This window comes from Zingiber officinale, chromosome 11A, assembly GCF_018446385.1.
Source record: "Zingiber officinale cultivar Zhangliang chromosome 11A, Zo_v1.1, whole genome shotgun sequence".
Classification (NCBI taxonomy): domain Eukaryota; kingdom Viridiplantae; phylum Streptophyta; class Magnoliopsida; order Zingiberales; family Zingiberaceae; genus Zingiber; species Zingiber officinale.
The window spans coordinates 37,616,800-37,688,888 of record NC_056006.1 but is presented as its reverse complement, the minus strand read 5'-3'; the positions used below and the strand labels follow the sequence as shown (position 1 = coordinate 37,688,888).

The window sequence follows — 72,089 nt, the reverse complement described above, 5'->3', positions numbered from 1 at the left end:
TTCTCTAGGGTTTCTCCTTTCTTGTCCATCGGAGACTTGAAACCTAATTGAACACAACTCCAATTTTCAAGGTTAGTCATAAGAAAATACCTCATTCTTACCTTCCAATACGCGAAGTTGCAGCACTCGTAGAATGGTGGAAACGTGATGTCTTCTCCGAGTCGATCCATTCTCTAGCTTGTGCTCCCCCGGGTGTTAATCCGACGAAGAGCAACCTGGCTCTGATACCACTTGTTAGGATCCTTCGTAAGGAGGCTAGAGAGGGGGGTGTGAATAGCCGACCCCAAATCGTCGTTTCTTTCTACAAAACGTGTTAGCGCAGCTGAAAATAAACACAGAAACGAAAGGGAAAGAAGACAAACCTCAAACAAACCGATGTAACGAGGTTTGGAGATAAACTCCTACTCCTCGACGTGTCCGTAAGGTGGACGAAGCCTATCAATCCGTCGGTGGATGAGTCCCCCGAGAACCAGCTAATAGATGCTCCTTGTGGGTGGAGAAACCTCGCCACAATACTTGTAACAACAAGAAAGGAGTACAAGGAAAGCAAGAAGCAAATACAAACAACAATATGAATGCAACACTCGCTTGCCTTCTCTGTCGACCGGAGGCGATGAAGCAGCAACTTCACAACCCAATCGCAGCAATGATCGACGACACGCGAAGCTTCATGAAGTATGAGCTCAACAAAGCTCGAGAAGGAGCCAGGAAGAACTTGCAATCACGGAAGAAGAAGAAGAAGAAGAAGGTGTAGAAGCTCTCGGCCTCCTTTTATACCTGCGGAGAAAGAAGCACGAAGAAATCTGGCCGTTGCAGCAGCTAGTGCCGATCGATGCGTGGACCGATCAGGAACTCTGATTGGTCCGGGACCGATCAGCTTTGTCTGATCGATCCCGACCGATCAGCTCCTCTTGCGCCTCGCTCCTGTTCGACTCCCGATCGGTCACTAGACCGATCGTTATCACACGATATGCTATCGATGTGTTCGATTGGTCACCGACCGATCGAATATTGATATCCGGATCGATCACCGGATCGATCCACTCATGGTTTTCGCCCAAACCAAGTCCAAACCAACATCCGGTTAATCTTGACCTGTTGGTACATTGCGCCTAGCATCCAGTCACTCCCTTGACCTGCTAGGACTCCCCGCTAAGTGTCAGGTCAATCCCTTTGACCCACTTAGACTTTTCTCTCCGTACCAAGTATCCGGTCAATCCTATGACCTACTTGGACTTCCCATCACCAGATGTCCGATCACCCTTGATCCATCTGGATTTTCCCTTGCCCGGCTTCACTCACCAGGACTTTCACCTAGATTCACTCACTAGGGTTTTCACCTGGCTTCACTCACCAGGATTTCCAATCTGCCTGGCTTCACTCACCAGGATTTCCCAACTGCCTAGTTTCACTCACCAGGACTTTTCCAACTGCCTGGCTTCACTCACCAGGACTTTCCCGTCTGCCTGGCTTCACTCACCAGGACTTCCCACATCCGGTCCAGAGAACGAGCTCCCGAGCCCTCTCTGACACAAGTCCGGAGAATGAGCTTCCGAGCCCTCTCCGACTTCCCATGTGCCAAGCTTCCATACTTGGACTTCTCCGTGCCAAGTCTCCATACTTGGACTTTTCCCGTGCCAAGCTCCCTGCTTGGACTTTTCCGAGTTAGGTCAACTCACCTTAGGTCAACCAGGTCAACCTTGACCGCGGGTTGTACCCACACTCTCCCAAACTTGTATCCTTGTCAAACATCAAGGTACAAACATTGTCAAACATAACTCGTCAAACATCAAAACACAACTCGAGTCAAGTCAACTCGAGTCTGGTCAACCAGGTCAACCTTGACCTAAGGTTGCACCAACATCTGGGACACGGCCACATCCTTCTTTTCGGCTTTCTTCACACTGTCGTGTCTGGGACACGACCTTCTGAGTTCTGTTCTCTGGATTTGGCACATGGTCGTGTTTGGTACACGGCCGGTGCAAGCTTTAGCTCTGATTTCTCCACACGACCGTGTCTGGACCACGGCCGAAGAACACTCCTTCTCTGGATTCTTTGCACGGTTGTGTCTGGGACACGGCCTTGCCCCCTTCCTTGTCGGGAGACTTTACACCACCGTGTCTGGTAGACACGGCCAGGTCATCTTCCTTCTCTGCATACTTTGCCTGGCCGTGTACAGCAGATGGCCATGCCCTATTTTATTCCATTTGATGATTCTTCTCCTTCCCTACTTCTCCAATACCTCCATGCCCATGAGGAAGTCATGGCCAGCTCATGGAAGTAGATTTTAACCTGAAAAAAAAACTAAAACATAGTGAAAACAAAATAAAGATGAAAATATAAAATACAACTAACTAAAAGAACCCTTGGGTTGCCTCCCAAGAAGCACTTGTTTAGGGTCTTTAGCTCGACCAATCCAACTTATTCTTCTCGTTTCCTTGCCCTTGGAGGGCAGACATATTTTTCATTTTTGTTGGGAGGTATCCTCCCAACATCCTCCACCAAATTATTCTTTTCATGAGGATGGAAATTCCATTCCTCAAGTTTGTAAATGCTTGCCCTACTACAAGCATTTAAAAGAGAAGAAACATGGTTAGAGATATTAGATAAATCATACTCCAACAGTTCCTTACCAATTACCAATGACAACTTATGATTTTTAACATCAATAATTGCTCCAGCTATAGCAAGGAATGGTCTTCCCAATATGATAGGAATTTTAGGGTCCTCTTCCATGTCCAACACAACAAAATCTGTGGGAATAATACTCCCACCAACTTCTACTGGCAAATCCTCAATAATACCCATAGGCTACCTACAGGAATGATCAGCAAGTTGTAGTGTCATAGTAGAAAGTTTAATATTTTTGAGACCTAACTTATTACAAATTGAATAGGGAATGAGGCAAACACTTGCCCCCAAATCACAAATAGCTTTTTCAATGAATTCTGTTACTATATTGCAAGGAATATAAAATCTCCCTAGATCCTTCAATTTCGGGGAAGTGTTCTTCACCAAAAGAGCGCTGCATTCCTCAGTTAGTGCAATGGTCTCTACATCTCCTCTCTTTCTTTTATTTGACATGATTTCCTTCAGGAATTTGGCAAACTTTGGCATTTGAAGAATAGCATCTATAAGAGGAACTTCAACCCATATCTCTTTAACCTTCTCCAAAAATTTGCCAAATTCTTCATCCTTTTTAAGCATATTGAGTCTCTGGGGAAAAGGGATAACTTTGCTCTGATGGTTCAGTGGAAGAGTCTCTTCAACCTCAATGGTATTCTCCTCATTATCAAAAATCTGACTAGGTGTAGGATGAGAGAACTCTTCTTCATTTTGCATCCCTTTTTGAGTAGTCACTTGGGGATTTCCCAAGGTCCGTCCGCTCCTAAGCTCAATTATGTTACAATGCTCCATAGGATTTACATCAGGTTTTCCAGGAAGTTGTCCTGGTGCTCTAGAAGATGAGGAAGCTAGCTGGGCAATTTGGCTATCCTGAATCTTTTGATGCTTTTCAGAACTATCCATTCTTTGAGTAAGCTTCAATAGATCCTACGTCATTTCATTTTGATTGGAGATAATTTCTTCAAGCATCTTTTCAATTTTGGATGTAGGAAAGCCTTGAAAAGATTGTTGCTGAAAATTTTGTTGCCCAGATTGAAAATTTGGTCTTGCACCCATAGATAGTCCTTGATCCTGATTATTTCTATAAGAGAAATTTGAATGATTTTTCCATCCAGGGTTGTAAGTATTTGAGTATGGGTTGTTCTACCTTTGATTGAAACCCATGATTGCATCAAATTGCTCCAATTGATTAATTTGTGCAGTGATAGCTCCCAATGGACATGAGTCATTTGAATGTTCTGAACTCCCACATACTTCACAAGATATAGCAATGGCATTTACCATATTTGAACTAGTCCCCATATTCTCAAAATTTTTTGTGAGAGCATCAAGTTTTGCAGCCAATAAAGTCACTGCATCAACATCAAACTTTCCTAATGCTTTTGTTATTGGGTTTATTGAAGGATGACCACCACTTCTTTCATTTGCCCATTGATGATGATTTTATGCTACATTTTCTATGATTTCCTCAATTTCATCCAAATTTTTATTCATGAGTGCCCCTCCAGCAGCTGAATCAAGGGACACTTTGGTATGATAATTAATACCATTATAGAAAGTATGAAACACTAACCATCTTTCCAAAACGAGGTGAGGGCAATGTCTGAGCATACTATTGTATCTATCCCAAGCTTCAAATAGAGATTCTGAGTCAGCTTGTTTGAAACTTGCAATCAAATTCCTCTTATGAGCAGTTTTACTTGGGGGATAGAATTTATCAAGGAATTGTTGCTCACATTGTTCCCAAGTGGTGATACTATTGGGAGCCAAAGAATTTAACCATTGTTTGGCCCTATCTCTCAAAGAAAACCCAAATAATAATAACCGCACTGCTTCTGAAGGAACACCATTCATTTTCATTGTCCCACATATTTCATAAAAGACCTCTAAGTGTTGATTAGGGTCTTCATGTGGTCCTCCACCAAATTGATTTTGCTGCACACTGGAACTAATTGTAGGTTTGATCTCAAAATTATTTGCCTCCACTGAGGGTCTTGAAATACTAGATCGAAAACTCCTAGCATAAGGTGCTGCATAATCCTTTAGTGGTCTATTAGCCATGTTCAAATGTTCTTGTTCTTCAATTTGTCTCTAGAGAATTCTTCTTCTATGAAATGTTCTATCAATTTCAGGGTCAAGAGGAAAAAATTCTCCTACACAGTTATATCTTCGCACACACAAGTACAAGATTTGCAATAGAAACTAAATCAAACAAAGAAATTAAAAATAGAGAAAGGTAAGATTGGAATGTTAGAAATCAAGAATGCAAAGTTAGAATTAGAATTAGAATTACAACAAAAAGAATTGTCAAGAATGTTATTCAAGAAAGGAAAAACTTATGAAAACAGAATTCTAACAATTAGTTATAACTATGCAAATCAAAAGAAAGAAAGAAAAGTTATGTTTAGTCTAACTCAATTTATAATCTCTAATGTTATAGCGCAGTCCCCGGCAATGGCGCCAAAAAAATTTTCGCTCTCCGCAAGTGTACGGAAATGTCGCAAGTAATATAAAAGATTATCGTATCTACAGGGACTGGAATAAGCACTCGAAATATCTCAAAGAGAATTAGCTAAACAACTAATCAATTGGTTTCAAATGCTAGGATGAAAAACAAATCTAAAATGAAAGATTAACAAACAAGAGTTTGGGGTTTGAGTTATGATAAAGGAAGGTTCTAGGAGTTTTGGTTTCTTTGTAAGATTTCTTGAATGTATATGGTTTTCCAATTCTTATTTCTCAATTGTCTAATATTTGTAGAAGGTTTCCGGTTCTCTCTTGCAATAGACTGAAACATGTACCTAAATGTGATCAATTAGATATGAACCTACGTTGTCCTTACACAGGATTGCACCTATTACCATGCTTCCCTCGGATACCAACATAGAAGTTCATAGCTTCTTAACCCATAAAGATACATGGATTGAATCATAAAATCTATCCTACCCTCTTGAATATTCTCATTTCCCTTTCAAGGTTATCCCTCAAACGTCCTAACACGGGCTTGCACCTGTCACGTGGATCCCTCAGAAAATCGAGTGAGAGTTAATCTCTACAAAGTCTATAAGATATCCAAACAATCAATCAAGAATGAGAATTAAGCCCTAATCACAATTAATAATTCAAGATCCAATCGATACAAACTAGGCAACATCATTGAAGCAAAGAAATGTCAAATCCACAAGAGTTTACATCAATTTATCTCACAAATACTCCCTCCATCCTAGAACACAAAGATCTATTACATAAAACGAAGAAAGAAAACTAAAGATAGGAAGATTACAAGCATTTCTTCAAACCCAATCCAAGAAGAGGAGAGAAAGAAAACTTATCTACAATATAGCTCCATCTTCGGATCCAATCCTCGCTCCCGGAGTCGAATTCGCCAAGATCTCCCTTTAGATCGCCCAAAAATACTCCCAAGAATGGGAGGAATCCACCAAATCTTGCTTTCTCCCAAAGGGGAGAAGATCCCCTTTCAAATCTTCAAAGAAGCTTTAAATAGAGGGGGGCTTTTGGGCGCCACAAGGCCCCGAGGCATGGCCGTGTGAGGTTCACACGGCCAGAGCGTTTCCCATCTCTGCCATCCATACACGGCCGTGTGGCGTACACGATCGTAGACAACTCCCATCAAGACCTCCAAGCACGGTCGTGTAGATCCACACGGCCTGGACTGTCCCGGCTTCTGGAAACCTGGCACGGCCGTGTGGTGCACACGGCCAGAACACTTTTAAGCGCTGGGAACCCTGCACGGCCGTGTGATTCACACGGCCAGGGCCTTCTTGGTCTCTGGAAACCTTACACGGCCATGTAGATCCACACGGCCATGTAAGGATTGAACTCTAATTTGCTTCAAAACTTGGCACGGCCAGGTGAGGTTCACACGGCCAGGCCAAGTTCCGTTGCTATTGCTGCCACACGGCCTCTGAACTCCACACGGCCAGAGCTCCCTACCAATGCAGGGTCGTGTCTGGTACACGGTCAGGTGCCTTCTCACTTGCTTTGCTCATAAGTTTTGTCCAAGAATGCAGAATCTTCACCAAATTCGATTCCTGTGTACAAAAAATACACAAAAAGTAGATCTCCGAACAAAAAGAGTAAATATGCTAAAGGAAAAGCTGGAAGTATAAAAATACATAGATCAAGCAAGCTCAAAGTATGTAAATGTGCGTCAAAACATGCATAAAAATATATAAAATCTACGCACATCAGTACAACAGTGTATTCTAACATTGATCTGCTGTCTGGATATCATCAGCTGAGAGTCAAAGAATCTGATATTCAGAAGACAGCTTTCCGTACCAAATACAGCCATTATGAATTTTTGGTAATGTCATTTGGGCTTACCAATGCTCCAGCGGTATTTATGGATTTGATGAACCACATCTTTCTGGAGTATTTAGATCAGTTCGTTGTCATTTTCATCGACGAGATTTTGATCTACTTGAGTTCCTAGGAGGAGCATGCACAGCATCTTTGCATAGTCTTGGAGACTCTTCGACGAAATCGTTTATATGCGAAGTTCAGCAAGTGTGCTTTCTGGCTATCCTCAGTCAATTTTCTGGGGCATGTGGTCTCTAACTGAGGTATTTCAGTAGACCCTCAGAAGATCGAGACTGTCACCAGCTAGGAGAAGTCGAAATCAGTTTAGGAGATCCATAGTTTTCTGGGATTGGCTGGATATTACAGACGATTCATCGAGGGTTTCTCGCGTATCGCTATGCCGCATACACACCTGACTAGGAAAGGCGTGAAGTTCACTTGGATAGGAAACTGTAAGTCGAGCTTTTAGGAGCTGAAGCGGAGATTAGTGTTGGCACCAGTTTTGGTTTTGTCCTCCGGAGAGGACGGATTCATGCTCTACACCGACGCATATCTTCAGGGTTTGGGTGTTGTTCTGATGCAGCACGGCAGAGTAGTCTCCTATGCTTCTCGTTAGTTGAAGGAGCATGAGAAGAACTACCCTGTACATGATCTGGAGCTAGCCGCCATCATCTTTGCTTTGAAGATTTAGCGGCATCACCTGTATGGTATTACCTTTGAGATTCTTACTGACCATAAGAGTCTCAAATATATGTTCACTCAGAAGGAACTCAATCTCCAACAGAGGAGATAGATGGAGTTTCTGAAGGATTACGATTGTACCATTAGCTACCACCCGGGGAGAGCTAATGTGGTTGTCGATGCACTCAGCAGGAAGTCCAGAGGGACTTTGGCTTGCCACTGAGCTTCAGTTACGGACTTGATTCAGGGTTTCTCTGAGTTAGGCCTTGAGAAGCAGGGACATATAGAGCAGGGTATTCTTGTTACCATGGCTGCTCAGTCATCGATCAGGACGAGGATCCGAGAGGCCCACGCCGGTGATCAGCATTTTCAGTTCATTGGCAGCCAGATAGCTTCCGGGCAGCAGACCGAGTTCACACGAGATGAGGAGGGTATTATATATTTCCGAGGCAAATTATGAGTACCTCAGTCTCACCTGGTCTTATAGGAGTTACTTCAGGAGGTTCATCGCTCTCAATTTACAATCCATCTAGGCGGGACCCACATGTATCGAGATTTGAGGTGTTCCTACTGGTGGAACGACATGAAAAAAGACATCACAGAATTCGTAGCTAGATGTCTTGTCTGTCAGCAGGTGAAGGCAAAGCACCAGAGACCTGCCGGATTATTACAGAGGATTCCGATTCCAGAGTGGAAATGGACACACATTACCATGGATTTTGTGGTGGGTTTGCCTAGGACACGACGAAGTCATGATGTGATTTGGGTAATCGTTGATCGATTAACCAAATCGGCGTACTTCTTAGTGATCCGAAAGACTGATTCCCTAGATCGATTGGCGGATCTGTATTATCGGAAGATCATCATATTACATAGTGTTCCTTTGAGTATTATTTCGAATAGAGATCCTCAGTTCACGTCCCGATTCTGGCAGAGTCTGCAGCAGGCCTTGGGCACTCAAATCCGTTTCAGTACAGATTTTCATCCGTAGACAGATGGACAGTTAGAGCAGACCATTCAGACTCTAGAGGACTTGCTGAGATGACCATTTGCCATTGGTAGAGTTCGCCTACAACAACAGCTTTCATTCGGCTATCCAGATGCACCGTTTGAAGAGTTGTATGGTAGGCCTTGTCGGGCACCCACCCACTGGGATGAAGTTGGAGAGGCCCAGCTGTTGGAACCTCATAGAGCTCAGCAGAAGGCAGAGTTGGTCCGTACTATCAGACGGAGGATGTCAGAGGCGCAGGACTGCCAGAAGAGTTATGCAGATCGGAGACGGAGACCCCTGGAGTTCTCTACTGGTGACCATGTTTTTCTATGAGTTTCACCCACGAAAGGGGTGAAGAGATTTGGCCTTAGAGGTAAGCTAGCTCCACGATACATTGGCCCTTTCCAGATCCTAGAGAGGATTGGAGCAGTAGCTTATCGCCTGGCGCTACCACCGGCTCTGGCAGGCATACACGACGTATTTCATGTATCTATGCTGAGGGGATACATAGCAGACCCATCTCATTTGTTGTCTGATATACCAATTTCCCTTCAACCTGACGCCAACTACGAGGAGGTTTCGATACAGATTCTAGACCAGAAGGAGCGTCAGTTGCGGAACAAGACTATCCAGCTAGTTAAAGTCGGATTGCAGCATCATTCAGACGAGGAGGCTACCTGGGAGCTCGAGGATACGATTCGAACTCAATACCCCCATCTTTTCACTTGAGATATGTGGATTAATTTATCGTTCAACATTTATACTCTTTATCTATTGTTAGTACTTGCTGATGGTAATGAAAATTTAGGGACCAAATTTTTATTAGTGGGGGAGAATGTAAAATACTGACAAAGGACGAATAACCATAAGGGAATTTTTCAAAATTTTTAGAAATTTTCTGAGAATTTTCGGAGACCGTATGATGTAGGTTACGGGGATAATTATGGGGCCACGGAAAAGCCTGTTTAGGCTATTCCATTTTAACGACGAAAAGTTTGATTTTTTATTTTTCTTTTCCTTTTTTCTTTTTCTTTTCCCCTCACCCGTCATCGTCCCGTGTCCTACTTCTCCCCCTGACTAAACTCCTCATCTCCCCTCTCCTTATTTCATCGATCCCTCTTCTCCTCTCCTCCTCATCGCCGACCTTCCCCTTCCTCTCCTCCCGATCCCCCTTCCGCTCCCTCTCCCCTCCAGCGATGCCAAACCACCACCGACCTTGCCGACGCCGCAAATTGGCACTAGTCAGCCATCAGTTACTTGAGCCCGTCGCCTGTGCCCTAGCCGCCGTCTGCCCCTCACAGCGATGACATCTCACCATTTCCCTTTCCTCTTCCTCGATCTCCACCAGATCTTGATTCCTTGTCTTCGTCAACATGGATCTGTCATCGATCCTTCTCCTTCTCTCGATTCCCTCCTTGCAGAGAAGTCGGACACCGTCCGTGATTTGGCAGTAGGAGAGTAACTAGCTTCACTTAGTTTACTCTTTCGGTTGTTCGTTTGCCCAAGATCCAAGACCTAGTGCAGGACATCACCTCCTATTCCGACATGAGGTTGCTGGTGCAGCTTCCAAGCATCTTTGATTCGACCAGCCCTAGGGATCAATTGGGAAGTAAAATTTTTTGTGTGAGATGTTGATTGATTAGTGTTTGGATTAATGCTCAGAGGGAATATGTTGATTATGTTATAGGATGTTTGATTTGGGAATTTGCAACTCCACCTTGCTCTGGCCATTGCTCTCGACAGAATGCACCTCCGGCTGTGAGCCAACAAAAGAGTTTTCAGATTGAGGTGAGTTTTATTCAGCTTTCGAGTTAGATCTGATTTATGTGGTAGATCATGTGTAGGCTTGATTTGAGGTTGTAATTAGTTGTGATGTGATTAGGGTTTTGCTCTAACTTAGTATTAGGGATTTTATTTAGCTATTCTTTTGGATTTAGCTAAATAAAATATATATATTGTTTGACGTAGGACTCTGATTCGAGATGGGTGTCTCGACTTTGGATTGCTTGGTGCTACCTTCTTTTTGAGGCGGGTACCTTGACCTATCTATTTTCATATGTCTTGTTGATATGTTTAGTAGATCTTAACAAGTAGTAATAATTATGTTTATATCTGCATCGACATGTCACTATTTGTTTCCGAGCATGTTTTGTTTGTTACTTGTTTAGCGTTCATGCCCTGTTTACTATTTATGTTATAGAGGTAGTGACATGTCATGCTATATGATATACCGGACTGGTTAGATATCATACCTGACCTGTGTATCTAGATCATATTATTTGATCCACGTATATGGTACATGTTTTTTTTATGGAGGTAGATAGGATAAGGATATTTCTATGCTTAGTGTCATGCACATCTCGCATGATTACATGTTGTGCAATAGTCAGCTCCATTATTGTTGAGCATATCGCCAGCTACATGGATCTGCACACACCACTACTCATGGATTAGTGGTATATCAGGTAGGGTGTATGGCAATTCTGCTCTGTTAGGCACCGCTGGTCTGGTGACACAGCGTGGTAGCCGGCAGACAGTTCTACTCTGTTAGGCTCTGTTGGTGTAGTGATGCAGCGTGGTAGCCGGTAGACGGGTTTTGCTCTGTTTGGCCCCGTTGGTCCGCTCATGGGTAGTGTGACGTAGCATGGTAGCCGGCAGGGATCCCTCCTCTAGACTAGCTCAAGGAGATGAGAGCATTGCGCTCCCCCACTTATGATTTGGGGTAGGAGGATAGGTGTACTCCGACAGTATCCCGTCCACTCGGTCACTCAGGAGCAGTGATGGCAGAGTGCATGGTTGTCACAACCCTACCCACTCGGTCTCACCATCGTGTGTGAGATGGCTGACTGGCGTCAGAGGTAACCAGGACATGTTATGGCATCATATGCATTATATGTGTTGGGTCTTTCAGGCCGCGAAAACCGCTTTTTCGTGTCGCGGAAACCTCAAAACCCCCGCCACCGGATCCGTGCGAATAATAAAATTTCGAAAAACTACGAGTACGAGTTTACTAACCTATAGATCTACACTAGAACTATATGTTAAAGAGTTTTACCCTCGTAGCGTGCCCTTCGCGAGTCCCGTTTGTCCAAGGAGATGCCGGATCTTAAGTTGTCAAGGTAGACAACTCTCTATGTATATCCACACGAACAAATCGATGGAGGGAGAACCTTAGAGTGTACTAGCACTCCAAGAAGGTCTCGACAAGATGAGGAGAGGGAGAGCAAGAAGAGAGAGCAAGGAAGAAGATGGAATCAAAATTGCCTTGAATGAAAAAGAATCTCATTCATTCCCCTTAGTGGCCGGCCACAACAAAGTGTAACTCCTCTCATTAATGTGGCGGACCACATTAAAGCAAAGGGAATTTGTAACCTCCATTAGGTGGCACACACATGTGTTAACTATGATGATGTGGCACATCATCATTGGCCACTTAATGCCAAGTCACAAATGATGTGGCATAAAGTCAAGTCAAACTTGACTCTTCCTCTTCCTCTCAAGTCACGACAAACTTGACTTAATCTCTCTCATGGTTGATCTAATCCAACCATTTAATTCAAGACAATTTAATATAATGAATCTAATTCATTTAATTAAATTGATTCAACGAGTCATAATCTAAATTAAACTCATTGAACACATGAATCAACTTGAGTCCAACTAAATTAGCCCAATTAGGATTACTCTTAATCCAATTTGATTCATCACATGAACCTAATCCTCTTGGTTCATCATATGAACCTAATCTCCATCTAATTATCATTAGTGTGTGACCCTATAGGTTCTTGTAACGTTGGCAATGCCCCTAAACCCATTTAGGAGCATAAGTAATGAGCGGTATCTAGCAACACATCATTACTACCCAAGTTACAAGAATGTTCAGATCAAACATCACCTTGTGACTACTAATTGTGACTCCTCACAAAATATGACAAGTGTCCTTCTATCCTAGACATCTAGATTGATCAATGTGAGGCATAGACCGTGTCATCCTCTGATCAATCTAAATCTTGAACTCCAAGTAGACTCAGTAAATCAAATGAGCTCAATATCTCATATTGACTCATTTGGGCATGGCTATGCACTTCGTGGTCTCACTCTATCAAGATTATCGATGTCTCTCCCGTCATATAGGAGGGATAGATCCCATCTACATCACTCACATCCCTCTGCATAATTCGTTACATACCCAGTAATCGCCTTTATAGTCCACCCATTTACGGAAGACGTTTGACGAAACTAAAGTACATAACTCCTTATGTAGGGAACCATGGTGACTTCAGGTCTAAGGACTAGTAGTCATACTAATAGTCACATGAGAAAGTATATGACACTCATATAACGATCCATGATACTTTCTCATGGCGGGTCATTCAGTATACATTCTCCAATGCATACCCATGTGTCAACTTGATATCTCTATATCCATGACTTGTGAGATCAAGTCATCGAGTTGACCTACATGCAAGTCTTATTGCATTAACATTGTCCCTGAATGTTAATACTCGACTAGGAATGATTAAGAGTAGTGTTCCCTATATCATCTCACTATTGATTCAACCAATCGATTGATATAGGTAAGAACCTTCTACTCAAGGACGCTATTATACTTATTTTATTTGGCACCAATACAAGTAAATATAATAACCAAAAACAAATACCTTTATTTATATAAGAATATGATACAACAAGTCCATAATACAATCATCAAATGATTGGTTCTAGGGCTCTAACTAACAAACTCCCACTAGCACTAGTGCCAATCAGTGTAGGCTCTAAGCCCCAATGACCTAGTGTGACCATCATGCTTCCTCTGTGCCAAAGCCTTGGTCAAGGGATCTGCAATGTTAGCCTCTGTAGGTACTCTGCAAATCTTCACATCTTCTCTCTCGATAATCTCTCGAATGAGATGGAAGCGCCGTAGTATGTGTTTGGTCCGTTGGTGTGAGCGAGGTTCCTTCGCCTATGCTATAGCTCCATTGTTGTCACAATAGAGCTCAATAGGGTTAGTGATACTGGGAACCACCCCAAGTTCAGTGATGAACTTGCGGATCCAAACTGCCTCCTTTGCTGCCTCTGATGCAGCAATGTACTCGGCCTCGATCGTAGAATCAGCTACTGTGTCCTGCTTCGAACTCTTCCAGCTCACAGCACCACCATTTATACAAAATACGAACCCTGACTGTGATCGATAATAATCCTAGTCGGTCTAGAAGCTAGCATCACTGTAACCCTTTACAGCTAGCTCGTCATTTCCTCAATATATCAAGAAATATTCTTTAGTCCTTCTTAAGTACTTAAGAATATTCTTGACCGCTATCCAGTGACTTTCACCTAGATCTGACTGATATCTGCTCGTCATGCTCAAAGCATATGAGACATCAGGTCGAGTACATAGCATGGCATACAAGATAGATCCTATGGCTGAGGCATAAGGGATCTGATCCATGCGGTCTCTCTCCTCTCTAGAAGAGGGACCTTGAGTCTTCGAAAGACTCACGCCATGTGACATCGACAGAAATCCCTTCTTGGAGTTCTACATGGCAAACTGAAGGAGTACCTTGTCAATATATGTACTCTGAGTTAGGCCAAGTAATCTCTTAGATCTATCTCTATAGATCTGTATCCCTAGAATGCGGGATGCCTCACCTAAGTCCTTCATTGAAAAACATGTCCCTAGCCAAGTCTTAACAGACTGTAGCAAAGGGATGTCCTTCCCAATGAGTAGTATGCCATCCACATATAATATGAGGAAGACAACTATGTCCCCTACAACCTTCTTGTAGACACAAGGTTCATCTTCATTCTTGATGATACCAAACTATTTGATTGCATCATCGAATCGAAGATTCCAGCTCTGAGAAGCTTGCATTAGTCCATAAATGGATTTATGCAGCTTGCATACTCTGCTAGTATGCTGTGGATCTACAAAACCCTCAGGTTGTGTCATGTACACATCCTCGAGCAGGTTTCCATTCAAAAACGCGATTTTGACATCCATCTACCATATCTCATAGTCATGGCATGCTGCAATAGCAAGCATGATCCGAATAGACTTAAACATGGCTACTAGAGACAAGGTTTCATCATAGTCAATACCATGAATCTGCTTGATACCTTTAGCTACCAAACGACCCTTATAGATAAGTCTATTCATGTCAGCCTTTCTCTTAAAGACCCACTTACACCCAATGGGTTTTACCCCTTCAGGTGGATCAACCAAAGTCCATACTTGGTTGGTGTACATGGATTCCATTTCGGATCTCATGGCCTCTAGCCATTTCTCGGAATCTGGTTTCATCACAGCTTCTTGATAGGTGATAGGCTCATCCTCTATGAGCACAACGTCATTATGGTCAGACAAGAAAAATGAGTATCTCTCAGACTGACGACGTTCCCTATCAGACCTGCGAAGAGGTATGTCTACTTAAACTGATTGTTGTTCCTCAACTCTTTGTGGAACAACATCATCCACAACACTTTGTGGTTCCAGTTCAACTTCCATCGAGACTTCAGTGCTATGGTCTGCATCTTGAACTTCTTCAAGATCGAACGTACTCCCACTAGTTTTTCTAGAAACAAAGTCTCTTTCTAGAAAGACCCCAGTCTTTGCCACAACTACCTTATGCTGACTGGGAATATAGAAGTAATATCCCTTAGTTTCCTTGGGATATCCAATAAAGTAGCACTTGTCAGATTTGAGTCCTAATTTGTCGGAGACTTGACGTCGTACGTAAGCCTCACTACCCCAAATCCTCATAAAAGACACCTGAGCATCTCTCCCAGAACATATCCTATATGGTGTCTTTATCACGGCTTTGGATGGAACTCGGTTGAGTATAAAAGCTGTCGTATCTAGAGCATAACCCCAAAGGAATGTCGGAAGATCTGTGTGACTCATCATAGATCGTACCATATCTAATAGGGTACGATTCCTCCTTTCGGATACACCATTCCACTGTGGTGTTCCAGGAGGAGTGAGTTGGGATAGAATCCCACACTCAGCTAGATAGTCACGAAACTCATGGCTAAGGTACTCTCCACCTCAATCTGATCGAAGTATCTTAATACTCTTGCCAAGCTGGTTCTGTACTTCATTCTTGAATTCTTTAAACTTTTCAAAGGATTCTGACTTATGTGTCATCAAGTACACATAACCATATCTACTGAAGTCATTAATAAATGTGATAAAGTACCTATAACCGCCTCTAGCAGTGACATTGAAAGGGCCACATACATCACTATGTATAAGTCCTAACAAATCAGTCGCTCTTTCGTTGTATCCACTAAAGGGAGTCTTGGTCATCTTGCCTAGTAGGCATGACTCGCACGTCTCATAAGATTCAAAATCAAATGAGTCCAGCAAACCATCCTTATAGAGCTGGGATAAGCGCTTGTCATTTATATGACCTAAGCGACAGTGCCAGAGATAGGTTTGGTTCAAGTCATTTGACTTGAACCTCTTGGTATTTATGTTATAGATAGGGCTTTCAAGGTCTACAATGTAGAGTCCGTTCATCAGAGGTGCACCACAATAGAACATATCTTTTAAATAAACAGAAAAACATTTGTCCTTAATTATAAAAGAGAAACCTTTCTTGTCCAAACAAGAAACTGAAATTATGTTCTTAGTTAAAGTAGGCACATAACAACATTCATCTAATTCTAATACAAGCCCAGAGGGCAGAGATAGATGATAAGTTCCTACAGCAACAGCAGCAACCCGTGCTCCATTGCCTACTCGTAGGTCCACCTCACCCTTCGCCAATGCCCTGCTATTTCTCAGCGCCTGCACATTAGTACAAATGTGAGAAGCACATCCGGTATTTAATACCCATGATGAAGAAATAGATAGATTGACTTCTATAACATATATACCTGAAGTGGAAGTCTCACTTCGCTTCTTCTTAAGATCTTCCAGGTACACCTTACAGTTCCTCTGACCGCAGTGGAAGCAGGTAGCATCTTTGGCGACCCCTCCTTTAGGCTTCAGTGCCTTGCTTTTGCCCTTGGCTTGGGACTTTCCTTTGCTTTTGGGCTTGCCCTTGCCCTTGTATTTCTGAACCATCAGAACAGAGTGGGGCTTAGCCTTCTTAAGGTTTAGCTCAGCAGTTCTTAACATGCTAAGCAGCTCGGGCAGTGACTTATCAATTTTGTTCATATTGTAGTTTAGAACGAACTAACTATAGCTATCCGGCAAGGATTGCAAGATCAGGTCAGTGGCCAGCTCTTGGCCAAGCGGGAATCCCAACCTCTGTAGGTTTTCTATGTACCCAACCATTTTGAGTACATATGGGCCTACAGGAGCCTCATCTGACATGTTGCATAGAAATAGTGCCCTTGAGATCTCAAATCTCTCATGCCACACTTGTCCTTGATACAGTTGACGAAGATGTTCAACCATATCGTAAGCGCCCATTAACTCGTGTTACTTCTGAAGCTCAGAGTTCATGGTCGCGAGCATTAGACAGGACACATCTAATGCGTCATCTTGATGCTTCTTATAAGCATCTTTGTCAGCTCACGGGGCATTGGCAGGAGGAGCCTCCGGAATGGGCTGCTCCAGAACGTACAGTTTACGTTCCTGGGTGAGAACTATTCTCAAGTTCCTGTACCAGTCCAGGGAATTTGATTCGTTGAGCTTATCCTTCTCAAGGACAGAACACAGGGAGAAAGAGTTCGTATTCGACGTCATGGTTATCTACAACATAAAAATGCAGAAAACAAATATCATATTCTTTTAAATCATTTAATTAGGTCTTTAACTAAATAATGCTCCCACTGAATTCTATAATTCATGTGGGACAAGATCCACATCATACTAACTCTTGAGTTAGCTTTGGCTAATACGTCCAAGATTTAGTATGATCGGTAGGTAACGATTTACCAATTACATCTCTATGTAACTCTTGTTTATAGGATCATTATCCGTGGTTATATTAAAACTTGAGTTAGCTTTGGCTAATACGCCCAAGAATTAATATAAATATGATTTATGTCCTATCTTTTCAACCATTGGAAGAATGCCTATAGTTGTACTCGATCCAACCGAGTTAACTAAGAATACTCAATCTAATTGAGTTTGTACTCGCTCATGCGTTGATAAGCGGGAACAAGATTGTCCCTCCGTACCCTACCAAGATAATATGTGTTGCTCTACTTTGGCAGATTCAACAACACATGTGATCGAGGTAGTGATAGGTATCATGGCATGGTAGGCATTAGAGTTGATGCGATTGAGATCTAATCTAATCGAGAGGGTGCATCTTGTACACGATTTAGATCTAATCTAATCGTTAGACACTAATTAATTACTAATTATGCATCACATACACACAAGCAATTAATTAAATTATTTGTGATTAGTCATGGCCCTACTACGATCTTCTCAAACCAATGAGAAGATCGGATGGTCAACCTAAGGTCAACAACTTCTTAAGCTCCTCCCTTTGACCACCTTGTGTTGCTCGCGCCCTTCTCGTAACTCCGTCTCGAGTGAACCTTCCACCGCTCCAATTTTGTACATTATAATTTTGAAACTCGAGTTACATTCGAGTATAAACTAATTTACAACAAGAATAAATGGAGAAAGGCAAGACGCGCAGGTCGCGTATCAAATATACAGCACACACAACACAAATGACGGCGCGCAGGCCGTAATATGAATTACAACACAAATATACCAATCAAATTGGGTCCTTTTGGGCCATGACTATCACAAATGGTACATAATTCTAAATTATGTATTTTCTATAATTTTCTCTAATTTTTACTATAATTTTTACAATTTTTATGAGTAAAATTCCCGGCGGTTCTGTTTAGCGGGTTTTCGGGCCAATCGCGGAACGAATCCCCTAGCGGGGCCAGGGGCATCGCCCCTACCCACGATCTAACCATCGCGAGTGTTCCTTAGCGATCTTACAGTGCCTTAGCCCGCTGTCCCAAAAAGTTTTGGGGCGAAACCTTGCCGTTTCGGAAAAATCTTCTCGGTAGTCGAAGCCTACAAGTGTCGAAACACTTGTGCTTCGCTTCTATGAGAAAAATACCCATAAAAACCATAAAAACCATAAAATTACAGAAAGTTACAGAACCTATATTTTTTCATAAAAATCAAATTAAACTCGTACTCGCTTCGCACGTGGCTCTAATACCACTGTTGGGTCTTTTGGGCCACGAAAATCGCTTTTTCGCGTCGCGGAAACCCCGAAACCCCCGCCACCGGATCCGTGCAAAGAATAAAATTTCGAAAAACTATGAGTACGAGTTTACTAACCTATAGATCTACACTAGAACTATATGTTAAAGAGTTTTACCCTCGTAGTGTGCCCTTCGCGAGTCCCGTTTGTCCAAGGAGATGCCGGATCTCAAGTTGTCAAGGTAAACAACTCTCTATGCGTATCCACACGAACAAATCGATGGAGGGAGAACCTTAGAGTGTGCTAGCACTCCAAGAAGGTCTCAGCAAGATGAGGAGAGGGAGAGCAAGAAGAGAGAGCAAGGAAGAAGATGGAATCAAAATTGCCTTGAATGAAAAAGAATCCCATTCATTCCCCTTAGTGGCCGGCCACAACAAAGTGTAACTCCTCTCATTAATGTGGCCAGCCACATTAAAGCAAAGGGAATTTGTAACCTCCATTAGGTGGCACACACATGTGTTAACTATGATGATGTGGCACATCATCATTGGCCACTTAATGCCAAGTCACAAATGATGTGGCATAAAGTCAAGTCAAACTTGACTCTTCCTCTTCCTCTCAAGTCAAGACAAACTTGACTTAATCTCTCTCATGGTTGATCTAATCCAACCATTTAATTCAAGCCAATTTAATATAATGAATCTAATTCATTTAATTAAATTGATTCAATGAGTCATAATCTAAATTAGACTCATTAAACACATGAATCAACTTGAGTCCAACTCAATTAGCTCAATTAGGATTACTCTTAATCCAATTTAATTCATCACATGAACCTAATCCTCTTGGTTCATCATATGATCCTAATCTCCATCTAATTGTCCTTAGTGTGTGACCCTATAGGTTCTTGTAACGTTGGCAATGCCCCTAAACCCATTTAGGAGCATAAGTAATGAGCGGTATCTAGCAACACATCATTACTATCCAAATTACAAGAATGTTGAGATCCAACATCACCTTGTGACTACTAATTGTGACTCCTCACAAAATATGACAAGTGTCCTTCTATCCTAGACATCTAGATTGATCAATGTAAGGCATAGACCGTGTCATCATCTGATCAATCTAAATCTTGAACTCCAAGTAGGCTCACTAAATCAAATGAGCTCAATATCTCATATTGACTTATTTAGGCATGACCATGCACTTCGTGGTCTCACTCTATCAAGAATATCGATGTCTCTCCCGTTATATAGGAGGGATAGATCCCATCTACATCACTCACATCCCTCTGCATAATTCGTTACATAACTAGTAATCGCCTTTATAGTCCACCCAGTTACGGATGACGTTTGACGAAACTAAAGTACATAACTCCTTATGTAGGGAACCATGGTGACTTCAGGTCTAAGGACTAGTAGTCATACTAATAGTCACATGAGAAAGTATATGACACTCATATAACGATCCATGATACTTTCTCATGGCGGGTCATTCAGTATACATTCTCCAATGCATACTTATGTGTCAACTTGATATCTCTATATCCATGACTTGTGAGATCAAGTCATCGAGTTGACCTACATGCTAGTCTTATTGCATTAACATTGTCCCTGAATGTTAATACTCGACTAGGAATGATTAAGAGTAGTGTTCCCTATATCATCTCACTATCGATTCAACTAATCGATTGATATAGGTAAGAAGAACCTTCTACTCAAGGACGCTATTATACTTAGTTTATGTGGCACCAATACAAGTAAGTATAATAACAAAAAATAAATGTCTTTATTTATATAAGAATATGATACAACAAGTCCATAATACAATCATCAAATAATTGACTCTAGGGCTCTAACTAACAATATGCATTTATTGCTTGTGGTTACTGCACTTTATATGCTGCATTTTTTATGGATGCATTGCTAGACATGCATACAGGATATGCATTTATTGCTTGTGTTTGCTGCACTTTGTTTGCTGCATATTGGATGGATGTATTTGATTGACATGCGTACAAGATTATGATACTCCTCGGTCTGACGACCTTGCTTTTCCTTATATCCAGGTCCTGGTTAATACAGATACTCCTTTACCTTATAGTTTTTCATATGATATTTATTCAGGAGACTGTACACATATTTATTACTGCTGGTTATATATTATTTACTATGCATGTCAACTAGGTATCCGCTGAGTGTTGGACTCACCCCTGTTATTACTATTTTCAGGTCGAGGCTGTTCAAGAGGTTCCAGTCGCTAGTCCCCCACCACTCCGCGTTGCGACGAGTTCACACATTTTGGCTTATGTTATTTTCTATGTTATTTAGACTGGTATCTTTTGGCACTTGGATCTTGTACGATCTCTTATTATCAAAGGGTTTTCGTTTGGATATATGCTGGTGATTTGTGTTTTATAGGTGTAGTTGAGTAGGATATCGGATTTGAGTTTTATGGGTGTAGTTGAGTAAGATTTTAGAGATGGTTTTGCTTATCGTTGCATTAGTTTAGTTTCACTATTAAACTGCGTGGGTGTTTGCTTATATTTGTACTGTTATATACTATTATTGTTCCGACAGTGTTGGCCGAGATATATGTGGCCCTGAGGGCATTGTAGGAAGTTTCATATTGTCACCCGTACAGGGGAGATGCTGCCGAAATTTTTTTTGGCAGGGACTACCTGAGGCGTGACATACATGGTTTATGTGACTAGTTAACTTTTAAGGATTGACTTGGATGAGTTGGAGATGTTAGACTTTGAGGAGATGAAGGGGCACCTCTTTCCCTTCATTTTCTTCATTAATGCGTTGGTTTGAGGTGAGGAAGGAACACTCCTACCTCTTTATGTTCCTCAATCCCCTTATAAAATGACGTCCAAGCCAAAGATCAAAGGTGTGGGCAAAGGTGCAAGGAGAACATCCAATAAAGAATGATTTGATTTGTGGAAAATCTGAGGAGGTCGTACACAGTGATCTTTTCAATGACAGTAACAACATCTTCACCAGCGTCTTTTTCGATCTTCTTCTTCGAGCATCACTGTGAGTTATTCATTTTGTACGAATACTTTTTATACGTAGTAATAAATTTTCCTTTTAAAAAGGGGGAGTCAACTTTTTTTTTTTTTGACTAAAATTAAAAAGAATTTTTAGAGCTCAAAATATGTTTTTTTTGAGGTTGAAAATATTTTTCAGAGTTCAAAATATTTCTTTTCCGAGTTCAAAATATTTTTGATATTAAAATAGAAAATTTAAACTCTAAATTTAAATTATTTTTCAAAAGAAAAAAAAAAATTCGTTTTAAAGGGGAGTTTGATATTGATCTCTATGGAGCCACGATAGCATGCACGAGCCGAAAATACAATTCATATTTTACTATGATGAGATAGAGTCAGACTCGTCCCCAGATTTCTATTTTCTTTGGAAATCTTTGATTTGAATGTTGTTGTCGAACTGCAATCCTCGCACGAACATAATTTGTCAACCATTCCATCCTCCAAACTTTTGCGTCCCTCAATCTAATTCTCTATTAAATCCATAATTAACACATTAAATCAAACAGCTACAGTTCGTCTATCACATGGTTGGTCAGATTTTTCAAACACTGCTCACTCATCACATTTGGCAGCTCAATGGCCTCAACTATATTCGATACTCACCTAAGACAAACCTGTCCACACTTCTCTCCTCCTCAAACCTCGATCCCCAATCCTCTCTCTCTCCAGTTGACTTCGACCATCCTCTATTAATACGCCTGGTCGTTGCATGACATCGTCTTCTCTTCTCAAGAGAACTACTCCATCCTCTACCTCTTCGTCTTCTATCCCCCTTTCTTGCTCACATCAAGACCAGCGCCATGAGCAACTTCCTGAGCATGGCAGAGCACCAGCTGCCGCCAGGCTTCCGCTTCCACCCGCGAGACGAAGAGCTCGTCTGCGATTACCTCCAACCCAAGCTCATGGCAGGTAGCACCTCTTCCTACTTCCCCATCATCATCATCGACGTCGACCTCAACAAGTGTGAGCCATGGGACCTTCCAGGTATTTACATCTTAATTATAATTTTTCTACTGCAATTTTGATGCCATCCCCCTCGACAATGCAATTTCCTCTTTTTGATTCTACAGTCTCGTTATTTCTTTACTTTGCATTTTTTTAAAGATAATTTTTTTACCTCCAAGAAAACCAAAAATTGAATTTTATGTGTTTAAATTCATGTCAATTTGGAGAATAATTATCTCTGCATGTCTTCAGCTATTCTAGTCGGACTTTTCTTCTCCTATGTACAACCAAATTAAAACAAGCCATCAAATACGAGAGTTTCAATATCGTACAACTCTTTCCACATCCCAGCTCAATTATTAATTGATTTAATTATATTTATTTATTTATATTTTTACAAGTAATATCATCTTATTTACTACCCACAACAAAACTCCTTCGCAATCTTTTTGGAGCATTGATCTTTAAATATCCAATTGTCATGTCATCGATCGATGTTTTAAGAATTATTGAATCAACTTAATTGTATTGATAATTAACATATACTTTGGTCCTTGGAGCAGACATGGCATGTGTTGGGGGCAAGGAGTGGTACTTTTTCAGCCTTCGCGACCGGAAGTATGCTACTGGACACCGGACGAACCGAGCAACCCAATCGGGATATTGGAAGGCAACAGGAAAGGACCGTCTAGTGAAGAGAAAGGAAGTCTTGGTAGGTATGAGAAAGACGTTAGTGTTCTACAAAGGAAGAGCCCCCAAGGGACGAAAGACTGACTGGGTCATGCATGAGTTCCGCATGGAATCTGAGTTAGACTCTGATTCGTCTTTCGGTCCACCAAAACTGTTCGACTCAAAGCAGGAAGACTGGGTCTTGTGCAGAGTGTTCAGCAAGAGCAAAAGAGATACCTCCAAACCAACCATTGAGACTTCTAGCTATCATGACATATCTCTGCCTCCTCTGATGGAATCCTTCATCGCCATGGACCCATCGAGCTCCGAGGAGAATGAGCAAGTGCCCTGCTTCTCCCATCTCATGCCAGCGAGGACGACAAACTCGATTAGCCCCCAAGATGTTTCAGCCACTCCTTTGTCTCAGACTGCAATATCTGAACATGCAGATGGGATGAAGCTCGTGTCGAATCACTTCACCAAAATGGAGGTCAACTCGGAAAGGGATTTCCCTCCTGATCTGCCTCAAGGAAACTTGGAGAGCTACTTGTCTGACTATTGCTTGTCTCAAGTGTGGAACACTTTTTAATTGGAACTGCAGCGCAATTATGAATTCAATTAGGAACCAATTTGTGCATGACCTTGCACAACCTGTAGACACATGCTAGTAATTGTTTGACAGAACTTTAAAATGTATATAGTTGTTTCCTAATTGAAGAATGAAAAGGTGTGCTATATATACTGTTTACGAGCATGAGTTCAATTACTAATATCATCAATATATATAGTGCTTACACTTTTCTCCGTTCGTTCTCATAATGCAACCACTGCATAATTAAGTAAGAAACTGATTGATGTTAAGCTGGAGGAAAATGTCTTAAGGCATCGCAAACAAAGTCTTCCATGTTAGGTGATGTGCCCAACAATTCAATACCTAAATGATATAATTACCTGTTATTTGAGGGGCAATGCGACTGCCAACCGAGGAGTTTAAAATTATAACTGATCTATATCACGAGGATTAACAAATAGTTCTAGGTCACCTACCACCTTTGGCAGGCCATTTAGTCCAAATTTTATAGGGAAGAATTTGAAAACATTTTTCTAAAAAAAGCATCAAATGGCAGATATCTTGTTCTTTGGCCAACATGTACATGCAAACTGATCGCATCTTAGACGTTGGTATACTCATGCCGATGATAATGTATATTTCTTTATCACTTTCCCTTCTCTTCCCCTCTCCCTCATACTTTTCCACCAATGTAAACTCTGTAGCAAGAAAAAATATAATTGGTAAGGGAGTGAGCATCTCTCCTACCATAGATATGTAGATAAGTTAGTTAGTACAACAACCCGATCCAGGAGATCTTTCGAAATTCAACATGGCTGATCAAAGAAGTGATGCAGGATTCGTTAGATTTTTGTATATATTTTTAGTAGATTATTTTTGTTCTAATTTTTGGAGTTTTTTTTTTTTTTGTATTTTTGGTATTTTTGATAATTTATCTCTTATATATTTTTAGATTTTAAATCTGTTTAAGGATTTTAGGATTGTGAGTTTATTAAGAATTTTTTTCTTTCTATTAGGATTTTTTCTTTCTTTGCATTTTAAAGTTTTGGATATCTATGTGACGCCAGATGGAATAATGATTATCCCGCAGGCTATTGAATCTATTGATTTGCGCAAGAATACCAGAAGAAATCTTCTACAACCTACTGATTTAAAGAGGAATACCGGAAAATAGAAAAATAAAATATACTGTTAAAAAATTATTAATAAAAAAACTTTTTCTAACGTCAATTAACAAGACAGTTATATAGGCCTAAAACCCTAACTAGTAAAACATAGAAATGACCACAAATAGCCTAAATACCAAAAAACTAAAAAATACTAAAAATATTAATTTATTAAAAAAATATAAAAAAGATCCAACAAATCCTCTTTTACCGATCGCCCAGGGTTGAAAAACTCATCTTTGAATTCGGAATAGTATTAGATGATAGTTCAGGAGGAAGATCATCTGACATCAATGTCTGTCTATCTTCAAGTGATCACTACAAAAAAAATTATTTTTTGAGACAAATTTGGCGACATATTTTTTTTAAAAAAATTATTGCAAAAATATTTTGCGACGAAATCTGTGATGAATATTTTTTGTCACAGAAAACTCGTCCCTAAATATTTGTAACGAAAAATTGAAATTTATTACAAATTTTGCGACAGAAATAAAATTCATCGCTACATTCTTGCAAATATTGCAAAATTTTAAAATGAATTTTCAAACGAATTTTAATATTTGTTGTTGATTTAGCGATGAAAATAAGACTTCGTCATAAAATTTACGACAAATTCTTATTTTCGTAGTAAAGTTATTTGGAAGATCATAAAATTTAGAAATTGAATTGGTAATGAATTTTCATTTTTTGCAATGAATTTTTAGATTCGTCGCAGAAACTGTGATGAATATAAAAATTCATTACAAATTCTACGACAACTTGTCAGATTCGTCACAGAATCTGCTACGAATCTAGAAATTTGTTACAAAATCTGCGATGAATATCTAGATTCGTCGCAAATTCTGCGACAAATATTCAGATTTGTCGCAGATTTTTGCAACGAATCTAGAAATTTGTTGCAAAATTTTACGGCAAATCTGAAAATTCGTCATAGAATATATAGTATTTTTTCGGTCATTATAATAGTTTTATGATGAAAATAATTTTGTTGCAAATTTTGTCACCGATTTTGCGACGAATATGAAAATTCGTTGTAAAATCTATGAAAATTTTCAAAATTTGTCGCAGATTCTGCAATGAATTTTCATATTCGCCGCAAAATCTGCTACGAATATGAAAATTCCTTGCAGAATCTTGTAAGATTTTTTGGTACATTAGGATAGTTTTACAACGGAAAAAAAGTTTGTCTCCATATTTATCGCAAAACTACGATGAATATTCAAAGTCGTTGCAGATTTTGCAATGAATATGATAATTCATCATAGAATTTGTGACGAATATGAAAATTTGTCGCAGAATCTAACACTACTTTTTTCGCCATAAAATTTATCGTAAAACATAATAAAACTATCCAGAATTATGTAAATTCTGTATATAACATAGTTATACAAAAATATCTATTGAATTCGTACACATCGTATCTAACACATCATATCTAACAATCAAACTATACATAAACCAAATCACAATTTATATACATCAAATCCAAATATCACAAAATATCCATAAAATCCAAACATTTCATACATCAAAATGCAAACATCATCTAATATCTTTACAATCCAAACATATCATACATCAAAATACAAGCATCACAAAATATCTAATATTCATACAAATCCAAATATCATAAGAAGTTCTAAACCATCCATACATCAAAAAATTTCCAAACATCACTAAATCTTCTCCATCTTCTTCTTATATCCTTATTTTCTTGTATCAAAGTAAAAATTCAAATAATATCAATGATTACAATAAAGAAATTACTATATATGAACACACACAAAAATTTTACTTACACCGTCATTGATTTTCATTGTGTACCAATCCTGTTTCAAAAAAATTGACAGTATTAGCAAAAAAAAGGAAACGTTTACAATCAAATAACTAATATTCAAAAATACTAATTATGAGATAAATAAAATTCATACAAGCGATTCATCACCACCATCATCGCCATCACCACCAATATCACCAAAATCGGAAGGAGTATAACTTAACTAAAGATGTCTCATAATTAAATCTTGTTGTTTGCGCATAGCTCTCATTTCTTCCTAGCTAGCTCTCATTTCTACATCTCTAGCTCTTCTTCCTTCATCTCTTTTTAATATTATGCCCTTTAAATGTGAAACCTCTTCGGTCAATGAATTGATATGAGTCGTGACTATTATTAGGGTGGAAAAGGGTTTATGGAAAACTCTATGATTTTTCTTCAAAAACTAATTCCCAATATCCTTCTCCCTTTCTATCATCCATTAGCCTCCAACCATTAATCTAAATTATTACCAACAGATGACTCAGTTTTCTCACTAGCACAGGAACTTCTATGTGTTATCTCGAGCTCATCGTATTTGTCTTGTATTGTAATGATAAAATTAAAAAAAAATTATTGTAACAGTAACTTAGAAACACATATATTTTTAATTAATTCAAACATTTATTGCTTTTACTCTAGTCCTACTCCAAGACTTTTCCTTTTTTGTAAAAGTTTTGGTGAAAGTTTATATGAATGAAGGTTGCTTTCCCATATCTTTGGTATAAAAAAATGGATTAGAAATAATAAAATAGTCATAGATTAAAAAATTATTGAGAGAGTTAAAAATTAGTAGAAGAGTTAAATATTTACCATTCTATGTCTATCCCCATCGATATTAATTGACCCTCCCGTATGCGTTGCAAATGAGACTTCAAAATTATAAGATTGATTTATTCTATTCTGTTGACTCCTTTGTTTATTTTCCTTAGTTGCCCAAAAATTGCTGATCTTAGTCTAATTATCCTCTATGATACAAAGTGACTTTTTATCCCTTTGTTTAGCATGATTGAGAGTATGGCTAATGTGATCGTCACATTTTTTTCTTGAAAATCTTCTTAACTTCCAATTCATAGGCAGCGCCCCAATTATACGTTTGCTGAATAGAAAATAAAACAATTGAGTATATATATTTAATTTTATTTTAGATATAAAATGAATCATTTATACCTTAAACATGCTCCACCATAACTCTTTCATTGATGATGGAGTACTTGAATAAGACATTGAATCTCCCATCCAAAAATTATTCATGATTTGATTAATTTCATGAATAAAACGTACCAAATTTTTGAACCTATGGTGAATGATGAATATAGATACAATAGTAACAAGAAAAGTCTAAAAATATATAAGATAGGGGTAATCATATTTTTAAGATCCCTAAACTAGCAATTATAATTGACCATATCTTGTAACTACTACAATCCAATATAGTCCAATGGTTAAATAGTCCAATTATTTAATATATTAAACATATGAAGAGTATCATTGCTAATTAAAGATTGTTCAGAGTTTTTCATAAACGAGAGAATAAATAATGATCATATACTAATCTAATGGTCTAATTGATAAAAAAAGGTACCACATCAAACCACTCTTAGAGCTTTTCATTATTGAGAATAAAGATGCCAAGTTAAAAATAAAGTAGCACATCAAAATATTTTCAGAGTTTATCATAAAATGGGAGGATGATTAAAGATAAAATTATGTAATCTCATGATATAGTTGAAAATAAAGCAACTCAATTATACTATTAGAGCATGGAATAGAATAAAGTAACTAATTTATACATATCAGAACTTAATTATTAAAATTAAATAAACTTGATAAAAATTGACAATTAAAGTGATCAAACCAAGTTTTAATCCTACTTTACAATAATACTTATAAAATATAGAATAAAAAAAATTAAAATATTAATTTTATACTTATGAATCTCCCAAAGGGACTACAAATACTCGAACATCTTGGACCTCAGAAAATGAGTATCTGGTAGGAACTAGATCTGCCAAATTGTGCAGTGAAGGTATTAACGAAGGAGAATGTGATGGTCCTGCATGTACTGGTGAAGGCGAATGTGATGGTCCTACATGTACTGGCTTAAGGGAATGTGATGGTCCTGCTTGTAGTAGCAAAGGTGAATGTGATGGTCCTACAGGTTGATCAGGGATGGGCGTAGGTACACTGCTAGGTATTGTCTAGCCATGTGAACTCCCTCTACGCCCACCTCATTTAAAGATGCTTTAAAAATTCAAAAATAGGATAAAGTTAAAAATATAATGATGCATAATAAATAACATAAAAAAAATTTACCATATTTGTTAAGAGAGAGTGTGTGAGATTCCTGCGATTATAGATATCTTCTGTAATGACCTATAATATATAGAAAGAAATACAGAGCATTAATAAATAATATATACAAGTTTACGAATAAATTATTAGATAAACAAACAATTGAGCTATGATTGTTCTAAAGTTATAGATTAAAACAAAATTTACTCAAAACTAAAAAAGTAGTACCTTATATGAAAATTAAAGATCATAATTATTTTATATTAAGATAACAAAACTTACCTATCATTAACAATCAAAGTCCTCATTATCATTGCCATCCTCATCCATGTCATCATCATCTTGCTCCTCCTCCTCTTCCTCTTCCTCCTCCTCCTCCACATCATCATCAATTTCTTTTGCATCCATGTTTATCACTACTCCGCTAGGATCTTGTAATGTTGGAATAATATATTCCTCAGTCTGAAATGTATTCACAACTTTCTCTTGCTAATATGCAATGTCTTCCCAATATGCTTCAATTTTTTTTGTGCTTTCATTTTACAAACAACCCACCAATCAATTTTGTCACGTTTCAAAATATGATATAAAGTATAAAATACTTGAATTGCTTGTTATGCCAACACAAATGGTTCATATTTCTTATATAATCTCTTATGATTTATTTCAACCAAATTATACCGTGGATGCACCTTCATCCCTCTGATAGGGTCAAACCAACGACACATAAATACTATAGCTCACATTTCTGACCCAAGATATTCTATCTATATAATTTCATCCAGCAAACTATAAAAATCATTGCTTGTACCTTCATCATTGGATCACTGAACACAAACCCCACTATTCATTGTACTCTTCCCCATCCCATATTCTTGAGTATAAAAATTATAACCATTTATAAAATAAGATGGCCAAGTGCATACCAATGCTTTTGAACCCCATGAAAGATGGAATAACATTTCTTTTTCAAGGTGAGCTCGATTATTAACGTCAAATACGGTAATTGTTAAAAGTTTACATATGTATTAACTAAATTTAAAATGTTTACTTACATATGATTTGAACCATGATATAAATTCTTCTTGACACAAGCGATAAAACTTGTAAAACGAAAAAATGATGAATAATGATAAGGGAATTTTTTGGAATTTTTAGAAATTTTTCTGAAATTTTTCGGAGATCGTATGGACGAGTTTATGGAGACAAAATTAGGCACCGAGAAAGCCTGTTTGGGTTACCCCATTTAAATGAGGAAATGTTTGATTTTCCTTTTTAATTTTCTTTCTTTTTCCTTATTTCTTCTCCATCGTCGTTTCTTCCCCAAACCCGCGTCTCCTCTCCCGATTTCCCCCGACGCCGTGCCCTAACTACCCTTCTCAACCGGCGCCGCAACACCGCCTTCTCCCTCGTGTACAAGGTGATAGGCTAAGGAGTCCGAGCCTTTGCCGATTCTCCACTCTTTGTGCTCGTGCCCTAGCGCCGACAGTTCAGTCCTCTTCTCGGTCGCGCCTTCTCCACCCGACGGCGTCGCCACCCGTAGTGCCGCCGGCCTCCTCCAAGCCATGCCCTAGCGTGGATCCACTGCTCCTCTTCCAATCCGGAACCATGCTCTAGATGTTTGCCACCAGCCGCCTCCTCTGTGTTCATGCCCTAGCCAGCCAGCCGCCGATCACTAGCCATTGGACGCCGGAGCTTTCCCCTTTTCCCTTGGATTTCTCTCCTTTGTCTCAGCTAGAATTTCCCTCTACCCTAGCTCTCGGTCCACTACCGACGAGTGCTGGTCATCCCGATCCTAGGTGCCACCACTACATGAGTTGGGTTTCAATCAGGGGCAAAGGTCAGTGCTCTAGGTGGTTCTTCACTGTGGTCCTATCCTTGTTGTTATCGTGCTCTAGCTATGATTCGTCTAAGATTGTTGCTAATTTAGGGATATTGATTTGGTGGACAGCAGCCGTTGGAGTTCATACGAGGGAATATGGATCGGGACTGATTATTGGAGATTGTTTGATCATGGTAACTCCGGTCTTGGATCAGTGGTGGTTTATCCCAATATGGGTAAGTTTTGAATTTGATTCATTTCTGTGTTGGATTGATTAACTAGTTGATGAGGAGATATGGGTCTGGAATGAGAATTTGAGTTGATTAAGTCATAATTATTTTGATTTGGATTGGTATCAGTTTCGAATTTGATTAATTAGTTGATACGAGATGAGATTTGATTTTATTTCCTGTTGAGGTTTGGTTCACTAGTGATTGGTTGATTTAGAGGAATACATGGTTGTATCGAAAACATTAGATTAATAATTGTGATTAATAGTCATGGGTTGGATTCGTACAGTTCCTTGTTGGCAGAATTGAATATATTGTAATTAAGGATTCATGGGTAAGTGTTGTGGAAGCTAATCATTTATTGAGGATAATAATGATCAGTTTGAATAGGGTTATTTTTCCTGAGGGTTTGGATCTTTAGGTCTGGCCACTTGTTGCTTATCTGTTAGCTAAATTGTATAATATATGATTTGTAGGACTTGGATTCGAGACGAGTGTCTCGACGTGGGATATTTCGGATATGATCTCCATTTTTGAGGCGGGTACCTTGACTTATCTTTGATAATGTCATCTTGACATGTTTAGTAGGTTATTGCCTTTAGTAATAATTATGTTCGTTCTTATTTCGATATGTCACTATCGGATACCTCTTACATGCTTATTTGCTCACCTGTTATGCATTTATTGTTAGTACCCGCATGATTTTATATATGCTCATATGGTAGTGACATACCATGCCTCATTATGCTCAGGACCTAGGTTTTTATACCCTACCTGACCTGTGTACCTTAGGTCTTCAGATTTGACCATCAATACTACGGTACAAATTATATATATATATGGATATTGTTATGCTGATCAGGTTATTTCCATGCTTAGTGTCATGCATCATCTCACATGATTGCATCCTGCACGATAGTCTGCTCCATTATTGTCGAGCACATCGCCAGTTACATATATCCGTACACACCACCACTCATAGGTTAGTGGTATATCAGACAGGTGTGTGACAGTTCTGCTGTTTGGCTCCGTTGGTATGGTGACTCAGCGTGGTAGCCGGCAGACAGTTCTACTCTATTTGGCTCCACTAGTTTAGTGTAGCAACGTGGTAGCCGACAGGCGGTTGGACTCTGTTTGGCTCCGTTGGTCCGCTCATGGGTAGTGTGATGCAGCGTGGTAGCCGGTAGAGATTTCCTCCACGTTATCGTGTACCGAGAGATGAGAGCATTGAGCTCCCCCATTTATGATTTGGGGTAGGAGGATAGGTGTACTCCGACAGCATCCCGTCTATTCGGTCACTCATCAGGAGCAGTGACGTCAGAGTGCACGGTTGCCACAACCCTACCCACTCGGTCTCACCATTGTGTGTGAGATGACTGACTGGCGTCAGGGGTGACCATGACATTGGCATCATATGCATGATGCATTTATTGCTTGTGTTTGCTGCATTTACTTGCTGCATTTATATGGATGCATATGATTGACATGCATACAGGATTTATGATATTCTCGGTGACTATTTTGATAGGAGACCCTGGTGAGTACAGATCTCTTCGGCCCTTTTCTATTGAGCATTCCAGCTTTTGTTCAGGAGACTGTACTCCATAGTTATTATTGTCTGTTATAGCTTGCTATACATGTCTATTGGTATTCGTTGAGTTGTTGAACTCACCCCCGTGGACACTATCTTTTTCAGGTACCAGGTTGTTTATGGAGTCGCTTGGAGTATCCTACCTGCTAGTCCCCATGTCACATCAGAAGACCTGTCTTCGCTGTTGTTCATTTGTATTTTGGCATTTGTGTATCTAGCTTGTGTTTTGGTTTTGTTTCCGGAGTGGTGTTTTGTAGTGTGGTGTAAGCCTAGCCGGCTAGCAGTCTTGTGTTTGGTGTTCTATCGGTTTCCGTTGTGTTTTGGTTTTAGTACAGCCGAGTGGGCTGTAAAAAATATATATAACTGCATGGTTGTTGTATATTTTGTTCTAGCCGAGTGGGCTGATGATATAAACTATGTGGTTGTGTATATGTTCCAGCCATATGTGGTTGATGTATATTGTGCCTGTAGAAATGTTTCAGATTGTCACCCGTACAGGGGAGGTGTTGTCGAAATTTTTTCGGACAGGGACTCCCCCGGGGCGTGACAAAACTCATGTGTTAACAATTCATAATATAAATTTTCAAAACTCCTACCATAAAAGATTAATTATAACACTAATAGTTATGACATAAGAAATATAATTAAAAAATATAAAAGATATACTTACTCATAATATGATGATACTTATGGATAATTCAATAAAATATATGTATGGTGATACGGTGCATGATGGTAGGGTCAGTAAGATGATATGGTTAGGAGTCAAGACCACAGGATGGTCAGAAGTCAAGCTTACGTGGAGGTCAGAAGTCAAGCTTACGTAGAGGTCATAAGTCAAGCTAATGTGGGGGTCAGAAGTCCAGCTTACGTGGGGGTCAGAAGTCCAGCTTACGTGGAGATCAGAAGTCAAGTTGGCGTGGTTATGGTCTGCTTACGTGGGGGTCAAAAGTCCAGCTTACGTGGAGGTCAAAAGTCAAGCTGGCATGGCTGTGGTCAATGTCCCAGATGACAGGGTAGTCAAAGTATAGGATTCCGAGTTGGACCGAATCCAGCCTCGATAGCAATCAAGAACGGGGCTCACAGGTCGGGTACAACCTAGAATTGGATCCACGGGCTAAGTATAGCCCAGGAGAGGGCCCGCAGGTTAGGTAAAGGCGTAGAAGGAAAGGCCTCAGGCGAAGCACAGAAGGTCAGGATGCAAACATGGCTTGTAGGTCGGGAAGTATAAATCAGGGATAGCAATAGACAGATGCAGGTCGGAATACAGACCTAGCGTACAGGTCGGAACATACAAGCCATGGATAACAGCGGACAGATGTAGGTCGGGATACAGACCTGGCATACAGATAAGAAAATACAAGCCATGGATAACAGCGGACAGATGCAGGTCGGGATATAGACCTGGCATACAGGTCGGGAAGTATAAATCAGGGATAGCAATAGACAGATGCAGGTCGGAATACAGACCTGGCATACAGGTCGGGAAGTATAAATCAGGGATAGCAATAGACAGATGCAAGTCGAAATACAGACCTGGCGTAGAGGTCGGAACATATAAGCCATGGATAACAGCGGACAGATGCAGGTCGGGATACAGACCTAGCGTACAGGTCGGGACGTACAAGCCATGGATAACAATAGACGGATATAGGTCGGGAAACAAACCTGGCGTACAGGTCGGGACGTACAAGCCATGGATAACAGTAGACGGATATAGTTCAGGAAATAGACCTGACATACAAGTCAAGACATACAAGCAGGTCGTGATACAGACCTGGCGTACAGGTCAGAACGTACAAGCCATGGATAACAGTAGACGGATACAGGTCAGGAAATAGACCTGCCGTACAAGTCAAGACATACAAGCAGGTCGAGAAACTGACCTGGCGTACAGGTCGAGACGTACAAGCCATGGATAACAGTAGACGGATACAGGTCAGGAAATAGACCTGGCGTACAAGTCAAGACATACAAACAGGTCGGGATACAAACCTGGCGTATAGGTTGGAACGTACAAGCCATGGATAATAGTAGACGGATACAGGTCAAGAAACAGACCTGGCGTACAAGTCAAGACATACAAGTAGGTCGGGATACAGACCTGGCATACGGGTCGGGACGTACAAGCCATGGATAACAGTAAACGGATACAGGTCGGGATACAGCTCTAGCGTACAGGTCGGAACGTACAGGCTATGGATAACAGCTGACAAAGGCAGGTCGGGATACAAGCCTAGCGCACAGGTAAGGACAAACGAACCACGGATAACAGAATACAGAGAAGCAAGTCGGAGTACAGATCTTGGAATGCAGACCCAGCGTCCAGGCACTATAGGACAAACAAGCCGGGGAATCGTAACCGCCTGTCAGAGAATGTCAGAGAATAATTAGTGTGTCAGGGAATATGCTAACAGTCGGGGCTCACTACGCCTTTGGTTTTGCCACTGACCTATTAGGAAGTGCCACATGTTAATCACCGCCAGACAAAGCCTGGCAGCCGACATTCCCTGACACCCGCCAAGTCCCAGAAACATCCGTTGCAGTATAAAAAGGGATGCTTTGTCCCTTATGCAGGTACGCTCACTCGTCATTTTTCTCACTAGTCTTTACTTTTCGTCCTTTCTCTGTGCTTTCTAGGGAAAAAGGACCTGACTTGTGCGTTGAAGGGCCTGACCCGAGGACTTTTTCCCTGGTTTCTGGTCTCTAACGACTCGTGGGCTCGTCTGAGTGTGCGCAGAGTTGCAGTGTCATCATCCTGATCATCTTCCTTCATCATCCGCTCGTGCTAGCCATTCCGAGGGGTGCCAGGTAGATCAGACTCTGCGGTGACTTTCCGTCAACTTCCAGTACATCCAGGCCCGCCTTCGTCCGACTCAGCTTCCGGATGGGATCAAATTTGGCGCCGTCTGTGAGAACACAACAGCCTATTCCAGAATGTAACGATGGAGTGTTAGGATCCTACGTACTCGGCTAGAGAGAGGGGGTGTGAATAGCCGCCCCAAATCACTCGTTTCTTCCTACAATTCGTTAGCGCAGCGGAAAAATAAAATAGAAACGAAAGGAAGAATATCAAACCTTAACACAGCGATGTACGAGGTTCGGAGATGATGCTCCTACTCCTCGGCGTGTCCGTAAGGTGGACGAACCCAATCAATCCATCGGTGGATGAGTCCCCGGAAAACCGGCTAATAAAAACACTCCTTCTGGGTGGAGAAACCTCGCCACAGAAACTTCTTGCAACAGCAAGAAAAGAGTACAAGGAAAACAAGAAATAAAGTACAATACAAATGTAAACTTTCTTGCCTTCTCTTCGACTGGAAGAAGCAGCCGCTTCCAAGCGCCTACAACAGCAGGTGACCCAGCCAGAAGCTCACGCGAAGCTTCAAAGCAGCTCAACAAAGCTCAACAGCAAGCTTAGCAGCACCAAGAACAGGAAGAAGGAAGAAGAACAGAGAGAGAGGCCCGCAGCAGCAGCCCTCCTTTTATAACCTGCGAAGGAAAAACGAAGAAACACAGAAGAAATCTAGCCGTTGCGTCGCAACGGCTAGTGCCTGGATCGATCCGTGGACCGATCAGGCTCCATGTGGATCGGTCCACAGACCGATCCATTCCCTCCTCCTTCGCTTCTGTTCCGTCCCTGATCGGTCCATGGACCGATCAGGGAACCTCCTGATCGGTCCGGGGACCGATCAGGCTTTGTGCTGATCGGTCCCCAGACCGATCAGCCCATCTTGCGCCTCGCTCCTGTTCGGCTTCTGATCGACTCTCGGACCACCGTCGAAATTCACCAAATTCAGCATGCTTGATCGATCACCGGACCGATCAGAATATCTCGGTATCACTGGATCGATCACCAGATCGATCCAGCTCATGGTTTTCGCCCAAACCAAGTCCAAACCAACATCTGGTCAATCTTGACCTGTTGGTACATTGCGCCTAGCATCCGGTCACTCCCTTGACCTGCTAGGACTCCCCGCTAAGTGTCCGGTCAATCCCTTTTACCCACTTAGACTTTTCTCTCCGTACCAAGTATCCGATCACTCCTATGACCTACTTGGACTTCCCATCACCAGATGTCCGATCACCCTTGATCCATCTGGATTTTCCCTTGCCCGGCTTCACTCACCAGGACTTTCACCTAGCTTCACTCACTAGGGTTTTCACCTGGCTTCACTCACCAGGATTTCCACAACTGCCTGGCTTCACTCACCAGGACTTTCCAACTGCCTAACATCCCAGTTAGGACTTTCTCATTCACCTAGCTTCACTCACTAGGATTTTCACCTGGCTTCACTCACCAGGATTTTCCCGAATGCCTGGCTTCACTCACCAGGACTTTCACCTTCACCTAGCTTCACTCACTAGGATTTTCACCTGGATTCACTCACCAAGATTTCCATTGCCTGGCTTCACTCACCGGGACTTTCAAACGCCTAACATCCATAGGACTTTCCCATGCCTGCTTCACTCACCGGACTTTCCCCCTTGCCAAACTCCCTGCTTGGACTTTTCCCGTGCCAAGCTCCATACTTGGACTTTTCCGTGCCAAGTCTCCATACTTGGACTTTTCCGTGCCAAGTCTCCATACTTGGACTTTTCGCGTGCCAAGCTCCCTGTTTGAACTTTTCCGTGCCAAGTCTCCATACTTGGACTTTTTCCCGAATCAGGTCAACCAAGTCAACCTTGACCTAAGGTTGCACCAACAATCTCCCAAACATCTATTCTTGTCCCATATCAAGAATACAACTCTTCCACGAGTGTCAAACATCAACATGCAACTCAACTAGGTCAACCTTGACCTAAGGTTGCACCGACAATCTTCCTAAGTCAAACATCAAAATACAACTCGAGTCAGGTCAACTCGAGTCAGGTCAACCAGGTCAACCTTGACCTAAGGTTGCACCAACAATCTCCCCCTTTTTGATGTTTGACAAAACCCATAATCAAGTTAGGTTAACCCGATAACCTAACTTAGGTTTTCCAATCATCTTCCAATGTCCAATGTTCTTTCCTTGAACATTCTCTGGACATTCTCCCCTTAGGTTAACCCGATAACCTAGGGTTCTCCAATGATAATTCTCCCCTTTTTGACACACATCAAAAAGGAAAAAGAGGGTATCAAGGTCAAGAGTTTCTTCCTAATGAAAGTCCCATACCTTTCATTGAAACTCTTAATTTCCCCCTTGATACTAAACTCAACAATCAACTTAGTGATAATCCCATATCACTAATCCTCAAAAGTCTTAAGGAGTAAAAACTCCCCCTAAAAGTCAACTCCCCCTTGACAATTAGGTAAAACTCCCCCTAAAGGTTAACTCCCCCTTGACCATTGCACCAACAATGTCTTTGTGAGTTCCAAACCTTTAGAAATCCACAAAACACCATTTCCATAACTGAAATTTTAGACAACAGCTGAAAAATCAGAAATTCGGCACGCTCTGATCGGTCCCCAGACCGATCAGCCCTTCACCAGATCGCACTCGTGCTACTGGATCTCACTGGATCGGTTTCGTCATTGATCGGTCCCCAGACCGATCAGGACTTCCCTGGATCGGTCCCGTGACCGATCCAGACTCTGAAATAGCGATTTCAGATTTTTCTTCCCGAAATTCAGAAACTCCTAGAAAATTCCAGAAAATTCAAAAATTGTGAAATTTTAAGGATACATTCCTCATAACATATACTATCATGGAAAAATAGTTTTCTATGAAAATAACTTCCATTTTTCAATCTTGATACAAAGTTCTAAAACTTTGAAATAGTTCAAGTTTAACTCAACTTTGTATCACAATGTTCAATGATGAATGCTATCACTAGGAAAGCTTCATCAAGGTTTTTCAAATCAATTTTAAAATGATTTTAAACCTTTTAATTTAGGACCATAATCTTAGGGCTAAATGTACATGACTTGTACACAAGCTTTCCCTATGATCCTCCATTTCTTGAATTAGGCTCATCTAGGTACAAAAACTATGCACCTTGATCCTAACTCATGATCCTAATATCTCACATACATCTAAAGTGTATCAAATACATCCAAGTCAATGTTGATGTGAGATATGGGTTTAGGTATCTTAGACTAAGGTCTCATGCATTTTCTAAACACAAATTTGATCTCAATATCAAAATGTGTTTTTCATCCTTAAATCAATTTCATTGATTATTAATGCAAGAGATGATGACATGGCATAAAATGATATCATAAGTAAAAACATGTGCCAATGTCATGATGTCATGGCATAAAGTTTGAAAACTTAAATAAACATGACATATAGATAACCTAAGCATTATCATGACATTTCAAATGATAATAAAATAAATATGATGTCATGGCATGGCATATGGCAACCAATCATGGCAAGTTAGCACAAATAAAATACCTAAATTCCCTATCTAAGTATCCTTAGCCTTGGCTAACTTAAAATCTAACCCTAGATTGCCCATATATCCCTAAGAGAAAACCAAAATCCTAATTATGGTATTTCTCTAGGTTTTCTTAAATTGTGCCAAATAAGATTAAAATCGATATTTTTCAAATATGGCACAATTTACTCTTCAAGGAGTAAACGATAATTCCTTTTCATTTTCAAAGGTTCACAAAACCTTGAAAATGCTCCTTGAGTGTCAATTTCCTCAAAGTTGGGTTAACTACCCTTCTTATTGGAGTTGACACTCTCTAATCCATTTATGGGGTAGAGAAGATGCTCCTAGGAACCCAATACCTATTGGAGCTCATTGGGTTCACTAAATATTCACTAGGGATGACTTCCCTAGCAACCCTCCTAATGACCCTCCTAGACTTTAAAACCTTGGTCATTTGGGACTCATCAAGATCAACTCTAGGGGTGACTCCCCTTGTGACCTTGGTGATGGTCTTCCTAGCCCTAGATTTTGTTCCATAATCGAATGGAACATTGTGATAAGTGGGCTTGACCATTTGGGACTTAGGTTTGTGACCCAAACCTTTCTTGTCCTTGGACTTTGGTTTTTGACCCTTAAACCCTAGAGATGACTTCTCCAAGTTCTTAAGAGCCTTTTCCAAAGTATCAAGTCTTGACCTCAAGACTTGATTTTCCTTCTCTAATACCTCAAGTTTTAACTTGTCATTTGTCTTTGAGGTATTCCTAGGCATATGTCTAGATGATTTGGGATTTCTACCTAGGTTATCCTTAACCTTAGATGAGTTGATCCTAGGGTTGGCTTTCCTAGTATTATCCTTATCTAGGCTCGCATGTTTGGCACCTAAGCATGTGTATCGATTTCTATAATTATCATGCTTATCATTATTGTTAACAATCGCAATCAAACTACTAGCATGTGTTCTATTTGAATTGCAAAAATGAGCCTTAGAGATTACCTTAGGGTTTGCCTTAGCTCCCCCTATCGATGTGCTCGTCTTCTTGTCCTTGTGAGGTTGCCTCCCCCTCGGACATTGGCTCCGATAATGTCCCCTTCGCTTGCATTGGAAGCACACCACGTGCTCCTTGTTCTTGCGTATCGGGACTCCGGCTTCCTTGATCTTGGGCGCTGGTGGAGTCTTTCTAACCCTCTTTGGACATTTACTCTTGTAATGTCCAAATTCCCTACACTCAAAGCACATTATGTGTAATTTGCTAGAAATTAAAATGCTTGAGTTACCTAGGTTTGAGGATGGATGAAAGCTCTCTTCTTCATCCCTTCGGAGGTAGAAGCTTCTTCTTCTTGCTCCGTACTTGAGGAAGAACTCTCCTCTTCTTCTTTAGATGTTGAGTGGCCCTCAACTTCTAAATCCACATCTCCATGAAGTGAGCTACTTAGCTCACTTGACTCCTCTTCATTACTTGAAGTGGAGCTCCCCTCATGGAACTTGGCCAAATTGTTCCACAATTCCTTGGCATTGTTGTAACCACCTATCTTACACAATATATCGTTAGGTAATGAGAATTCAAATATTTTCATTACCTCGTCGTTGACTAGGGATTGGTGGACTTGTTCCTTGGTCCACTTCTTCTTCTCTAGGGTTTCTCCTTTCTTGTCCATCGGAGGCTTGAACCCTAATTGAACACAACTCCAATTTTCAAGGTTAGTCATAAGAAAATATTTCATTCTTACCTTCCAAAACGCGAAGTCGTCGCGATCGTAGAAAGGTGGAATTGTGATGTCTTCTCCGAGTTGATCCATCTCTAGCTCGTGCTCCCCCGGGTGTTGATCCAACGAAGAGCGACCTCGCTCTGATACCACTTGTTAGGATCCTACGTACTCGGCTAGAGAGGGGGGGTGTGAATAGCCGCCCCAAATCACTCGTTTCTTCCTACAATTCGTTAGCGCAGCGGAAAAATAAAATAGAAACGAAAGGAAGAATATCAAACCTTAACACAGCGATGTACGAGGTTCGGAGATGATGCTCCTACTCCTCGGCGTGTCCGTAAGGTGGACGAACCCAATCAATCCGTCGGTGGATGAGTCCCCGGAAAACCGGCTAATAAAAACACTCCTTCTGGGTGGAGAAACCTCGCCACAGAAACTTCTTGCAACAGCAAGAAAAGAGTACAAGGAAAACAAGAAATAAAGTACAATACAAATGTAAACTTTCTTGCCTTCTCTTCGACTGGAAGAAGCAGCCGCTTCCAAGCGCCTACAACAGCAGGTGACCCAGCCAGAAGCTCACGCGAAGCTTCAAAGCAGCTCAACAAAGCTCAACAGCAAGCTTAGCAGCACCAAGAACAGGAAGAAGGAAGAAGAAGAGAGAGAGAGGCTCGCAGCAGCAGCCCTCCTTTTATAACCTGCGAAGAAAACGAAGAAACACAGAAGAAATCTAGCCGTTGCGTCGCAACGGCTAGTGCCTGGATCGGTCTGTGGACCGATCAGGCTCCATGTGGATCGGTCCACAGACCGATCCATTCCCTCCTCCTTCGCTTCTGTTCCCGATCGGTCCATGGACCGATCGAGGCTCTGATCGTCCGGGGGACCGATCAGGGCTTTATCTGATCGGTCCCGGACCGATCAGCCCATCTTGCGCCTCGCTCCTGTTCGACCACTCCCGATCGGTCACCGGACCGATCGGTTAACACACAGATGCTCTGATGTGTTCGATCGGTCACCGGACCGATCGAATATTCTCAGTATCCTTTGGATCGATCACCGGATCGATCCGACTCATTGTTTTCGCCCAAACCAAGTCCAAACCAACATCTGGTCAATCTTGACTGTTGGTACATTGCGCCTAGCATCCGGTCACTCCTTGACCTGCTAGGACTCCCGCTAAGTGTCCGGTCAATCCCTTTTACCCACTTAGACTTTTCTCTCCGTACCAAGTATCCGATCACTCCTATGACCTACTTGGACTTCCCATCACCAGATGTCCGATCACCCTTGATCTATCTGTATTTTCCCTTGCCCGGCTTCACTCACGAGGACTTTCACCTAGCTTCACTCACTAGGGTTTTCACCGGCTTCACTCACCAGGATTTCCCGCCTAACCTTCACTCAGGACTTTCCAACGCCTAACATCCAGTTAGGACTTTCTCATTCACCTAGCTTCACTCACTAGGATTTTCACAGCTTCACTCACCAGGATTTCCAATGCCTGGCTTCACTCACAGGACTTTCACCTTCACCTAGCTTCACTCACTAGGATTTTCACCTGGATTCACTCACCAGGATTTCCTGGCTTCACTCACCAGGACTTTTCAACTGCCTAACATCCCAGTTAGGACTTTCCCACTGCCTGGCTTCACTCACTAGGACTTTCCACACTGCCTAACATCCCAGTTAGGACTTTTCCGTGCCAAGTCTCCATACTTGGACTTTTCCAGTGCCAAGTCTCCATACTTGGACTTTTCCCATGCCAAGTCTCCATACTTGAACTTTTCGCGTGCCAAGCTCCTGTTTGAACTTTTCCAGTGCCAAGTCTCCATACTTGGACTTTTTCCCGAATCAGGTCAACCAGGTCAACCTTGACCTAAGGTTGCACCAACAATCTCCCAAACATCTATTCTTGTCCCATATCAAGAATACAACTCTTCCACGAGTGTCAAACATCAACATGCAACTCAACTAGGTCAACCTTGACCTAAGGTTGCACCGACAATCTTCCTAAGTCAAACATCAAAATACAACTCGAGTCAGGTCAACTCGAGTCAGGTCAACCAGGTCAACCTTGACCTAAGGTTGCACCAACATGGAGGACTCGGGATGAATTAACGTGACCATGACTGCTGGAGAGTACGAGCTCTTCAAGGAGGTGAAGAAGAGGGCTGCCTCAGAAAAGCAAACAACAAACAACTGCTTCCTGACCAAAAAAGCTACCGGATGTCTCCAAAGAGCCTACTCACGCCTCAAACCAGGGCTCTAAGAGAAAACAACCTCTGGAATTCTCCCCCGCCTTGTACAGAGAGCCAGGCCAGGGGTACTATCAACCAGACCCTGGGTGTTATAGCCGCAAAGAGCAGCCACAAGTCTCGGTGGCCGAGAGTTTTTACCTAGGGACTTCAAGAAAGGGAAATCTATCATTCCCCGTGAGGAACACCGATCGGAGCAGGAAGAGAAAATCCCCTTTTCTTCCAAAATATTGGAAGAAAGGTTGCCTAAAGGGTACCACCCCCTGCTATTGGGGAATACGACGGCAGTAAGGATCCTGAAGATCATCTTCGCAAATTCAGGAATGCAACCCTGTTACATCAATATAGCGACACTGTTAAATGTCGCGTATTCCTGAATACTTTATCGGGTTCTGCCCAAAAATGGTTTGATGGACTGCCACATGGGGCCATCACCTGTTTTGCTGACTTCAAGAGTGTCTTCCTGCACCACTTCGCTAGCAGCAGGAAATATCAAAAGACAGATCACTGCTTGTTTGCCCTCAAGCAGGGGTCTGCGGAGCCATTGAGAAGCTATATTAAGCGCTTCAATCAGGTGGCTCTGGATGTTCCTTCAGCCACATCCGAAATACTCATGAGCGCCTTCTCCCATGGGTTAACTGAAGGAGAGTTCTTCAGGGATCTCATTAGGAATCCCGTAATGAATTTCAATGAGATGTTGGAAAAGGCGGCCAGCTATATCAATGTGGAGGAAGCGTAGGCGGCGCGAAAGAAGGCAGACAAGCCACCTTCTGCTATAAACCGACCAGAGAGAAGAGTACCTCCGCCACCTGCTCAGCCTCTCCCATGTGCTCGGGATGCCCGACCCACTTTCCACCCTGGTCAGGATGCCCGACCGGTGCCACGGGTAGCTGCAATTCAGGTCCCCTGACCTGGACCTTGGGGACCACGCTATTGCACGTACCACCGATCCCATATGCACGCTACCAATGACTGCTACCAATTCGCCCGGGATGCCCGGGGTGCTGCTGAGATGGGTTTACCGCCACCAGAGTTAGTTCCTCAAGTTCAGCGAATGATAGAGGAGCGGCGCAATGCGATAGGATAGGCTGGCCGACCCCAAACTGAGCAAGAGGGACCAAGCATACAACCACTAGGGCACGTTAGAGAAACAGAAGGAGCCCGTGTGGTAGAAAATTGGGGCAACGCAGCAATAAGAGATATAGGCATGATCTCTAGAGGTCCCACTGATGGGGATTCAGGCCGAGCACGTAAATCTCATGAGCACCGGTTAGAAATTCATGCTATAGGGTGTAGCCGGGAGCAAGCTGCCGGCCCGGTCATCAGTTTTAGACCGCAGGACCTGGAAGGACTGGAGCTGGCCCATGATGACGCTCTCATCATCAAGGCGATCATAGCCAACAGTCGTATGGCTAGAGTCTTTATGGATACGGGTAGCTCGGTAAATGTTTTATTCCGATCAACTTTCGAAGAAATGTAGATCGACGCCAGTGAGCTACAGCCAGTGGCTACCTCCCTATATGGTTTCACTGGCAATGAAGTAAGACCCATGGGCCAGATCAACTTAGCTATATCCTTGGGAAGTGAACCATTGGTCAGAACCAGGAGGAGCACTTTCCTCGTAGTGGACTCGCCCTCCTCTTACAATGTCATTTTGGGTCGACCGACCTTGCATTAATTCTGGGCAGTCGTTTCTACATTTCATCAGAAGATCAAGTTCCCGGTTGGTGATCAAGTTGAAGAAGTTAGAGGTGAACAACGAGTCTCTCGGAGGTGCTACATTGACATGGTCAAGGTAGAAGCTCGCAAAGCCCATAGAACGTAAGATGGGGCTATGCATGCCATCCAAGAAGAACCCTTGCCTTTTGCTGAAGAGTCTATCCCTTGGGAAGAAGTCCAGCTCTACCTGAAATGCCCAGAAAGTCTCACTCGCATGGCAAGCGACTTACCTCCAGAGCTCAAAGAGGAACTGGTTCAATGTTTGACTCGTAATAGGGATGTCTTCGCCTGGTCCATTGAAGAATTACCTGGGGTCAGGCCGGAGGTAACTGAGCACAAGTTGCATCTTCTACTAGACGCCCGACCTGTGAAGCAGAAGAAGAGGAATTTCTTGACCGACCAAAATAAAATTATCAGAGCTAAAGTGGACCAGCTCAGGAAGGCAGGACATGTTCACGAAGTGTAATTCCCATCTTAGCTTTCCAATGTAGTCTTGGTAGCAAAACCCAATAACAAATGGAGGGTCTGCATAGACTTCAGAGATCTCAATAAAGTCATCCCTAAAGATTGCTACCCCCTGCCAAGGATTGATCAGCTGGTGGATTTAACGACAGGTTGTGAAAGAATCTGTATGCTGGATGCTTATCATGGGTATCATCAAATCCCCTTAGCCGCGGAAGATCAAGAAAAGGTTAGTTTCATCACGACCGATGGTTCCTTTTGTTACACGGTCATGCCTTTTGGGCTCAGGAATGCTGGAGCTACATATCAAAGAATGATGGACAAGATCTTCCGGAAGTAGGCCGGGCGCAACGTGGAGGTATATGTAGACGACATACTTATCAAATCCCTCCGGTCCACGAATCTAATATCTGATGTGGAGAAGACCTGTGGCACCTTGCGATAATATGGATTGAAATTAAATCGTTTGAAGTGCCTCTTTGGAGCTTAGGGAGGGAAGTTCTTGGGCTATCTTGTCACTAAACGGGGAATTGAAGCCAATCCAGAGAAAGTCCGAGTACTCCGGGATATGAAGGCTCCCCAGAAATTGAAGGAGGCTTAGAAACTGGTGGGCAGGATAACAACCTTGTCTCGGTTTATTTCCAGAGCGGCAAACAAAGCGAAGTTGCTAAGTTCTAGCGGGATGAGGAATGCACACGGGCCTTTAAAGAATTAAAAACCTATCTGGAGACACTGCCTTCCCTGTTTTAACCCATCACAGGGGAACTGCTCTAGGTCTACATATCATCTACCCCCGAAGTCGTGGGGGCAGTACTAGTGAAAGAGCAAGATAATGTACAGAGACTGATAAACCCTAATTTTGTCGCAAAATGGGTATCAAAAGAATTAAGTGACCGAATTCATTCTATACTAATGTAGCATAGAGATGACTCGGGTCGTCTCCCAACGAATGTAAACGGTAAAATGATAGTCTTAGGATCAATTATTGTTGGCTTGGGATTTTCTGGATAAATTGGGGATTTCAGAATTGACTTTTGAACAAAGAAAAGAAGTAAGGACCTAAAACTAAGCTACATTTGTAAATTCAACTCATGGAAATTAACAAACAAAGAAGTTAACTAATCTAAACTACTGAATTGAAAGAAATAACAAACAAGAATAACCTAATGCAACAATTATGCAAAATCTAAATTGATCAGACATCAAGAACAATGATCTTAACTAAAGGTTTCAAAGCAATAACAAGAGAATTTGAATCAATTATGCATTGATCAACTACAACAAAACTAAAATTCAAACAGAGATGAAGAAACTAGCATTCAGAGGATTCACACTAATCAAACTGGAGAAACCCTAGCTTGGATTTGGTGTGCATCGGATGAAGAACTCAGTGATGAAGATAAACAGAGTAACTCAGCGTTGTTGATGATCGGCAAAGCTTCAATCAGAGATGGGTGCGGAGCTTCAAGAAAGGAAGATAATCGGCCGGAAGACAAAGGAATTGGCTCAAACCACCGAATTGCTTCTCCTTCTTTGCTTCTTCTTCCTCGTACGAAGTCGTGGCAGAAATTGGTGTTCAGATGGTTGAGATGGCGTCGCCGGCTGGAAGATGGCTGATGACCGGAGGAAGGGATGCCTTTGACCTCTCTTGACCGCCGGTGGTGGAATGGATCGAGGAAGAAGATCGCCGGAGCAAGCTTCCTCTGTTTTGACACAAGGAGAAGAAGAATTGACGAAGATCCTATAGCTTCTCATTTCCCATTTAAATCAGATCTGAAATCTGAGTCAATGGTTGAAATTGCTTCGGATTGATCCAACGGTGTAAATTGCTCCAAATCCGAGCCAAATCTTCAGATCTTGATCACTGGTTGTGATCTACTTCCCCTTGTCTTAGATGGACTAGATTCTTCACGAATGTCTTAGATCTACTCTGATCTTGGATGAACGACTAAGATTGTTCCAGAGCTGGATCTCCTTATTTAAGCTCAGATTTGAACTCAATCTTAGTTGATCAAACTAGAGTCCTTGCCCTTTGATGCATACAAAGAATATAACCAAATATTAGCATCAAATACCTCAAATATGATATAATTTATAATTAAGTCCATAAATGAATGCAATTCATGAAATATGATATAAATGTGGAATTAACACATGAGAAGATCAACTGATATGCTTATATGAATCAAAATATCAATACAAAATGATGTTTATCAGAGACCGGTGTATTTTTTCAGTCATTTACTAAAAGGGGCTGAGTCTCGATACAAAGCCCTGGAAAAATTGGTTTATGGATTGGTACTTATGGCTCGACATCTGCGGCCTTACTTTTTGGCGTATCCTATTACGGTCCGACCAACAGTACGATGGGCAAAGCTCTAACCAACGTTGAAGTTGCAGGCCAACTCATCAAATGGGCAACCGAATTGGGAGAATATAATATCGTGTATCAACCTCGAACCGCTATTAAGGCACAGGCCTTGGTTGATTTCCTGACCGAGATTCATCAACCTGACTCAGAGGAGACTTGGAAAGTATATGTAGATGGATCAGCTACACGTCAGGGGAGCGGTGTGGGAGTTCTTCTGATATCTCCTCAGGAAGATGTTTTGCAGCTGGCCATGCAGCTAAACTTTAGAGCCACTAATAATGAGGCAGAATATGAAACTTTATTGGCAGACCTGCAAGCAGCTTGACATGTAGGACCTGCCCGAGTTATCATTTATTCGGACTCCCAACTAGTAACTCAACAAGTAGTTAGCAACTTTGGGATCAATAGCGACAGGTTATAAATATATCAGGAGGTCTATGAGAAAATGAAGCAAGAATTCAAGGAGGTCATTATAAGCAAGATCCCCAGATCTGAGAATGGTAAGGCTGATGAGTTAGCCAAGATGGCCAGCCCCCTGACCACGTGGGTGTTGGATAGGCCAATAGCCCAGATAGACTTGCAAAACAATAAGGACGGGATTATTGACTGGCGGACACCTATGATTAGTTATCTTCAACAGGGCACCTTGCCCACAGACCTGGAACAAGCGCAGCTAATCAAGAAAAAGGTCCATGCATACACTATGGTAGGTGATCAACTATACAAGTGGGCGTTCTCTCGACCTTTACTCAAATGTATAAGTATAGAAGAAGCTGATCGGGTCTTGCGAGAGATGCACTTAGGATGCTGTGGCAGTCATGCAGGAGGTCGAACCCTTGCTCATAAAGTGCTGCTGGCTGGGTATTTCTGGCCTACTCTGCAAAAAGATGCTCACCAGTTGGTGAACACTTGTCTATCTTGTCAAAAACATCAAAATCTGACACATACACCTACCTCAGCGTTAAAGACGTCTATGGTTTCTTGCCCCTTTGATCAGTGGGGTATGGATATTGTCGGACCTTTCCCTATGGCACCCGACCAAAGGAGATTCCTGCTGGTAGCTGTAGACTACTTCTCAAAGTGGGTGGAAGCGGAAGCTCTGGCCAGAATTACTGAAGGAGCAGTTATTTAATTTTTATAGAGAAACATTCTATGCAGATTTGGTATACCCCACAAGTTGGTATCAGATAACGGGAGACAGTTTCTGGGTCGGAAGATCCAAGCCTGGTGTCTGGGATTTGGCATCGTACATGCCTTCACCTCCGTAGATTATCTTCAAAGTAATGGGCAGACCGTGGTGATCAATCGAGAAATTGTACGAGGACTTAAAGTCAAGCTAGATGATGCTAGAGGAGATTGGGTAGACGAGTACAAAGTGTTCTTTGGACCTACCGCACAACACCACGAGAAAGAGCAGGCCTCACTCCATTCCATCTGGTCTACGGTAGTGAAGCATTGGTACCTGTGGAGATCAGGGTGCCTTCAACTAGAAGAGTTCTGTATGATGAAGAGAACGCTGAGCGACGGATGGCCGAGCTAGACCTCATTAGTGAAACCCGCGACAAGGCAGCAGCCCGGCTAGAGGCATATCGACAGAGAATGAGGCAGAATTATGATAAGAAGGTGGTCCCTCGTTTCTTTGGGGAAGGAGATCTGGTCTGGAAGCGAGTTAAACCCGTGGGGAAAGTGACCAAGTTAGCACCCCAGTGGGATGGGACTTACAAAGTCATCAAAAAATTATCATCCAGAGCATATTATTTACAAGATGACCAAGGTAAAAAGTTAGATCGACCATGGAGCGCTAACTACCTACGACCTTACTGAGTTTAAAGAAGCATATAAAGGAGAATAGGCCGGGCTAGCACATGTTTGACAGATCGGGGTAATAGGCCGGGGCTAAAAGTAGACCAGATAGTGCGGAGGATATGTTAGAGCGGAAATTGTATATCCAAATATTTCTTTTGACAAATTAGAAAATTCTAGCCAAGTAAACCTCACAGTACTAGTGGATGTGTAGGAAGAAGAGTAATAAAACATTACACAGAAAGTCATTAAATCACATTATGTACAGATAGTCAACAATGATCATTTGAAAGGAGCAAAGACATCATCCGGAATCTCTTTAAGGATCCGGTCATGATCTAAAAACTCAATAGGAGGAGCTGAATTTAAGTAGCCCTGTTCATAAAGTTGTTGCAGAGCCCCAACCGCACCATATATAACAGATGTGGAGAAACGCTATCCTGCTTGTGTACAAAATTTAGGTGAGCGCAGATACAAAGTGCGGCTCTGTTGACAACGATCATTCTCTCCTTCCTTATAGATGGCCAGGGCTGTAGATACTCCTTCAGCAGTAGCCCAGGCTTGAGCCAGTTCCGTCCGAGCTGTCAGAAGTTCTACTACTTGAGATGTTAATTGGGCTGCCTGAGATTTTAATTTCTTATCCTGCTCCTGTGCTAGGGTTTCGGCAGCACGTAGCTTCTGGGTCAGCTGGTCAATGGCTCGTTGGTGCACCAAAGCTTGTTGATCCATGCGTTGCTGGTGCACGACATCGACCTGACTTTTTTCTTCTTTAAGGCCTTTAAGCTTGTGGTTAGCCTGTGCTAAGGATACTTCCAGATGGGTCTTGCTTTTAGTCAGGTCCTTTATTTCGGCTCTTAGGGCATGACTAGCCTGCGCTGGGTTAGTTAATTGAAGCTCTAGTTCAGTTACCATGTCCCGCAACACCTTATTTTGATGATGAACAACATGGAAGGACTGGTTTATTATCAGAGACTCTGCACAGGCTTGGGATATAAAGAAAATATCTGATAAGAGCGGGGAGGATAACAGTTACGGTAATCATGGAAGCTTACCTTGATATACAGTTCTGAGAATCTATCCATCTGGGTCGGGGGCGGCAGGAGCTCCATCTGCTACATACTCTCTTCCCACAAAGTGACCAAATGACCTTTCATTGTGAAGGAGCTGGTGGGAACATCCTACCGTGATCTTAATTCGGCCTCAGAAGGGGCAGTGGTAAGATAATGATGATGAACAGGTGGCGGTGGCTGTGAAGGCCCAGCGGCTGAGCCAGAGGGTCCCGTAGCTGACCCGGAAGCAGCTGAAGGGGGCATATGAGAAGGCTTTGGAGGTGAGGCAGTTGATGAAGGGTGATGTGATGGGGCAGCTTTGGCGCTCCGATGCTGTTGTGAGGTGGAAGGCTGAGCTAGTGGAGGCTCGGTCGGAGCCTCGGGTGAGCAGGAGGAGCGTCGGCCTGGCTCGGGATGGGAGAAGTGGTTGCAATAGGAGGTGAAGGAGAGGAGGTGGTTGCTGCAGGAGGTGGAGGAATAGTGGAAGGGCCCGCACAGGATCGGGGGCCCTATGGCGAAGTCTCTGAGCCAAAGGCTGGTCATGCGAATCAGAATCTTCGGAAGGTATCCAAACCCTACACCAAGAAGAAGAAGGCGCATCACGACTCAGGCGGTCGTTCACAGAACGTGCCCGATGAGCCGCCTGAGAAGCTTCTCTGAAGGCAGGGCTGGTGTAAGGTACGTTGGCTGATCTTCGTCCGCGGCCGCGACCCGGGCTGGATGTTGGACGGGCACGTTCACAAAACATGCCCGACGAGCCGCCTGAGAAGCTTCTCTGAAGGTAGGGCTGGCGTAAGGTACGTTGGCTGATCTTCGACCGCGGCCGTGACCCAGGATGGAGGTTGGACGGGGAAGATTAATAGATTGAAGAGGCGTCGGGGTGAATGGTCGGGCTGTATGCGGGGCCCGGGGATGAACAGGGGCAGTAGGCCGGGATGGACGTGCAGTCCTGGGATGAACGGGACGAGCGAAGGAGGCAGGTCGGACAGTAGATGAGGCTCGGCGAGGAAGATGGAGTCGGGGATTTGCAGCGGTAGCAATACCGACATGGGTCGAAGTCGAGTAGGGGAGTGATCTCCTCTCTAAAATAACACGACCACGCCGCATGATCTCCATGTCACTTATAGGAAGAGGTTGAACCTCGGAAGCACAGGTTAAGACCTCAGCTGCACAAGATAAAATAGGAGGTCAGCTACAGTATGAAAAAATAAAATGCATGAAGTTATGAGAGAACTAAAAAAGAATCTTACCTAGGGAATGAGGCATCTCAGGAGTAAGATAGCTCAGGCAAAAGTAGGATAGCAATTCCTCAGATAATAAACGCGTCAAGTTCAGTTGCCATCCCGCTAAGCGAGAGGAAGCCTCTATATAGGATGTATCAAGATGAAAATCCCCTAGTGGCTGGGTCAGGGGAAATGACGATTGCCATTGCAAGGGCCACTCTACCTCATGGGGAAATCGAATGAAGAAAAATTTGCTCCTCCAGTTCGGTTCAGAAGGTTGAAGAGGTGAGAAAAAAGCAGTCCGAAGACGAGGCTGGAAGCGGAAGGAGCCTTCTTCCTCTTGCCGAAGGGTGAAGAAGTAGTGGAACAAATGGGCAGACCAAGATAGCTTGCATACGTCGTAGAGCACTACAAATCCACAGAGGATCCTTATAGAATTCGGTGTCAGTTGTCCCAGGGGAATTTTGAAATGGCGGCACACGTCAGAAAAGAAGGGGTGAAGAGGGAGACGGAGGCTGGCCACAAATTGCTCTTTAAAGAAGGTTCAATATCCATCAGGAGGAGCAAAAAATTGGTGTACTCCGGTGGGGATGATCACATGCGCATTATCCACCACTCCATATGTATATTGCAGGTCATCCCGATCTAGCTCGTCGAAAGTGGATGAGCCAGGAAAGTACATCGCCGCCAGGGATGACAGATAGGAGGAGGATGCCATGTGAAAAGAAACAGAAGGAGACGAGATCAAGAGGAGAGCTATCGATGCGAAAGCAGAAGATTCTGGAGTAGCAAGGGATTCTGACGGGAAGTAGAAGAAGACGTGAAAAGTCTGGAGGCAAAAGCGAGAGGAGATTATTTATAGCCGCTGGGCGGAAGGGCAATTTAGTCAAGTATCATCCACCGGTCCCCAATAATTGGCGGGAGCAAAGAGGGCCGATGGATCTTCTTTGAAAATAACGGCCGAGGGTATATCTGGAAAAGTGTCAGTGCAAAGTACGAGGAGATAGATGTCAGGAAAAGATGCAACCGTTCTAAGTGTTCTATGCTTCCCGGTCGGGCCTTAATCCTCGATTTCCCATTCTGGAGTTATCCTGACCTGGATTATAGTGGAAAGAGAAGACCGGGTGTATGGCTGAGCCAGGGCAACCAGCAGAGAAAGGTAAGTTAAACAGGTCGGGGTAAAAAATGCAGACCAGGGTGATTTGCTAAATCAAGTTGAACCAAGGTGGTCAGTAGAAAAAGGCAAAGTAAACAGGGCGGGGTAAAAAGGGAAATCCCGACCGAGGCTAGATAACTCTTGAATCAGAAGGTCTAAGTACACCTCCATATTGCCACGATTTATATTGGTCGGGAAACATACAAGGCAATTGGTAAGAAGCTAATGAGCTAAGGAGAAATCAAAAACAAGCAGTCATATCAAATAAGAGTTAAAGGGTCCTCTATGCTAACAAATCCTAACATGAGAGAATCGTCGACAATGTTTTAGTTACATAGACACACGTCAATGCTCAGCATACAAAGCCACATCAAGGCTCACTATCAGCAGGAGGCTCGGGAAGGAGAAATAAGTCGTCGTCATTCTTGAAGGAAGGAAGTGACCCGGCCGGAAGCTCGTTCATCAGGCGAGCAGTATCCAAGAAGTTCTCTGAAGGGGCGGAGCGAAGTAGATCCTGCTCAAACAATTGACGAGCCCCGCCGGCTGCGCAACAGCATAGCATAAGGTTCGACAGACCCCCGATCTTCCTCAAGAAGAAGGGAGATGTGACGTACGATTGTCTATATGCTCTTAGACGATCGGCCTCGCTTGCTTGATAATCTGTCAGCTCTGCCCGGGCCTTCTCAGCATCGGCTCAGGCCAAAGTCAAATATTTTTGACTTTGGGAAGCATCCTCTTGAGCCTTCAAAAGATCGACCTGCATTGATTTGAGGGTTGCTTGGCTGGCCTCCCAGCGACTTTGAAGGGTCTTCTCACGGTCGGCACTAGAAGCTAGCTGACCCTGAACATCTGTTAAGCTCTTCTGAAGAGTCTCTTGGGCTTCTTTCAGACTATTTAGATCGGAGGATAGGGTGGCCAACCGAGCGTCCTTCTCATCCAACTCAACCACTAGTGAGCGACGTCGTTCTGCCTTAGAAGCTAGTTTGGACTCACTGGTCTTCAGAGATGCCTCCACGATCTTTATATTGTCAAAAGTGGTATGGGAGATGTTTCGGGCAGACTTTGTAGACTCCCCGATCAGCCGAAGATACCCTGCCAGATCACCGGGCGTGGGGTTGAGTGGAACACGTGGAGTAAGCGGCAGCTCCAACTCCTGAAGACGAGCCTTCAACACTTCATTCTCCCTCTGCAAGTTGGCGGCGTGTTGAATCGCACTTAGGCCTGCAGAACAGGCTTGCATGTAGCATAGAAGGAAGGGTTATAAGAAATTCCTTAGGAGGAGCTCGGATAAGAGAAAACTCACAGTAACTAGCTGGCGGGAAGCTTGGTCCATCCCTTCCATCGGCGGATTGTTCCAAAATTTCTAATTATCTGCCCTCTAGGACGTGGCTAGCTCGCCCTGTAACTCAACCAGGCCGACAGCAGAAGGAGCATCTTCCGCAGCTTCTTCGGCGTCATCAGGCTCGGTGGAGGAGGGCAAGCGCCAGGAGGCGGTGAAGGCATATTTTTTGGAGATCTTTCCCCGAGATCGAGAGGTGGAAGCTAGAGCGGCTGTAGGAAGTGAGGCGGACACAGTTTCAGAGCTCTCGAGCTGATCCATTATGGGAAAGGGGAGCTACCCGGGAGAGAAAACCTGAGCGGGAAGAATGGCCTGCTCGGGGGATAGATCCTTACCAGGTGTCGGGGCTGATATTCTGGGCGACAGGATGGGAACCTCTGGTCCCATAGTAATCTCCTGGTCGGGAGTAATAGCCTTGGCCGCTGAAGATTGAGAGGCCGCAAATGGACGCCGGCCTGAAGGAAGAGGCGGAGGAGACTCCTGAATCGCAGGAGTAACTTTCTTCCTTTTGCGCTGGAGGCGTAATTGTTTGGCGGGCGGGGGAGACGTGGCTCGCTCTTCCTCGGCCTGCTCCAAAGTGGCAAGGTCTTCCAAAGGAGCAGCATCCAGGGAAAGAGCCGGGGAAGCTTCCTCCCGGGCTGGCGCAACTGGGGCAGATTGTGAGGCGGAAGGGGCAGACTGCGAGACAGAAGGGGCAGATTGTGAGGCAGCTGCTAAGCCATGTTTAAGCTCCAAGCTTATAGCTTTCAAAATGACGAAAGATTGGTATTTTTTATTTGAGGAATAAGCCCGGAGCATGGCAGCCTCTGCAAAGTGAAAGAGAGATACCTCATTTATGTTAGAGTGTATACTAAAAGCCTAGCTTTTGTAAATATTTATTTGTTGAAATAAAAGAATCACATTGGTCAATTTCTACATTTATTTGATAAATGTAATTGTTCAATTAATTTATATAGTAGATAACATGGAGTGTGGTGTCACACTCAGAAGATCATGTTGTCGGCTCATTATAAATTATAAACAGATGCTCGCGACTAAGATGGAAAGGAACAAATCATTAGTATAGTCGTAGTGTAATTAAGTATTAGTTTATCTTGACTAATAAATTACACAGATGCACTTTAAGTGTATTGAGTAGGATCATTTAGGTAAGTTCTTTTTTTACTGACTTAGTAAAAGAACTAAACATTAGTTATTATGGAAGTGTGTGCTCTTAATCCTAATATAATAACAAGCACATATATTTAATATTTATTTCTTTGATTTATCAAAGGGTGAGGTTTAGCTCGATAAATCAATATGCCCGATAAGTTGGGAATTGATATTACTTATAGTGTGTGTTGTTGATTATAGAAGGAATCTGTGTCCTAGTTATCTAGGTTGAGAATGTCCCCAAGAGGAGCTCATAAGGATTGCCATGTTAAACCCTGCAGGTGGACATAGTCCGACATAACAATAAAGTTGAGTGGTACTACTCTTGGAGCTAGATATTAATTAAGTGAGTTGTCAGTAACTTACTTAATTAGTGGGCATTCATAATCTTAAACACAGGGGGACTAACACACTCATGATAAGAAGGAGCCCATAATGTAATTTGGGATTGGTGCGGTAGTGCGGTAATAACTCTCTAGTGGAATGAGTTATTATCGATGAACTTGAGTTGTGTGTTCGGGGAGAACACGGTATCACTAGAGCTCATCGGGAGGCCAAAACTAATTTCTCCTCTAGGTCCCTGTCGTAGCCTCATTATAGCCTCAAGTCCATCCAAATGTAAGGCTCTTCTTGGTGTCCAAGAAGGGGGCCGGACCATTGCTTGGTGACCAAACAATAGCCAACCACATCCTCTTATAGGGGCCGACCCTATAGCTTGGTGACCAAGCTTGTAGGGGCCGGCCAACATTAATTCAAATTGGAGGGGTTTTGAATTTTTAAAATCTTCTCTTTGTAGAAAACTATAAGTTTTAAAAGAGATATTAATTTTTAAAAACTTTCCTTATTTTGAATTAGGCCACATGTTTTAATAGAGAGTTTTAAAAGTTTTAAAACTTTCCTTTTTTAACCATCCTCATGGTTTAAGGAAAAAAGGGAGATAAGTTTTAAAATTAAAATTTTTTATCATCATGTTAAAAAAGTAAATTTTATAAGAGACTTTTTAAATTTTAAAACATGATTTTAATTTTTAGAAACTTTCCTTTTTTAACTTTAGGAAAGAGAGCTTGTAAAATTTATAAGAGTTTTCTTCTTATAAAATTTTATAAAAATTATTATTTTTTCTTTCCAAAATATGGTGGCCGGCCACCTTGCTTGGTGTCCAACAAGGGGCCGGCCAATCCCAATCTTAAACCAAATAGGATTGATCTCAACCATTGATTGATGATTGATTCAATCAAGAGGAAAGAAAAGGAAAAATAAAAAGGAAAAAGGAAAAACTCTTGGATGATTTTATTTTTTGTAAAAGGTTTTTCCTTATTTGCCTTGGGCAAGTAATATAAAAGAAGGGGTGAGGGGGCTTCATGAGATACAACTCTTATTCTTTTGCTTGGGTGATCTCTTGGTGTGGCCGACCCTCTCCCTTCTTCCTCTCCCTTTGCTCTCTTCTCCTTGGTGGTGGTGGTAGCCGGATTTTAGAAGAAGAAGGAGGAAGCTTTTGGGTGGTATTCATCTTGGAGGATCGTCGCCCACACGACGTCTAAGGCGAGGCGAGGAATACGGCAGAAGATCTCGAGGTCATTAGCATACAAAGAGAAGGTATAATTAGCAATTGTTTTCCGCATCATGCTAGTTTTTCTCTTTGTAAGAATTCTAAATACAAGAGGCAATTAGATCTAGTTTAATCGAATTTATTTTTCGATTTTGTGTTTTCTTCTTTTTCGAATTTGTGATTCCATTGTTCTTTTCGGTTAACCTAGACTTATTTAAGGAAATAAATATTAGCTTTCCTTAAAATGCTTTGCCTAGGCGGTGGTGGTTGCTCCTATATCCAAGAAGGTCATGTGCCTCGCCATGTAGTCCTGGAAGCCAATTTTGGAAATTAATATTTATGGAATTAATAATCTAGGTAGATTTGAATCAATAGTGTTAAGTTCTGCTTGGGATTCAAATCTAAACCATTAAGAACAGATAAGTTAAATTTGGAATCAATGATGTTAAGTTCCGTCTGCGATTCTTAATTTAACTTCTAAAGAACACAATAGGTTATTTAAGGAAAGGTTCGACACTTGTACAAAATTTTTGTACAGTGGAACCGGTACGTTTTCCTAGGTTTAACCAACAATTGGTATCAGAGCTTGGGTTTGCCTCTGTATATTTTTAGAATTCAAATAGGTTATGCACATGTCATACATAATTTAGGCAGGAAAATAGTAGGATGTGCTAACTCTTTGGTTGCAGGCTCCAACTATTATGGCTTATTGATAATTGTGTGTGATTGGACCCTTGGACATGTCAAGGGCATTATTTGTGTGCATGATTGTATGTATAAAATACAGCAGGAGCTGTATTATTTTTTAGAATTTTATTTTTGTTCTATCTAGAATACATGTACATTCCCTCGTGGAATATAGGATCGATATATGTAAAATTCTATTTTTGTCGTGGATCAGATTCTTGCAAGGCATGGTACTTTTGGAGCACCAGAGGCGCAGCGGAATAAGAAGCAAGAAGGATGCGACAACTCGACCTGATGGCGGTAGCTAAAGATGGCAGCAGCTAGGGTTGGAGCATACTGAAGACAGTGATGAAAAAGGCCATAATAGTTGGAAAATTAATTTCCAAATTTATTGCTTTTATTTACTGTGATGTTTATATGCATGTGATGTATGCTAGGATAGGTTAAAAATCCTCATTTTTAAATAACTAAGTGGGAGAGGGATTTTAATAAATCCCATGGTCTCTATTACTGGTTTGTAAGTGATGCAACAAGCCTGCGTGTTGGCTCTGAGTGCCTCCCTCCACAACGGATGGGTTTTTTGCAGATCACTAGATCAAACTTCCTTTTATGGATGGTTATAAGAAATTATTTAGGAGCGTGTGATCTTCTTCAACTGAAGGGGCACAATCCTATTTAATGGACTTAGTATCAAGTAATGGTATACACTTAGACGCATTCAATAGTATCCTCCCCAACGGAGTCACTGCTATTGTCTTGTGTGACCAAAGTGAAATCAACTATTAATTTTATTTGTCATAAAGTTAGGATGACAACATAATAAAATTAATGGGTCACACCCTCCTCTTACAAATGATGAATTTGTATACGTCCACACTAACGTGGCATGCAATATTCACGGTGATTTGAGGTGTTGGTTAATTTAAAATAGTATTGTTTGAGGAATCAATATTATTCTAAATTTAGAGTCTTGACCAAAGTTTATTTTTGTGATGCTTAGGATGACTTTCAACCCACTAGCTATTATACTGAAAGAGAACAAACTTACTTGTCCCAACTATATTGATTGGAAAAGAAACCTGGACATTGTTCTTACTGTTGAAAGCTATAAGTTTGTATTGACTGAGGCTTGCCCTGATACACCTGACGGTGACTCTACCCCAGAGGAGATTGAGTATCATAAGAAATGGGTAAAAGCTGATGAGATGGCACGGTGTTACATTTTGGCATCTATGTCAAATGTATTGCAACATCAGCATCAAGATTTACCAACAGCTTATGATATAATGAACAATCTCAAAGAACTCTTTGGGCACCAGAGTCGGACTGCTAGGCAAGAGGCGATGAGGAAGCTAATGACAGCCACCATGACTGAGGGGACACCCATAAGGGATCATATCCTCAAAATGATGGCTTATCTGAATGAAATACAAGTCCTTGGAGGAGAAATCGATGGGGAAACCTAGGATGATATAATTCTCCAAACGCTACCCAGAAGTTTTGAGCAGTTCCGCCTGAACTATAACATGAACAAAGGAGAGTATACGTTGGCAGAACTTCTGACAGAACTACAGGCAGCAGAAGGAATATTTCGTCACGGTTCTCAGATTCACTATGCTGAAAATGGTTCTACTTCTAAGTCGAAAGGCAAGAAGAAGAAGAAACAGGTCTTTTCAGCAAAGAAGGTAAATAAACCTCAGAATACAGGACAGAAAGCTGGAATGAAGAAGCCAAAGGGCAAGTGCTTCATCTGCAAGCAGTCTAGACATTGGAAAGCGGACTATCCTCGTAGGAACCAGAACAATAAAGGTATATCTCATACTCTAGTAGTTGAAACATGTTTAGTGGTGTTATCTACCAGTACCTGGTGTGTAGATACGGGAGCCACTGATCATGTCTGCAATTCTTTGCAGGGGTTCCAGGAAACCCGACGACTATTTGATGGAGAGATAACTGTCTACATGGGTAATGCTACTAAGGTGGCGGTTGTTGCAGTGGGAGACGTCTACTTATCATTTGATAGGAATAGAAATTTGATTTTAAGAAATTGTCTTTATGTACCCAGTTTTAGAAATAATTTATTTCAGTTTCTAAACTGTATTTGGATGGATATTCAGTTTCTTTTAGTAACAATGTGGTTATAAAGAGAAATAAGATGATTATCTGTTCTGGTGTATTGGTTGGCAATTTATACACTTTAAATCTAATTTCTCCCACAAAGCAAAATATGAAAATTAATAACACATCTTCTAACTCTAAAAAGAGAAAAGAACCTTCGGAAATGAGCCAAACATATCTTTGGCATCTAAGGCTTAGACATATTAATTTAAGTAGGATTCAAAGGCTTGTAGCCGATGGACTATTGGGTTCATTAGAGTTGGAAAACTTTCCAACATGTGAATCTTGCTTGGAAGGTAAAATGACCAAGAGACCTTTTAAGGCCAAGGGGTATAGAGCCAAAGATGCGTTAGAACTGGTTCATTCTGATTTGTGTGGTCCTATGTCTATCCAGGCAAGAGGAGGTTATTAATACTTTATCTCCTTTATAGACGATTATTTAAGATAGGGATACATTTACCTGATGCACCGCAAGTCTAAATGCTTTGACAAGTTCAAAGAATATAGGGCTAATGTGGAGAAACGTCTTGGTAAAAGTATCAAGACACTACGGTCCGACCGTGGTGGCGAATACCTCTTTGGAGAGTTTAGGAATTACTTATCAGAAGTTGGGATTCAATCCCAATTGACTACACCTGGTACACCCCAGCAGAATGGTGTGGCAGAATGAAGGAATATGACTCTTATGGAAATGGTTAGATTGATGATGAGTTATTCAGAATTACCAAATTCATTTTAGGGATATGCTTTAGAAACAGCAGTGTACATTCTGAATATGGTACCTTCTAAAACAGTTTCTTCTACTCCCATGGAATTATAGAATGGGCGTAAGCCTAGTTTGAATCATATCCGGATATGGGGTAGTCCAGCACATGTGCTGAAGGGAGATACTGACAAGTTGGAATCACGTACAGAAGTTTGTCTGTTTGTTGGATATCCTAAGAGAACGAAAGGTGATTTGTTTTATAATCCTAAAAATCAGAAGATCATTGTTAGCACCAATGCTCGATTTTTAGAAGAAGATTATGTAATGAACCATAAGCTCATGAGTGAAATAGTTCTAGAAGAAATTAGAGAGGACACGTCTACTTCAGTACCAACAGTACAAGATGAAGTACCACAAGAGACTGCAACACGTGTTGCACATGATACACAACCACAGACGGTGCCTCATCGTAGTGGGAGGGTTGTAATACAACCTGAGAGATTTATGTTTTTGGGAGAGTCTTCGGACTTGATACCGGGTAAACATGAACTTGATCCCCGGACATATGATGAAGCACTCCAAGATATAGATGCAGTATCTTGGCAAAAGGCAATGAATTCTGAAATAAAGTCTATGTACTCTAATAAGATCTGGGAGCTTGTAGAACCACCTGATGGTGTAAAAGCCGTTGGATGCAAGTGGATCTATAAAAGGAAAAGAGGGACAGATGGGAAGGTAGAAACCTTCAAAGTAAGGCTTGTTGCGAAAGGGTATACTCAGAAAGAGGGAATCGACTATGAGGAGACTTTTTCACCGGTAGCCATGCTTAATCCATTGCTGCTCATATGGATTATGAGATTTAGCAAATGGATGTCAAAACAGCTTTCCTTAACGAAAGTCTTGAAGAAAACATCCATATGAAGCAACCAGAAGGGTTCATTGAAAAAGGCAAAGAGGATCTAGTGTGCAAGCTTAATCGGTCCATTTACGGATTGAAGCAAGCTTCAAGATCTTGGAACATCCGGTTTAATGAAGTAATCCAGTCATTTGGATTTATTCAGTGTCCGGATGAGTCTTGTGTATACAAGAAGTATAACGGAAATGTGGTGGTATTTCTTATACTATACGTAGATGATATTTTGTTAATTGGCAACAATGTCAAGGTATTATCGGATGTAAGGGTATGGTTGTCCAAAAAATTTGATATGAAGGACTTAGGAGAATGTGCACACATTCTTGGGATCAAAGTTATAAGGGATCACAAGAAAAGAATGTTGTGCCTATCCCAAGCTTTATATATAGACACAATCCTTGCTCGTTTTAGCATGCAAAATTCCAAAAAAGGTTTCTTACCTTTTAGACATGGAGTAGCCTTATCTAAAGAGATGTCTCCAAAGACATTCAAGGAGATTGAGGACATGAAGGCAGTTCCTTATGCATCGGCTGTAGGAAGACTTATGTATGCAATGTTGTGTACGAGACTTGATATTTGTTTTGCCATAGGCATGGTTAGCAGATATCAGAGTAACCCTGGACAAGGGCATTGGACTGCGATAAAGTATATATTAAAGTACCTGAGAAGGACTAGAGATTATATGCTAGTTTACTAAGCAGATGATTTGCTCCCTGTGGGTTACACGGATACGGACTTCCAATCAGATAGGGACAATAGTAAGTCAACATCAGGCTATGTGTTTACTCTAGGAGGTGGAGCCATTGCATGGAGGAGTGTTAAGCAGAAATGCGTCTCTGACTCAACTATGGAAGCTGAGTATGTTGCAGCCTCTGAGGCAGCAAAAGAAGCCGTATGGCTCAGGAACTTTCTAATGGACTTAGATGTGATTTCTGGTTTGCCTAAGATCATCACAATTTATTGTGATAATAGCGGTGTAGTTGCAAACTCGAAGGAACCACGAGCTCATAAGGCAAGTAAATATATAGAGCGCAAGTACCACCTGATACGAGACATCGTCAAGCGAGGAAAAGTTGTCGTCGCCAAAATTGCATCAAAAGATAACCTAGCAGATACTTTCACAAAGGCCCTTCCGGCGAAAGCTTTTGATCGGCATATGGAGGGGAGGGGAATCAGATGTAAGACAACAGATATGGCAACTTAGTCTTTTAGTATAAGTGGGAGATTGTTAGAGTGTATACTAAAAGTCTAGCTTTTGTAAACATTTATTTGTTGAAATAAAAAAAATCACATTGGTCAATTTCTACATTTATTTGATAAATGTAATTGTTCAATTAATTTATATAGTAGATAACATGGAGTGTGGTGTCATACTCAGAAGATCATGTTGTCGGCTATTTATAAATTATAAACAGATGCTCACGACTAAGATGGAAAGGAACAAATCATCAGTATAGTCGTAGTGTAATTAAGTATTAGTTTATCTTGACTAATAAATTACACTGATACACTTTAAGTGTATTGAGTAGGATCATTTAGGTAAGTTCTTTTTGTACTAACTTAGTAAAAGAACTAAACCTTAGTTATTATGGAAGTATGTGCTCTTAATCCTAATATAATAACAAGCACATATATTTAATATTTATTTCTTTGATTTATCAAAGGGTGAGGTTTAGCTCGATAAATCAATATGCCCGATAAGTTGGGAAATGATATTACTTATAGTGTGTGTTGTTGATTATAGAAGGAATCTGTGTCCTAGTTATCTAGATTGAGAATGTCCCCAAGAGGAGCTCATAAAGATTGTCATGTTAAACCCTGCAGGTGGACATAGTCCGACATGATAATAAAGTTGAGTGGTACTACTCTTGGAGCTAGATATTAATTAAGTGAGTTGTCAGTAACTTACTTAATTAGTGGACAATCGTAATTTTAAACACAGAGAGACTAACACACTCATGATAAGAAGGAGCCCATAATGTAATTTGGGATTGGTGCGGTAGTGCGGTAATAACTCTCTAGTGGAATGAGTTATTATCAATGAACTTGAGTTATGTGTTCGGGGAGAACACGGGATACTCAAGCTCATCGGGAGGCCAAAACCAATTTCTCCTCTAGGTCCCTGTCGTAGCCTCATTATAGCCTCAAGTCCATCCAAATGTAAGGCTCTTCTTGGTGTCCAAGAAGGGGGCCGGACCATTGCTTGGTGACCAAGCAATGGCCGGCCATATCCTCTTATAGGGGCCGGCCCTATATCTTGGTGACCAAGCTTGTAGGGGCCGGCCAACATTAATTCAAATAGGAGGGTTGTTTTGAATTTTTAAAATCTTCTCTTTGTAGAAAACTATAAGTTTTAAAAGAGAGATTTTAATTTTTAAAAACTTTCCTTATTTTGAATTAGGCCACATGTTTTAATAGAGAGTTTTAAAAGTTTTAAAACTTTCCTTTTTTAACCATCCTCATGGTTTAAGGAAAAAAGGGATATAAGTTTTAAAATTAAAATTTTCTATCATCATTGATCCTGTCCGAACGCTGACTCAACGGACGCTGGGCACATGGCGCTCTCCGGTTGCTGATGTGGGTCTTCGACTGGTCGTACGAAGCTCCGGCGACCCTGCACAGAAGTCGGGCCGGGAAGGGGTTCCCGGCGGTGACCCTCCGACGCTCAAGTCAGGCAAGCAATTGGTAAAGAAAGTGGCTCCAAAGCTTGTAGAATGCGTATCTCCGGCGAAGTCTACGGCTCTTTATATACAACGGTGGAAGGGTTCCTGTGCGTCTGTCAGAAAGCTTGGGTGTGTGTCTGTCAGAAAGCTTACCTGACGCCATACTGCTACAGTCCAATCACGTCTTCGATGGGACAACAGAACACCTCGTTGTCAGATTTAGAGTATGGCCTAGCCATATGACTTGACGGCTGTCAGAAGATGTTCCTGTCCCCCTTTACCCACAACAGGTCGGGACGTCTGTCCGTCCAGCTGAACGGAGAGTTCACGCGCCGGCCAGACGGACCTCATCTCATGCGCAGTCCGGGCGGCACTCTCCTCACGTCCGGACTGTCGTTTGCAGCGATATGCTGGAGAGAGTTTCGGTAGGGTGCTATGTAAGAACTGTTAGCAGTACATCAACTTCTCTTAGGCCTTCCGCTCGGCTCTTTACTACTGTTCCATTGAGCGTCGGAACCCCAACTTTAGTCGGGGCGCCTATTGCCTCAGTTATTCACCGGTTGGTCTGCCTAGCCGGTCGGCCACTTGGCCTTTTGACTCCATCGTGGCATGGACCCCTCAGAATGGGGGTCCCCTGTTCTAACCACCGGATCACTTGCCTTCCCTTCAAGTCTAGTCGAAGGAGGCGAAGTCCGACTGACTAGACTGCCGATCTGATCAAGGGACAACCGATACCTTAGTCCGCTCAGACGGGTTAATGGATGCTCAGCCGTTCGGCGATAGCTTGCCCATGCCTAGGAATTCATGCCGAAGCTTCCGTCAACCACGTGCGTTAACCCGTAACTTGCTGACACGTGGCTACCTTTCTCTTGTCAGGGTATGGCGGTGGCATCACATCCGATGGGACAGTCGCCGTTTGAAATGAACGGCTGGATGATGACCTCGTTATCGACGCCCTGGATCGGACGGTGGAGGTTGCTCCTGGGCGGCGATATAAAGCCCGCGACTCCGTTTCCGCCGCATTGTTGCTTCATCCTCCTCCGGCGCCCCTCTGCTCGTTTTCTTCTCCGGCGACCTTGCCCCTCAGCTCTTCGGCAACCCCCAGGCCCCCGTCGATCATCTCTCTTGCTCGTAAGACCCTCTTTCTCGTTCCCAACGTTTTCTTCTTTCTGTTAATTGTTTCCTTCAGTCGGTTTTCCTCCATTCCTCGCTTGAACCTTCCCTTTTGGTCCCGTATTCTTGTCTTTCGACCATGACTAGCACCTCGCAGTCGACCGGCGACGCTCCGGGTCTATGGTACATGACCATGGAGAGCCGTTTTGACGAGGAGGACGCGTTGCGTCTTGCTCGGACTTACGACATTCCTTCCGACCCGCAACTACTTCCGCATCCCGCTCAGCCAACTAGTTCCGAACTCCGTAAGGCTGCTGAGCGGGGTGATAATTTTATTCAAACTGAACGGCATCCCCCTCGACCCTAAGATTTTTCCACTACTTTTTTTATCCCAAGCAAGCCGAGTGGGGCACCTTTGTTTTCCAGTCTAGGATAGGTTTCGTCCTCTTCGATAACATGCCGAGCTCCAACAAACATTGGAAGGAGCATTTTTTCTATATACGTTTTCCCGAGTGGCCAACTTTTCGCACCAAGTGGCAGACGGCGATGCCAGCGCAACCGGAGCTCGGCAAATTTAGAGGCGACGCGGCCTACCTTCATGCAGTCGAACGGCTGGTTGGTCAGCGCTATCATATTGACAAGCTGCTCCTTCCGGGAGTAATGAACATATTCGGCTTGTCTTCTACCCCCGCCGATCTGCCCTGCAGCATGAGTAAGCGATTCTCATCCCTCCTTTTTCTTTTGTTCTAATTGATTTAATCTTTGTTTCTGCAGCTGAAGTCATGTGGCGTGCTAAAGTGACCGAGAAGCTCAAATTGAAAGCCGCTCAGATTGAGGCGGTGAAGAACAAGGAGGTCGCCGAGCGGGGCCTTGATCCAGCCGATCCGACCGGCGAATTAGGCGAGGGGACTCAGGATGCCCCTGAAGCCTTAGCAGCTACTACCTCTCCTGACGAGGCAGCGGGCGGCACAGAACCTTCTACCCAAGCCGAGGTAGAGGGTCGTTTGACCGATGATGTTCCGCTAGTCACTCGGAAGCGCCGACGACCGGAATCTGCCTCTGCCTCAACTCCACTTGATGAGCCACAGCCCGAGCGGGGCGCGGATGCTCCGGTGTTGTCCGGGACGGTTTCCCTAGAGAGTACCCCGACCCCACATGGCTCTCCGAGGGCAAGCTCTGAGGTGCCGCCGTCCAGCCCTTCAAGAACTCTGCGCCGTATCAGGCGTTTGGGCGAGCTTCCTTCCTCGTTCACCGGTGGGCCGTCCGGTAAGGCCGATGCTTCTCAGAGCGAGCCGAGCGGCTCAAATTTAATTAAAACCGTCCTGCGCCTCCCCTCAGAGGAATACATGGCTGCTGCTGATCGGCCAGTGGTCCCCGAGCAGCAGATCACCTTGACGGGCCATCTTGCAAAAGCTTGGGAGGACGCTTGGCGCCGAATAAAAGAGATGACTCTCGGGCAGCTCGGCGACAGCAACCTTCAACAGGCCACCGGGGTATGCTCTTTTTCTTTGTTCGTGTATTTGAATTAAGTTTTTAACCTGTTCACTTTTGCTCGTAGAACTGGGTGGAGCAGATTGCCGTTAGCAATCGGTTGGCCGAGCTGGAGGATGAATTGAAGAAACTCAAGGCCGCGGGAGACAGCCGACAGTCGACGGCCGCTCTGGAGAAGGCCGAAAAATCACTGGAAGCCGAACGGAAACGAGCTTCCGATCTGGCGAGCAAGGTCGTTCGGCTCGAAGCGATGGTCAAACAACAAGATAAGGAAATCAAGACAGCGACCACCCGGAAGCGCCAGGCCATCGATGACATGGACCTAATGAAGGTGGAGATCAGAGGGCTGGAGCAACGAATCAAGGATCTGGACGCTCTTCTGGCCACCGAGAAGGAGAGCCGCTCGGCCGATCTTCAAAGATTTGATGGAGATTTGAAGGATCTCCAAGCTGCCAGTATCAAGAGGGGGAGTCGGCTCGCTCCGACGAGGTGAGGAAGGCATTCATCCGCTCGGATGCCTTTGGGGAGAAATTTACTGACAAGATCTCCCTCACCTTTGAAGAGGCGATCAAAGCGGCTGTGGATCACTTAAAGGCCAAAGGCCACCTGCCTGCCGAGCTGACCATCACTCCCGAGGACCTCGCGACCGTGATGGGCGCCATCCTTGATGCTCTTTTTGATTTCAATGCATGAGGAGTGTTTCCTATGAACTTTTTTGTATCCCCGCCGTTCGGCCCAACTTACTTTTGCTGTAACTTTTTTTTTTTTTTTGTTAGCCTTGTGCTTAATAGATAATCTTTTCCTTTCCTTCAACTTTTGTTTTGGCAAGAAATTTGTCTCTCGTCATAACTAAAGTGTTCTTTAAAACTCCTCCACTCGACACCACGCTTTGTCAGACTAAAGTAGATTGTCTTTAATAACGTCTTTCATCATGCGACTGAGCAGCCGCTCGGCATGGTAATGCCCTTCGTTGGTATGGTAATTATCTTTAGTTCTCATTGACCAATTTTTGCTTGGTGCCTTACCCCCAAAAGGGATTTTCCGTATATTTTTGATAAGCGAGCCGCTCAGCCGTATGTTGGTCTTAAGGACCAGGCTATCGTTGATTATACCATGTGGATGGCTATCCGCTCGGACGTTTATAGACGCCGGCTCGTCTCTCGATATTTAACGTCGGAGCTCGATGGTCTTCCGCTCGGACGTTTATAGACGCCGGCTCGTCTCTCGATATTTAACGTCGGAGCTCGACGGTCTTTCGCTCGGACGTTTATAGACACCGACTCGTCTCTCGATATCGGAGCTCGACGGTCTTCCGCTCGGACGTTTATAGACGCCGGCTCGTCTCTCGATATTTAACGTCGGAGCTCGACGGTCTTCCGCTCGGACGTTTATAGACGCCGGCTCATCTCTCGATATTTAACGTCGGAGCTCGACGGTCTTCCGCTCGGACGTTTATAGACGCCGGCTCGTCTCTCGATATTTAACGTCGGAGCTCGACGGTCTTCCGCTCGGACGTTTATAGACGCCGGCTCGTCTCTCGATATTTAACGTCGGAGCTCGACGGTCTTCCGCTCGGACGTTTATAGACGCCGGCTCGTCTCTCGATATTTAACGTCGGAGCTCGACGGCCTTCCGCTCGGATGATGACGTTCTGCTCGGCGCTCGACGGTCTTCCGCTCGGAGACTATCCTTTGCTCGTCTCTTGATATTTAACGTCGGAGCTCGACGGTCTTCCAGGCTAATTTTGATGCTGCCGATCGGCGGATCCATTGGCCATCCTTTGAATTAATTTTGCTTCCTGCATTACAGGGACATGGGCGACTAACATATACAAAAATGATTTACATTCGTGCACCTTTCACCCCGCTCGATAAGGCTGGAGGTGATTCACGCTCCATGGTCCGCCGTCCGTCTTCATCCTCTAAATAATAGGCTCTGAGCGAGCTTTCAATAACCTGAAGGGGCCCACGGTGCCTCGGTTTGTCGATGTCGCCGATCGGCTTGACTTTCTTCCATAAGATCGCCGACCGAATGATCCGGGATTACAGCGGTTGTAATTTTGCTTCATCCGCTGACGCCAGCCGGACGGACGCCTTAGCTCGCTCCTCGTCGACCAAATCCAGCTCCATGTTCCTCCGTTTGGCGTTGCCATCATCATAGCTCTAGATCCGGACGGTCAACGCCGACTTCAACCGGAATGACCGCCGCCATACACCAAATGGAACGGCGTGACGCTCCTTGAGTCGTTCGGATGGCCCATAAGTCGCCCGGCACTTCATCCGGCCAACTTCCTCCCAAATGGTCGAGCCGAGCGCGCAGAATATGAAGAATTTCCCGATTGGCTACTTCGGCTTGACCGTTACTTTGGGGATAAGCCACGGACGTGAAGTGTTGCTCAATGCCGTAGCTTTTGCACCAATCCTCTAGCACCTTCCTGTTAGAGTGTATACTAAAAGCCTAGCTTTTGGTATAAACATTTATCTAGAAATAAGAATCACATTGGTCAAATGTCTACATTTATGATAAATGTAGTTGTTCAATTAATTTATATTGTAGATAACATGGTGTGTGGTGTCACACACAGAAGATCATGTTATCGGTTTCCTTATAAATTATAAACAGTAGCTCACGACTAAGATGGAAAGGAACAAACCATTGGAAAGTCATAGTGTAATTAGGTATTAGTTTATCTTAACTATATAATTACACTAATACACTTAGAGTGTATTGAGTAGGACCATTTGAGGTCGTTCCTTTTATACTGACTTTATGAAGGAACAAAAACCTCAGTTATTATGGAAGTGTGTGCTCTTAATCCTAATATAATAACAACCACATATATTTGATATTTATTTCTTTAATTTATCAATGGGTGAGATTTAGTTTGATAAATCAATAAGCCTGATAAGTTGGAAAATGATATCACTTATAGTGTGTGTTGTTGATTATAGAAGGAAACTGTGTCCTAGTGATCTAGGTTGAGAATGTCCCCAAGAGGAGCTCATAAGAATTGTCATGTTAAACCCTGCAGGTGGACTTAGTCCAACATGACGATGAAGTTGAGTGGTACTACTCTTGGAGCTATTAATTAAGTGAGTTGTCAGTAACTTAATTAATGGACATTTGTTATCTTAAACACAGGGAGACTAACACACTCATAATAAGAAGGAGCCCAAAATATAATTTGGGATTGGTGCGATAGTTCAATAATAGTTCTTTAGTGGAATGAATTATTATTGATGAAATTAAGTTGTGTGTTCGGGGCGAACACGGGATGCTTAATTTCATCAGGAGACCAAAACCAATTCCTCCTCTCGGTCCCTATCGTAGCCTCTAGTATATAGAGATTTATACCCACCGCATACCCACCTTCTTACCCATCCAATGGGGCCGACCAAGCTAGCTTGGAACCCAAGCTAGGGCCGGCCAAGACCAAGTGGATGAGTCATGTAGGTGGCCGACCAAAGCTTGGGTCCCAAGCTTAGGTGGCCGACCACTAGAATATTAAAAAGGTTTTTTATTAAAATTATTTCTTATGTGGATATCATGATTTTAAAAGAGAGTTTAAAAATTAAAAATTTCATTTTATAACTTTCTATAAAAGATTAAGAGAAGAGATTAATCTCTTTCCTTATTTGTAGTTTAAAAGGATGGTTTTAATTTTTTGGTAAAAACTTTCCTTATTTGTAAATCATCTACATGTTTAAAAGAGAGTTTAAAATTTGAAATCTTTCCTTATTTGTTGATTAAAGGAGGATTTTAAATTTTAAGAAAACTTTCATTTTTAATCATGTTCATGATTTAAAAGAGAGTTTAAAATTAAATATTCTCTTTTATAAGTTTCTACAAAAGATTAAGAAAAGATTTGATATCTTTCCTTATTTGTAGATTAAAAGAGATTTTAATTTTTTAGAGATAACTTTCTTTTTATCCACATGTTTAAAAGAAATATTTTAATTTATAAAATTTCCTTTTTATTAACCACCATGAAGGGAAAAATTATTTGAGAAATTTTTATAAATTTCCGGAAGCAAATTAGGAAGTTTTATTTCATGTGTGAATTAAAATTTCCTTGATTAAAGGGATTAAGGTGGGCGCCGATTAACATGATGAAAAGAAAATTATTTTTAATTAAATAAATTTTCCTTTTCAATGGCAAAAGAATTAAGGAAGTTTTTATTAAATTTTCTTTATTTGCCAAGACCAAGGATTATAAAAGAGGAGGTAGAGGAGGCTTCATGGTGAACGTCTCTATTATTTTTCTCCCTCTTTTCTTCTTTGGGTGTGGCCGACCCTTTCTTTTCTCTCCTCTCCTTTGTGTGGCCGAAACTTTCTCATGGTGGAGATAGCTTTGGTGGCCGGATCTAAGAAGGAGAAGAAGGAGAGAAAAGATGCCTCTTTTCTAGCATCCCTTAGAGCATGGTGGTGGTGGCCGAACCTCTTCATCCGAGAAGAAGTTTTGATGGCCGAAACTTGCAAGGAAGAAGAAGGTGCTTGGTGGTTCTCATCTCGGAAGATCGTTGCCCACACAACGTCCGAGGTTAGAAGAGGAATACTGTAGAAGATCAAGAGGTTTTTCTAAAAGGTATAACTAGTATTTTTCTTTCCGCATCATACTAGTTATTTTTGGAAATAATACTAAATACAAGAGGCATATGATTCTAGTGTTTCGAATTTGTTTTCGATATAGTGTTCTTTTGTTTTTCTTTTCCTTGTGATTTGATTGTTCTTTTCGGTTAACCTAAAGTTATTTTAGGAAATTAAATATTAGCTTTCCATAAAAGGTTTTGTCTAGTCGGTGGTGGTTGCTCCCATATCCAAGAAGGCCATGTGCCTCGCCACGTCAGTACTGGGAACCAATTATGGAAATTAATATTTAATGGAATTAATAACTTAAGGTGATTTGGGTCGAACGTGTTAAGTTCCGCAGGAGATCCAAGTCTAAACCTAAAAGAACAAATAGATTAAGTTTTGGATCAAACGTGTTAAGTTCCGCAGGCGATCTAAAATTTAATTTAAAAGAACACATGGTAGCTAGGAAAAGGTTCAGACCTTTGTACAAAATTTTTGTACAGTGGAACCTCTAGGTTTTCCGAGTAGAAACCAACAATTGGTATCAGAGCTAGGGTTTTGTCTCTGTGTATTTGGTATTAATTTAATTATGCACATGTCATACATAATTTAGGCAGGATAATAGTAGGATGTGCTAACTTTGTGGATGCAGGATGCAACTATTATGACTTTTAGTTATTATGTGTGTGATTAGACCCTTGGACATGTCAAGGGCATTTATATGTGTGTGCATGATTGTATTATAAAATACAGCAGGAGCTGTATTTAGTT

General features: G+C 42.2%; 3 protein-coding genes across 3 annotated transcripts; 2 read left to right on the top strand and 1 right to left on the bottom strand.

Annotated features, from left to right (window-relative positions):
- The first annotated feature begins 22,396 nt into the window (after positions 1 to 22,396).
- On the top strand, positions 22,397 to 24,184 carry LOC122031921 (NAC domain-containing protein 21/22-like). Its single transcript, XM_042591152.1, has 2 exons — positions 22,397 to 22,792; positions 23,317 to 24,184. Exons 1-2 carry the CDS (start codon positions 22,609 to 22,611, stop codon positions 24,009 to 24,011), a joined length of 879 nt encoding a protein of 292 aa, XP_042447086.1. The 5' UTR covers positions 22,397 to 22,608; the 3' UTR covers positions 24,012 to 24,184.
- An 18,918-nt stretch (positions 24,185 to 43,102) lies between these two features.
- LOC122031346 lies at positions 43,103 to 43,971 on the top strand. Its single transcript, XM_042590469.1, has 2 exons — positions 43,103 to 43,161; positions 43,485 to 43,971. The coding sequence occupies exons 1-2, from the start codon at positions 43,103 to 43,105 to the stop codon at positions 43,969 to 43,971; spliced, it is 546 nt and encodes a 181-aa protein (XP_042446403.1).
- A 6,794-nt stretch (positions 43,972 to 50,765) lies between these two features.
- Positions 50,766 to 51,236, bottom strand: LOC122031345 (probable pathogenesis-related protein ARB_02861). Its single transcript, XM_042590468.1, has one exon. It carries the CDS (start codon positions 51,234 to 51,236, stop codon positions 50,766 to 50,768), a length of 471 nt encoding a protein of 156 aa, XP_042446402.1.
- Between the last annotated feature and the right edge of the window lie 20,853 nt (positions 51,237 to 72,089).

Bases quoted from the DNA above. Each gene is read 5' to 3' on its own strand.
- LOC122031921 (XM_042591152.1), top strand. From the start codon at position 22,609: ATGAGCAACTTCCTGAGCATGGCAGAGCACCAGCTGCCGCCAGGCTTC. The intron at 22,793-23,316 runs GTATTTACATCT...TCCTTGGAGCAG, and splicing joins TGAGCCATGGGACCTTCCAG to ACATGGCATGTGTTGGGGGC.
- LOC122031346 (XM_042590469.1), top strand. From the start codon at position 43,103: ATGACTGCTGGAGAGTACGAGCTCTTCAAGGAGGTGAAGAAGAGGGCT. The intron at 43,162-43,484 runs GCAAACAACAAA...GGTTGCCTAAAG, and splicing joins AAGAGGGCTGCCTCAGAAAA to GGTACCACCCCCTGCTATTG.
- LOC122031345 (XM_042590468.1), bottom strand. From the start codon at position 51,236: ATGCGCCTTCTTCTTCTTGGTGTAGGGTTTGGATACCTTCCGAAGATT.